The 60,948-nt window shown below is 37.5% G+C and overlaps 1 protein-coding gene and 1 long non-coding RNA gene across 2 annotated transcripts; both read right to left on the reverse strand.

Annotated features, from left to right (window-relative positions):
- Positions 1-2,991: 2,991 nt before the first annotated feature.
- Positions 2,992-6,281, reverse strand: LOC138404062 (uncharacterized). Its single transcript, XR_011238165.1, has 2 exons — positions 4,063-6,281; positions 2,992-3,584 (listed from the first exon to the last, which is right to left on the reverse strand). It is a non-coding gene; the product is annotated as an uncharacterized lncRNA (long non-coding RNA).
- A 5,328-nt stretch (positions 6,282-11,609) lies between these two features.
- LOC117993523 (homeotic protein empty spiracles-like) lies at positions 11,610-57,055 on the reverse strand. The gene is made up of 3 exons (XM_034981323.2): positions 56,526-57,055; positions 35,388-35,560; positions 11,610-14,302 (listed from the first exon to the last, which is right to left on the reverse strand). The coding sequence occupies exons 1-3, from the start codon at positions 56,974-56,976 to the stop codon at positions 14,105-14,107; spliced, it is 822 nt and encodes a 273-aa protein (XP_034837214.1). The 5' UTR covers positions 56,977-57,055; the 3' UTR covers positions 11,610-14,104.
- Positions 57,056-60,948: the final 3,893 nt, after the last annotated feature.

Raw genomic sequence — 60,948 nt, forward strand, 5'->3', positions numbered from 1 at the left:
AGGTATAATACGCGACAGATCGAGATGACAATCGGGGTAGGGACGCCCCGCACACCCGCACAGCCCCCCGCGTTAACCCGGTGCGGGATAACGCGGGTGACGTGTGGGACAAAGGCAAACGTCATCCAGTAGGTACAATACGCGGCCAAAAGTGATCAACATCGATGTTTAGAAGGAGACAGCAGATTTTTAGAACACTGTCACGACCGTTGTTGAGACCGACAAAGCGTCATATGGGCACACGAGTAGATATTATAGACCAGAGGGGAAGCTTCACACTAGCTCACGCACACCACGACGATTGCGCCCAGTTTGATGGCAAACGAAGCGTCCGTGACACGTCGTCGTGTACGTGAGCTGCGCTTGAGTGAGTGAACCTACAGCCAGCCGCTAGTATGTAGCTTCCCCTCTGGTCTATATATCTACTCGTGTGATATGGGTATGAGTGACAGAGACAACGCTCTACAAAGATGAAATGTCATTCTAAAGGCCGATGTTCATCACTTTCGGCTGCGTACTGTAGGTAGGTATCATAAAAGCCAAGACTTGCAAAATAAAACGTCCCCGAATTGGTCATTAAATTGAACAAATCCGCCAATAAACTTGCGCATTACCATTCGTGCTGCGTACCCATCTGTATGCAGGCCACTTGCAGTGTTGTCATCATCCCTGAAATGGACCTATACAAGCTCACTGGTAAAGGTGTGGCATACAAAATTACAGTTATTTTTGTGCCGAGTCAAAGTGCTCTGAGTATCTACAAGATTTGGAAATTTGAAAAATTGTCTCTATTTCAAATTAATCTTTTTAGACAAGCTTTACTTTATAATAAATGTTTTTACTTTTTGTTCATTGTGTATTTAATCTAAAGCGTCTTATTCACCATCCATATTGTTGTACGTCCCGCCAAGGCCATGCACGATGCATGATGCAAAAAGACCGTGAATAGACTTGCAGTACGTCGATAAAGACGCTTAAACCTTTTCGAATCTATTTAAAATTGTCAATAACAAGATGTCTTAAACATAAATGTTTTGCAATCGATTAGGTTGTTCAAGTGTTAGGTTTATAATAAACTGAATTGGATGATATTATACAACTTTGTTATACATTTCCTAATAAGAAACATAGGTATGTATGTATAATATGATGTGTGCAAACCTGGCTACTTGAGCGATGTCATATTGTTCGTGAGCTGCCGTCTTTAAGGTGACGCAGGACGCTCGACCAAACCTATTTGCTTTTCACTTGACATTGTATGAGAAAGGTGAGAGGCACGATGATTTTCACCGAAATCAAAGGTTTAGGAAAAGTATTTTTGAGAAAGAACTACTGAGTTTATGTTTGCAAAGTAAAGTTATTTCAACTAATGAATAAATAAACTATGTCTAATGTTAAATTTCTTTAGAATTTTCATACTCCTAATCTTACTTATTTACGCCCAAAGTTGTCATAAATTTAGTGTTAAAATATGAATCTCTTGAGACTCGTAACTTTAAAATCAATATTATTTTCGATGTTTCATATATCAATAAACCTAGATAATGACGAGATAAATCGATATAATACTTAGTTTTGAGCGTACAATATCAAATAATGTAGTAATTACCCTCCTACGTTTGTATGAAGAAAGCTCCGTCCTGAGCCCTCTTAAGCGGCCGAAAGTAATCGACCTTTAGAAGGAGATAGCAAATTTGTAGAGCACTGTCTCTGTCGTTGAGACCGACACAACATCATATAGGTATGAGTGACAGAGACAACGCTCTACAAAGCCGAAATGTCATTCTAAAGGTTGAAGTACATTACTTTCGGCCGCGTATCCTACGTCAATGAGTGGCCCACTGGCGTAACGCGAATGGTCTTCATGTCGAAACTATTTAAACAGATGTCTCTTCTCTAACATTAGTTCCGAGTACGCTCACGTGACGTTCACAGCTGCTATCAGGGTCAAAATAGCGCTTTCAAAACAGCTCGGCAATCGCAATTCCAGCGTGCGTGTGTTAGTAGAGTTCAGTGGTCGCCATCTATTGATGACGTCACCTACCGCGTTGTGTGGTCGATGGACTCGGCTATTAATACAAGTTGAAATAAACCGCGTATAAAATGACCTAACAGTTCTAACAGCTACTTTCTGAGTCAACGGAAACCAAAAAGCTTAGGGACAAATACCTAAGTATTTGAAATCTGAATATTCATAAAATTACCTATTCATCATCATCATGTTCAACCCATAGCCGGCTTACTACAGAGCACGGGTCTCCTCTCAGTATGAGAAGGGTTTTTTAATGTTTTTTTTTTTAATTTACAATGTTTTCTTTTTTACTTAATTTTAGGTTAGGATTCTATTTAGGCGGCTCCTACCCCTCACATAATGTCAGAGACTTTTTTTAGTATTTAGTTTTATTAAAATCGCTTTAATCAAGAGTAAAAAGATATACCTAATATCCAGTGGCGTGCACAAGTGGTTGAAGTCAGGGTAGGCATTAGTTAGATAATTACCTATTTACTGTCTGTTCATAATAAATTAGCATTGAGATATTTTAATTAGGGTAAGCAGCGCTTTTATGCTTCTATGAGCTGCACGCCACTGCCTATATCTATAACTAAGTTTCCCTGACAAAGTATCGGCCCACCAGGTCTATGGCCGCGGATACCCGTGTCAGTTTTACAAATCATCATCATCATCATGATCAACCCATCGCCGGCTCACTACAGAGCACGGGTCTCCTCTCAGTATGAGAACGGTTTAGACATAGTCTACCACGCTGGCCAATAGCGGATTGGCAGACTTCACACACCTTTGAGAAGGTTACATGGAGAACTCTCAGGCATGCAGATTTCCTCAAGATGTTTCCCTTCACTGTTAAAGCGTAGGTATTTAACTTCTTACTATATCGTGTAAGTACTATAGGTACCTATCTAATCGGTATTTTTTGAAACATTCATCTCAGCTGGTTCCCGTAGGTAGGAAAGTAATCAAACAAAAAGACATAAATGAGTAAAAACATATATTTATATATCACTCGTTGTATTTGCCACATCAGCACATACTTAGGTACAATCACGATAGTGTTAGGCGTCCATTAGACGATCAGTTTCACTGTGCCCCACCGAGCTTATCGGGAATTAAAATTGACACTTTGTGTCAAACGGTCTCCGTATTGGGTAGTTGACTACATCAAAAATAAATTATTTCTCAGTGATTATTAAATAGAGGGTCTTCAAAATACGACAAATCCACGTCCTTTGTTAATTTTAAGTGTAGTAACCATTTTAAATTATCGATTAAACTAAAAAAGTACGTCATTATGATGTGACGTCACATTCCATTATTTCATAGAATATCGACGTTGTCAAATACCGTATTGACACTATAATGACTAATTTCGTATCACTAACATTAATTAATTCCGAGTACGCTCACATAATGCAGCGCCAAAATGGCGAAAATCAAGTTGCAACAAAAACGGGCCGGCAATCGCAAGTCCAGCGTACTTGTATAGGTCCCGAAAATTGTTAATGCGCGTGGCCGCCATTTTAGTGACGTATTTAGACTGAAGTTTCGAGCTGATGGTATATTTTTACTTAAGGTGACGCAGGACGCTCGACCAAAATTGGCAGCGCACGTGGGTAACATGTTTGCTTTTCACTTGACATTGTATGAGAAAGTTGAGAGGCACGATGATTTTCACTGAAATCAAGCGCGCGAAAAGGGTTTAGGAAAAGTATTTTTGAGAACAAACTGCTGAATTTATGTTTGCAAAGTAAAGTTATTTCAACTAATGAATAAATAAACAACGTCTAATGATAAATTGTTTTAGAATTTTCATATCCCTAATCTTATTTATTTACGCCCAAAGTTGTCATTAATTTAGTGTTAAAATAGGAATCTTTTGAGCCTCGTAACTTTTAAATCAATATTTTTTTCAATATTTTATATATCAATAAACCTAGATAATGACGAGATAAATCGATATAATTCTTAGTTTTGTGCGTACAATATCGAATATTGTTGTATTTTCCCTCCTACGTTTGTATGGAGAAAGCACCGAACTGAGCTGCCTTAAATATACCTACGTCAAATGACGTTAAAATGACGTCATTTCTATGTAAATGAGACATGGTTCCAGCACAATAGCAATTTGCGGGACTTATATTAGTAGAGTGATTGACGGGATTGACTGATACAGTACAGAACTTGTCGTCTAATGGACGCCTAGACTGTACACACACACTTACGTCTTACATCTATATGTCGAAACTAACACACATATTTATATTTACACCTAGCTAGATAATTAAATAAGACGGTATAATTTACAATTTTACTAGGTAGTCTAGGTACATAATTTTATCTTTAATCAATTATTCAACCTATAGGAGACGACTTCAGATAAAATCAGGAAAAAATCTAAATATATAAAAGGAAAAGGTGACTGACTGACTGACTGACTGATCTATCAACGCACAGCTCAAACTACTAGACGGATCGGGCTGATATTTGGCATGCAGGTAGCTATTATGACGTAGGCATCCGCTAAAAAAGGATTTTTGAAAATTCAACCCCTAAGGAGGTGAAATAGGGGTTTGAAGTTTGTATAGTCCACGCGGACAAAGTCGCGAGCATAAGCTAGTAACTAACAAAACATTTTTTAAAATATAAAGAAAGAAGATACAGAAAAACCTTTTTAAGAAGTACACAAAACACAATTTTGAATGGGAAAAACGCAGGTTTCCCCACGAGGTTTTTCTTCATCGTTAATTTTTTAACCGACTTCAAAAAAGGAGGAGGTTCTCAATTCGTCGGAATCTTTTTTTTTGTTTACGGATATAGGCACATTTTTTTTTTTAAAGAATATTAGCCATGTTAAATGACTAATATTCCCCTTTCCTCTCCAACTAAGCGTCAAGCTTGTGCTAGGAGTAGACCCGACAATAGTGCAACGGGCGGGGTATGAACCGTCGACTTTGCCCGCCGTTTGGTTTTCAGTTCACTGCTTTACCCGTTAAGCTATTGAGGCTCTATGTACGGAACCCTAAAAAAGCTAGGCCCGACTTTCACTTGGCCACTTTTCAACCGACTTTCAAAAAGGAGGTGGTTCTCAATTCGGCCCGTTTCTTTTTTATTTATTTATTAGATAGCCGTTCACCTATTGAGGCTATTTTAATAGCTAGTAAAAATCTAAATTAACAAAAAATAATCGATACTAATTTTCATGAAAGGAGTCTCTCATAAGTTGAAGAATTTAATAGAATATTTTATAAATATTTACAACCATTTTTACTTTATAATAATATTATGGCTAGACACCTCAAAGTTTAAGGAACAATTTAATGCTGGATGGTTTTACCTAGTTGTTTCAAATATTACAAACAATAAATTAGTTTAGTTAACAAAAATTTAATTTAATGTTGTGTCGCTTGTTGTTCGTCGCTGCGACTGCGTTGAAATTTATAAGCAAGGCTGTGATCGTTAAGTTCCAAATATTTTCTAAAGCTTACAAAAACATACCGAATTTTTTTAATATTTAAATACTGTATAACTGTTCTGGAACTAATATTATAAATTCGAAAATATTTTAGTTTTTATGATTTGTTTCCTTTTCCTTCAAACACGTCACGGAGCAATACCTACATTGACGTGATTTTTGCTATTGTTGAAGACCTGAAGAGTTATAGGCTACTTTTAACCCGGAAAATCAAAGATTTTCCACGGGATTTTTAAAAATAACAAATAAATAAATATTTACGAATTTCAATATCGTTCTATTAATATGAATTATAAACCAACTATATTTATACTTATAACTTTTAAGACATCCAGCATAAAAATAAGTACTTATATTATAATTTAAACGTTTTCCATTTAAGTACGAGAAATAAAAATAAATAATGTATATTTACAATGTTTTTAACTTTTTTATAATAATTTAATATAATAGTTTTCTTAATAACATCATCAATCGTTACAGCATCAAGTAATTTTGGAAAAAAAACATAAAAAATCATCCAAAATGCTGTAACTTCGATGTGTACACAAACATATTACGTTAATTTTTTGAACGATCTGTACAGCACTGGATTTCATTTGAGCTGTAGGTACCTAAAGCTTCATTACACCAAAGCAACATAGTGCAACAATGCGGCATGCCAAATTTCAGCCCGATCCGTCCAGTAGTTTGTGCTGTACGTTGATAGATCAGTCAGTCAGCCAGTCAGTCAGTCAGCTTTTTCTTTTATATAATTTTTTGGATAATTTAAAATGTAGCAAAAATCGTCGTCAGACATGTTGATTGTCTCGGCACTACGACATGCTGCTTGGCTGCAAAATTAGTGTTTCCATTTCTTGCATGCCACATTGTCGCATGTTTTACTCTAGCGTACGACAGACTTAAGGTTTGATTTTTTAGAAATTACCAAATATTCGTCTGCACGCAATCTATTTACATATTTTTGGATAAAATAATATGCATTGTACAAAAAAAATCTTTTTAAGCTCCACCACAACATTAAAAAACAAGTGCAGAAAACGCAAAATTGGCAAAATCCATAAAATCATAGTTTGTCGCCAAAATTATTATAATTAGGTAAGTTGTTTGTTATCCAATACAATTTATTATTGGACATAATTAATTATTATCTCAATTTAATTCTAAAGGAACTGACTTAATACAACTACAATATTTTGAGCGAAAATCTATTATCTACTTTTACATTGTATTGTACATAATAGGAAGGTACATAAGCTATTTATATATTTTTTACTCTTTTAAATGCCGAATTCATTGCTGAAAACCCCAATTTCACAAATATTCAAAATGTGTGCTCTAAAATATCAGCCGTCGATTTAGAAAATATGATATCAACTCTATAATATGTATTATTTCAGCGTTGAAATTGTAGTTGTGCGTTTAGAGAATAGGTAACACTGTTAGGTAGGTACATATTAATAAATATTATTTTTTACTCTTTTAAATGCCGAAAATCATTGCTAAAAACCCCAATTTTACAGATATTCAAAATATGTGTTCTATAATATCAGCCATCAATTTAGAAAATATGATATCAGCCTTACAATATGTATTTCAGCGTTGCGTTTAGAGAATAACACTGTTGGGTACATATTTTAAGTTGAATGAAATAATTTGTATTTTTATTTAGATCTGTCTCTCTCGGCATCGTATTCCTCATAACTGTGGGTCGTGTTCGTGACCCCTTAATGAAAAAAAATATGAAAATTAATCGCACACTTAATGGTAAGTTTTCTTGGGATAGGTATAATTTTGATACTGTTGCAAATGTCTATTCGCTCAATATATATTTTATATCTTAATAAATATTTGTGCACTAAACATAACAAGTTAGTCTACATACTATATATACAAATTGGCATATAATATGAATATGACATAAAGGTTTTAGGCACAAAATTAGTAGGTTTTTACGTAATTTTATGATTCCAAAAGTTTGTAATATAGATAACTTTTTGAATTGTATCTTCTTCTTTTACATGTTTCTTTTTCTGTCTTTTCTTTTTGGTGAACAATAAAGAATATTAAACGAAACTAAACTTTTTTTAATGTTTTTAAGTCTTAAAAATATGTACTTAACTGATTTCAACGTAATTTGGCAGAAGAGAGATAATTTGCATCCTAAAGACGGACAGGATATGTTTTAATCCAGAAAAAATCTCACAGTATTCCCACAGGATTTTAAATACTTTTAAATGCATACACGAAGTCGCGGGGAAAAGCGGGAAAATACCATGAATTACTTATTAATCATTAATCATAGAACATAAATGGCTAAAGCTTCTCATAGGTATATTATTTTAAAATGTCATTTATGTCAGTTGTCATAAAGCTGTGTACACATCACTGTGTTGAGGTGTGTTGCGAGTTGCGACCGTAATCTGCCGCGACGATCAACAAATCTGAGCGAAGTGCGCAGAGTGCTACACCAGACATCTTTATAATTATTTTTATAGCTATCTAGCCGTGTCATCGATGGGATTTTCGTTCATCCCCTATTCAATCCCCTTAGAGTCAATGCATATTGGTATATTCGCGCGCGCGGGTGCCCTTTTTTCTCAGTAGAAAGTGCTTTACGTGGTGATGATAGAGGTCGATATGTTATGTAAAATTTTAGAACTGCGAGAAATTACCTGCGCTTTCTTATACTTCCTTATTAGCTCGTTTTCCTGACCAGGGTATAGAGCCATTACACACGCTCATAGGCATGAGTGACAGACAGTCTTCCCTGCCAGGTACTAAGTAGACGTGCGACTCTGTAAGGCGATTTCGTAAAACCTGCATCAATCATTATTACAATCTCAATTGTTGTGATTGGCTGAATTTGTGCTATTCTTGTTGCAACAATGCATTGTAGCTAATAGTGAGCGAGCGTCAACCAACTAGAGGTGATTGCGATCGTGACACTTTAGCTGTCATTCTACCGCAATCGCGCAGCTGATCGCATTCTATCACCTCACGACACACAACAATCCACTAATGTGTATGCACCTTTACACGGCGATTAAATAAAATTGTTCTTGTATGAGTGTTAAATAAGAATTATATCTCAGTATAAAAACCTAGGTTTATTACAAGATGTATCTATATGCCTAGGAATTAGCACACAATTGCCATTCATAGACTAATAAAGGTATAGACGAGAATAACTTGGCTATTACACTCCTTATGTGTCAAATCCTGTTCGTATGGTGTAATTAATTTATGTTTGTAGGGTACCGTACCCGAAGAGTGCCTACGAGACCCCATTACTGAGCCTCCTTGTAGAATGAGGAGGGGATTGTATTGACCATGCACCTACCTAGTCCACCACGCTGCGTGACTTCAGACGTGCGGCAGACTCCACACGTCTTTGAGAACATTCTGCTTTGCTCACGTATTTTTCCTTCACCATTAAAGCACACAATATATAATAAGAGTCAGTATGTGCTATTTAATTGCTTAAAAAGTACAGTTCAAAATTGTAGGTCCAATTAATCCAAAAAATTTGGTACCTAGTGTGATGATATAAATGCGTGAAATATTTTTCAAATGTCTTAATAAAAACCCAAGTAAGTACTTAAAAGGATAATTAAACAGCGCAATCAAAAACGATTATCGATTTTAATCGATTAAAACCCATATCCCACCAAACGGGCCAAATAAAACCAAAATTAAACAACCTAATCAGAAACCATTATCGATTTAGCTCCATGTCTCCAAATGAAGGAATAATTTCGAATAATTTCACCTAATCAGTAATACGAAGCAATGAAACATCAACTTTTCGAATAGATCGTTAAATTACAACATGGCCGCTAATCAGAAACAGTTAATGAATAAGGCGTAATGAAAATGGCGCTCAATTGACCGGAAAATAGGAATCGAGTTGTGGGATCACTGAGAAAATTCATTATAATCGATAATAAACTTGGAAAAAATTACTACTCTGGCCAATGCTTCTTTTTATTGGTAGGTACAAATAAAAAATCTGCCAAGTGCGAGTCAGACTCGCGCACCGAGGGTTCCGTACGTCGTATTTTTTTCGACATTTTACATGATAAATCAAAAACTATTATGCATAAAAATAAATAAAAATCTGAAGAATCTGATTACCGACAGATAGATTGATTATTTGTTAATTTCGGCCGTTAGCAGAATTGAACTTTTTTTTGATAATTTATTAAACTTTAAAAGTGTCTGGCAGGGGGTTGCCACCATACTGTCTGGCAATGCATGACATGATTTCTAATAGATAGTATTCTGAAGAAATTAGACTTTAGGTAGGTATACTTTGACGTAAGATTTTTACACCTTTATTACCTGTTGTCTCCCAAAGTCACCATGATTCAAACAAAAATCCGAACAAACGTTCCTCCCAGTGTTGGGGACACGCAGAGAAACTTTCAGCTTTTATAAAATAAGGAAGGTCTGGCACGCGCTGGCTCTTAGGCCATTAGTTAAAATCATATAAGTCCCGCGGCAACTAAAATGGCGACAATGCGCATTAGCAAATTGCTCGTGGCCGCCATTTTAGCGACTTCAGCACTAGACTGAAGTTTCGAGCTGATGGTATATTTTTATTTCGGCTGACGTCAAAATGACGTCATTTCGATGTTAATGAGACTTGGTTCCAGCGCAATAGCATTTTGCGGGACTCAGGTACCTATATCGAAAAATATGTCATCGACAATAAAAAAAAAACCGTGTAACTCAAAAAGTAATTGCAAAATATTACAATTGCGAGCAAGTTTTCAAAATAACAACGCATAATGGGAAGTAAAGAGCCCAGTAGGTACCTACAGCCGAGGCCCATAAATCATGGGAACAAAAGACGGAAAAGCCAACACAAATTAGGCTTATAATCGGACTTTAAGTGAACGGGGGTTCCGTGTTTCAATATTTTTTACCACCCAGAATTGGACGTATAAGTACTCTTATTATAAATGCGAAAGTGTGTTTGTTTGTTTGTTGGTTTGTTCTTCAATCACGTAGCAACGGTGCAACGGATTGACGTGATTTTTTGCATGGGGAATGGGTATAGATAAAGACCTATACAAGAGACATATAGGCTAACATTTTATCCCGGAAAATCAAAGAGTTCCCACGGGATTTTTAAAAAACCTAATCACCGTTAACACCAATATTACCTGCAATCGTGCAAATAAATGATTTGTATTTGTTAGCTGTGATAGCCTAGTGGTTAGGACGTCCGCCTTCTTATCGGAGGTCGGGGGTTGCACCTCTAACTTTTCGGAGTTATGTGCGTTTTAAGTACCTATAATTAAATATCACTTGCTTTGACGGTGAAGGAAAACCTCGTGAGGAAACCTGCATGCCTGAGAGTTCACCATAATGTTCTCAAAGGTGTGTGAAGTCTACCAATCCGCACATGGCCAGCCATGTGCGGATTGGTAGACTATGGCCAAATCCTTCTCACTCTGAGAGGAGACCCGTGCTCTGTAGTGAGCCGGCGATGGGTTGATCATGATGATGATGATGGTTTGTAAAACTGACACGGGTATCCGCGGCCATAGACCTGGTGGGCCGATACTTTGTCAGGAAAACTTAGTAGATATAGGTGTATCTTCTTACTCTTGATTAAAGCGACTCGCTCCTTGTTGTAAGACATTTATGAGCATATCAATTTGGCTACCTATCTTGTAATAACAAAGTTTATGAAGGAATAAACGTTTTATGTCCTCTAAAATACTGGACGAAACGTTTCACTCGTGTAACATAGTAGGCAATTATGTACCTATTTATGGAGACAGCAAGAATTTTGTTATTATGAAGCGGACATCATCATCATGATCAACCCATCGCCGGCTCACTACAGAGCACGGGTCTCCTCTCAGAGTGAGAAGGGTTTTGGCCAAAGTCTAACACGCTGGCCAAGTGCGGATTGGCAGACTTCACACACCTTTGAAAACATTATGGAGAACTCTCAGGCATGCAGGTCTCGTCACGATGTTTTCCTTCACCGTTAAAGCAAGTGATATTATTTTAATTACTTAAACACATAACTCCGAAAAGTTAGAGGTGCGTGCCCGGGATCGAACCCCCGACCTCCGATTAGAAGGCGGACGTCCTAACCACTAGGCTACCACAGCTTATGAAGCGGTAACCGCTACCATATACCAATCAATAGAGGACTAATGGTGAGATCTACTTATAGAGCGCACTCTGACTTAGCTTAGACCTAAGACAGAGTTAAATAGAGACAGCGCTATATCTCTCACAAAAATCTGTCTCGTTTTAACTCGATCTTAAGTCTGAGCAAAATCAAAGTGCGCTCAGATCTCAGCCTAGGGCTGAGATTTATAGAGCGCACTTTGACTTTACTCAGAGTTCAAACGAGATAGACTTATGAGTCTGACATAAATCCATCTCGTTTTTACTGTGTAAAAAACTTAACTTAAGCCTGACCAAAGTTAAAGTATACGCTCTATAGATCTCACTCTGAGAGCCCGTTAGGGCCAGACCGTCATTATTTTATAATGGCTGAAAGTGTCTATGTGCATTGCCCGCAAGGGAGGAACCATCAGCGACTATGAAGGTTAGATCATCGTAGCTTTGGCAGATAACAGGTAAAAAAGGTAAAAGTATAAAATTTTTCGTCAAAGTACCTATAATTTTTTTTAAATTTTCGTCGGAATAGTATCTACCTATTAGAAATAACGTCATGCATTGCCAGACACTTAGTATGGTGGCAACCCCTTGCCAGACACTCTTAAACTTTAATAAATTTTGGCTCAGTCATGTTTTTGAGAATTTAGATCTTGATCAAACCATGGAAAACAATGACGTTCTAGGCTTGATAAACATTGTTATTCAACAAACAGTTCCTGATTTAATAATTCATATTATTCGGAGACTCAATAGCTCAACGGTCGGCGGTTCAAATCCTATACCCGTTGCACTATTGTCGTACCTATACTCCTAGCACAAGCTTTACGCTTAGTTGGAGGGGAAGGGGAATATCAGTCATGATTATCATGGCTAATATTTATTCTTTTAAAAAACAAAATTTGAAAGTCAAGATCAATACACCAATAACAATAAAAGCGCTTACAACACTGAACACTCATACAATAACGTCGAATGCGTGAAACTGATCACCGACCCATCTTGAGAGATCTCAATCTCAAATACCGAATGCGCGTAGACAAATAGCCGTAGAGAACAATCGTCAACAGTTTAAAAACAATTTTGTTGCGTCCAAGCAATTATTGAACGTGATCCCAACCAAAGATACGACGTCCTATAACAGACTGTTCACTATAACTTGTTCCCTGAGGTCATGTTGGCACCATTGCAAATCACACAATAATAAACCCTAAGCTCCAAGGAATAAAGCAAACAAAGCAATGGTGCCAACATGACGGCTGGGGACAAGTTATAGTGAACAGTCCGTAACTCCTAAACCATCTCTTAATAATAGGCCCACAAGCGACGGTATTATAATCGCCTACCATCTCTATAAATATAACCTTTCTTTTTCTAACACATTCTAAAAGTATATCTCCCCTCTCGTTTTAATGTTGACAGCCGGCTCAGAAACCATAGCACCGCCTATCAGCGTTCAAAATCAAACTGTCTAATTATACCCACATCACTAACAACGCATCAAAGGAGGTATTTTTTAATTAATTTAATCCCAAAACTATTATAATGCGGCCAATTTCGGTTAACTAATAACTTATGATGCGCTAACAAGAATGTACCGACGCCATTTTGGAACGGGTCCCGTTAATTTAATGACGCTTGTTTAATTTAAGTTTAATTAACGACGATTTGTGAATTAAGATAAATTAGCCGAATAAAAGGTGGACTGTAAGATAATTAAGTTTTTTTACCTGCGTCTTGACGTGACAGTCTTGATTAATTAATTATGAAATTACTGTAAGGCTCTAGACACATTGGCATTTGGCTTACATTGAAGCGAAAGGACGCGTATTTGCCTCTCTGCACTAGCACCTAGTAAGATTTTAGTCTTACGCTGGAATTTACAGAACTTTGGGCTTTGCTCAGACTTTTTTAGATACATAAAGTTATAACGAGACAGATTCATGTCATTGGTATAAATTTGTCTTTAGTCTGAGCAAAGTTTTGCCAAGATCTATTTGATATAGATATGTCACAAAACGACGCCCGTAAAATACAAGCAAAATTTTTCTCAGCTCTTACTTTTACGTAAACATCTCAAGTAGGTACCTAGATATGATTAGATTTAATTTACAACTTAGAACCTTCATGTCATATTCAATTTTTCAATGTTGCCTAAAATTAAAATCGTTTCATACTCATATACAAATTCTTTTAAATTGAATCAGGAAATAAATAATAATCTACTATTTTTAACTAAATTACAAATTACAATACTATTTACACGTCATAGCGTCCTGAGCCTCGAATTCAAATAAAATAAACGTATCACTAAAGTTGACGTAAATCTGTCAAATCTCAGCGTTTAGTTGCACGAATTGACAGTTTTATATCAACTGCAGTGACGCGTTTCTTTACTTTAAATTCACACTCAAATCTTTATCACTATACAGTGTCCTGTCACTTACGTTCACTTTTCGTTTATTTTACGTTTCGTTTTCACTTTCACTTAACTCGTCCATGTCCATGTCTATTAGTTCTTCGTCTTCTTCTTCGTAGGAGTTGTTGAACTGGTTATCTTCTGGTTTTGAGCTCGAAGAACCGGATTTGGTACCAGTTTTAGCTTCTTCTTCTTGCTGCATTCTTTTATGTTTCGTTCTTCTGTTTTGGAACCAGACTTTTACCTGTGAAAGAAAGAGGCATTTGAAAATACATATTGATAACTTACTACCTTATGCCCGCGACTAATCAAATTTCAAAACCCTGATTTACCCCCTTTGGAGTCGAATTTTCAAATTCCTTTAGTTTCAGCTTTGCGTTGATAGAAATCAGTCAGTCAGTCAGTCAGTTAGTCAGTCACCTTTTCCTTTTTATACATACTAGCTTACGCCGGCGACTTCGTCCGCGTAGACTACACAAATTTCAAACCCATATTTACCCCTTAGGGGTAGCAAAAATCCTTTTTAGCGGACGTGTACGTCATATTAATAGCTATCTGCATGCCAAATTTCAGCCCGATCCGTTCCGTAGTTTGAGCTATGCGTTGATAGATCTGTCAGTCAGTCAGTCGCCTTATCCTTTTCACACGAGTAGATATCCCCTTTATTCAAAATTCATGTCAAAAGTCGGATTTTAGTCCTTATTTTAAAGGTGAATCGTACTTTTGACATGGCAGTTGGACACATAGAGTTAAAATGGCGATTAAATTCTCATTTTTTACGGACTATATAAATCTGTGGTCTGAGCCTCTGAGCAAAGTGCGCTCCTGGCTCTATATTTTTCAGTCTGAGTCTCAAATCAGTTCCGAATGAAACTAAATCGCATGGCAGATTAAGGCAATAACTAAAACCTTGCCTAAAGGTTCTTATTATCATAATATTACCTACTTCTATATTATATTTTATGTAAGAAATCAATAAAACTATAAAATAAACTTAATAGAGAAGTAAATATTTCAATTGATATAACAAGGGTAATAATGCAGTTCCACGCTCGATTAACCCTTACATAAAGGGTTAAAGATAATAAAACTATTCATACACCCCCGGCCATAATTCATCGCGTATTGAAAGAAAACTGTCGAAATTTTTCTACAGATCGTTTACTATAACTTGACCCCTGCCGTCATGTTGGCACCATTGCTTTGTATGCTTTATTCCTTAGAGCTTAGGGTTCATTATTGTGTGATTTGCAATGGTGCCAACATAACGGCAGGGAACAAGTTACAGTGAACGGTCTGTACAGCTAACAAAGAGATTTCCCGCGTACACTCCGCCGCCATTTTGCAAAGCAATCCGTCACGTGGTTAATGGCCGATGAAATCTATTCACTGAAGTTTTAGTTTAGTGTTGCTCTATGAAAATATGGTAGCACAAGAATATTTCAGTTTTGGATATACTCATAAATGTTGAGTTATGTCTTGTATTCGCCATGCATTTACCATTTTTATTGAAATTTGGAAATGTCAAAACGTTTACTGACTGCAGCGTAAAACAAACTAAGTAAGTAGGTAGAGAACAACGCGTGGTCTTTGCAATTGTGCATTGTAAGATCTAATTGCAATTGTGCATTGGTTTAATTTCAATTGCAAATCTTCGCAATTGTGCATTGTAAGGTCTAATTGCAAATCTTTGCAATCGTGCATTGTAAGGTGTAACTGCAAATCTTTCCAATGTGTATTTGTAAGGTCTATATTTTGCAATTGCAAATCTTTTTTGGTTGTGAATTCTTAGGTAGGTATACCTACTTAGTGCGTATTGCTTGCTTTTTCTGCATTTTAGCAGTGGGGGATCAGAAGGGGTTTTGGCCATAGTCTACCACGCTGGCCATGTGCGGATTGGTAGACGTCACACACCTTTGATAACATTATGGGAACTCTCAGGCATGCAGGTTTCCTCACGATGTTTTCCTTTACCGTTAAAGCAAGTGATATTTAATTATTACTAAAAACGCACATAGCTCCGAAAAGTTAGAGGTGCGTGCCCGGGATCGAACCCCCAACCTCCGATTAGAAGGCGGACGTCCTAACCACTAGGCTATCACAGCTTTTTAGCCGACTATCATAAAGGAGGGGGTTTTCAATTCGGCCCGATTTTTTTTTACAATTACAGTTGGTACAATTTAACATTTGTTTATTTTCAAGAATAGAATAGAATAGAAAAGAATAGAATAGAATGTTTTTTTTATTCATGTAAACTTTTTAAAAGTGCTTATGAATAGTCAGGTAGTTTTAATTTACCACTGGTTCGGAATGCCGTTCCTACCGAGAAGAACCAGCAAGAAACTCGGCGGTTGCTCTTTTTAATTTTTCAATTTACAATGTTATTATACCGTACTATACAAGCATTGCAGCCCCGCGCATTGCTGGAGCGAGTCAAATCCAAGCTTTTTTATCGTTTACATAGTCTGCGACTGTATAATATGCTTTTTTTAGGAGCATACTTTTAACACATTTTTTAAACTTGTGTAGGTAAAGGCAAGTCTAAAATTGCTTGTGGAATTTTATTATAAAATATGTCACAAGTAGTATGTGAACAAGTAGTTTGATATGTAGGTTCTTGGCTGGTACAAAGCAATCACATTCAATTTCTCGCTATCAAGAAAGTGTCGCGAAATAATTTATTGTTGTTTGAATTGTAAGTTACGCACTAACCGCCAAACAATCAACTCTGTAATGGCGTCAAATATTGGAATACTATTTAAATGTTAACTTTTAATAGTCAACTGAAATTGTTCGGAACGTGTACAATATTAATTTTCCGTTTTATGATTAGTTCTGCAAGATTTTAATTGTTTTTTCTTTCTTTTCAGGAGCTGTTACGACAAGCGTATCGAAAACTGCGTTAGATACCTTTCGATATTCTGGAACAAGTGTATTTAAAATTGGTCAAGTGTGAGCCGGACTCGTACACGAAGGGTTCCGTACCATCGCACAAGAAATGACACTCATTATTATTTTTAATTTAGCAATACACGTTATGCATGTTAGCTCAATGCTTATGAAAAACATATCAAATGAAACCTACCTATATAGTTTATTTTTCGGCATAGGGCCAAAGTGCAATGCCAAATCTAAATATATAAAAGGAAAAGGTGACTGACTGACTGACTGATCTAACAACGCACAGCTGAAACTACCTACTGGACGGATCGGACTGAAATTTGGCATGCAGATAGTTATTATGTAGGCATCCGTTAAGAAACGATTTATGAAAATTCAACCCCTAAAGGGGTGAAATAGGGGTTTGAAATTTATGTAGTCCACGCCGACAAAGTCGTGAGCATAAGCTAGTCTAAATATATAAAAGGAAAAGGTGACTGACTGACTGATCTAACAACGCACAACTCAAACTACTGGACGTATCGTAGGATCGGACTAAAGTTTGGCATGCAGATAGCTATATTATGACGTAGGCATCCGCTAAATTTTCTTTAAAATTCAACCCCTAAGGGGGTGAAATAGGAGTTTGAAATTTATGTAGTCCACGCGGACGAAGTCGCGAGCATAAGCTAGTCTATACTAATATTTAAAACTGCGAAAGTGTGTCTGTCTGTCTTAACTTTTCAAGGTCAATCTCCAATCTGTGCCTTTCAAATTCAACAGAATCTGATAAAATTTAGCAGGTACAGAAAAATAGCTAGCGGAAGACAGACATAGGCTATTTTTAATTCAAAAAATCAAAGGGTTCTTTAGGGATTTTTAAAAACCTTAATCCACCCGGAGTTTATCACTTGGTTTGCGTTCACTGTAACCTCTCTGATTTTTCTTTAAAAAATGCAACACCGGAAGCCTGTTTTTGGATGAAAAATGTAAAAGCCAAGCGATTGGATGATCCGGATAAAAGGATCATAAAAGATCATCAAATCCCCCCAAAATTAGATTACAATGGACATCGCCACGCTACATTAGCACTACATATCGACATCAAATATCAATCAAACACCCTTTGTATGAAGTTTAATGGCGCGTGACAGAGTGGGACGGCAAGCGTAAAAAGAGAGGGATGTATGGAAATTGGATTGTGAAGCTAAATAAAGGGTGTTTGTATTAGTTACATTTTTCTTATTGACACTTTTTTTTTTGTAACGGGGCATTATTCGTGTGGCTCTTGCCGAGGGCACTTCACAGTAGACACTGTGTGTGTCGTACTGTAGGTTTTATGTAGGTAGTAGGTTGTATGGTAGTGAGGTATTGGTTGGTCTGGAATCGGTATGGGAATAGAGGAGCTGATCTAGGTATGATCTTAGGTAGGGTTAGTTAGGATTGGCTATACTCATAGGAGACGTTGGTGTTATGACTCATAATAAGTGATACCAGTGATTGTTGAGGGTAGTTTGTGTTGTCTCTCGTAGTGGGAGAATATTGTCAGTGCGCCCACGAAGGCTCGGTTAATCTAATATGTTGTAATCCTGAATTAATCATCAATCATCATATTATGAAGGGCCGCAGCTCAGCCGACATCAGAAGTGGGATTAGGCTATCTTGAGCCGGCGATGATGATGACTTGTGAAACGGACCATCTCTTGTGAGATGTGCTAACTATTACCAATTTGGATACGAAATTAAACGAACATAAAAAGCTTAACACCCAAACCTTACAATCAGTTCTTACTAAAGATGCCCATAATTCGCAGTTAGGTGCCTGTGTTTAACAGCCATAAACCTCATATTTACAACACGTTTTAACATGTTAAAAATTATAACCTAAACAGTTCTTAACATATAGACAAAAAGCCAGCGCGTGCTAGACCTTCGTTATTTTATAAAAGCTGAAAGTTTCTCTGCGTACTGTCCCCAACAATGGGGGAGGAACGTTTATTTGGATGTTTGTTTGGATTATGGCTTTAGGAGATAACTGGTAATAAAGGTGTAAAAACTAAAAAATCTTACATACAATGAACCAAAAGCTTAATTTGCTGTAATCCGCTGAAATAGGTCGCATCTGTATGATACAACATGCAGCATGCGAAATGCACCGCCCGCCCTCCCACTGCTAACCATGCAGGAAAAGCATCCACTCGGCAAGCAATACGCACCACCACCACGCAGCACCACACAAATCCCAAAACACACTCCGACTTCTGCAAAGTAACGCCTGCTTCTATACAACATTCAAAAATTCTTACGTCAAAGGGGGGCGTCAGGCAGGGGGTTGCCATGACACTAAGGTTGAGATCTATTGAGCGCACTTTGCCTTAGCTCAGACTTAAAATTGAGTTAGAACGAGACAGATTTATGTGACAGATATACATCTATCTCGTTTTAACTCAGTTTTAAGTCTAAGCAAAGTCAGAGTGCAGTCTATAGGTACTTAAATCTCACCCTAAATGTCTGGCAATGCATGACGTGATTTCTAATACTATTCTGAAGAAAATATAAAAAAGATTAGGCTGACGTAAGATTTATTACACTTTTATTACCTGTTATCTCCCAAAGCCACCATGATACAAACAAACGTTCCTCCCAGTGTTGGGGACAATACGCAGAGAAACTTTCAGCTTTTATAAAATAACGAAGTTCTGGCACGAGCTGGCTCTTAGTACAATAGAGGTTAAATTACGTAAATATCTGAAGTTAACTTTAAGTAAACGTGTCATTGTATGCAGTAAAGTTAAAATGATCATTTTCTTTAAGTATTTTAGCACATTTCATGTAATTGTTGGGTAGCATTGTTCTATTAACTTTAGCGTGTATTAAAGACATGCACTAGGTACCCTATTTGATGACTTTACTTGTTAGTTGGGTTTAATATTTATTTAAATGGTTTCTTTAATACTTTTAATACATTCATCATCATCATCATAATCAACCCATCACCGGCTCACTACAGAGCACGGGTCTCCTCTCAGAGTGAGAAGGGTTTTGGCCATAGTCTACCACGCTGGCCATGTGCGGATTGGTAGACTTCACACACCTTCGATAACATTATGGAGATCTCTCAGGCATGCAGGTTTCCTCACGATATTTTCCTTCACCGTTTAAGCAAGTGATATTTAATTAATTAAAACGCACTTAACTCTGAGAAGTTAGAGGTGCGTGCTCAGGATCGAACCCCCGACCTCCGATTAGAAGGCGGACGTCCTAACCACTAGGCTATCACAGCTTTGTACATTACCCGGCAGGAAATACTGTACATCGACCTTTAGAAAGAGATAGTGGTTTCGTAGAGCGTTGTCCCTCTACTTTTTTTCAAAGTGTACATGCGGCCGAAAGTAGGTAGGTAGGTACCTAATGTAGGTACATCGGCCTTTAGATTTTAGAATGAGATATCGGTTTTGTAGAGCGTTGTCTCTGTCACTTATACCTATATGACGTAATACTTAATATTTAATCGCTTAAAACGCACGTAACTCCGACAAGTTAGAGGTGCGTACCCGGGATCGAACCCCCGACCACCGTATAAGTCTTCGACTATGTTATCACCGCTTTTTAATCTCTGACAGAAGCAAAAATCCCAATAAACCATAACATGGCCATATAATAAGAGAGCCATAAAAATTCCCATTACTCGTTAACCCCCGACGCGAGCGACGGGTCCCGTAGGCCGATTCATATGAACACCCCATTAATCACGAGGGCCCGTGGGACCGGTCCGTTTAACCCTTACTTCTGGGGTACAATCGCTATCCATCATTGTGGTGATTCGGTGATTAAGATGTGATTGTTGTATCTATGATTGTTGTATTTGTGATTGTGATTAATTTGTATTGTCCTGTTATTATTACTCTCTTTTTACTAATTTACTAATTTCAATCACTAGGTATAGTTCACGGCAGTTAAATAGTCGCGTCTGCGAGTGCGAGCTCGCGCAGGTATTGTTCCACGCATCGTGCAGTAGCTACTGTGTACGGATGTAGCACTCACACTAATGCAGATTCCGAAAGCGGGGTGCGGCGCGGCGCACGGAGCCATAAAATTTCCCATTATTTGTGATTAATTATAAAATCTATCTTAAATTATGAAGTATACTTACTTTGGACAGAACTCCGGCCTGTGTCTGTCCAATCTCCTTTCAAAATAGCTTTACAATTTACAAATCGTGAGTAGGGAATATACCTAAATAAGTATATTAACCATTTAAAGCAATTACTGGATAATAAATGTAGGTCATAAAATCTGCAAATAAATCTGCATTGTTGTACCCAATTACTGCGACAATCTATCATCTATAAGTAGCTTCAATAATGAGGAACCAATTATAGGATACCTAGAGCTTATTTACTGATCTATCGTAATTCATAAGCAGTAAATATCAAGGACATGGCACTACCTACATTGTCACAATATACAATGCTAAATTATTATTAGTCATTACATTACAGTATAATATAGTCCTTTTTAGGGTTCCAAGTTGGGTCGCCAAGTTCGTCCGTCAGTCTGTCCGTCCGTCCGTCCGTCCTTGCTTAATCTCAGAGACTTCTACAAGAATCAATTTATACAATTCATAGGTACCTATAATGTTTTAACTTTAATTAAGAAAGAAGAAAGAAAAGCCTTTATTCCCGGCAATAGTAGGTACCACGGAGGAGAAAACGTCTTTTATCTATGGTAGGTAGGTACCTACCATAGATAAAAGACTTCTCTAATCTGTGGTACCTACATAACCTACTAGAAGAATCAATTTAAATATAATACAATAAATCTACTATAAAAGGAAATAGTGACTGACTGACTGACTGACTTACTGATGTTGAAAAGCATGTAAGTAGCTACTGTTTCATCCTGTTAAAATAGAATTAATGTTGCAACAATAGAAAGCAATATTTTTGCCGCTATTTTCTTGATACTTACCTACTTACTTTTCTCAAATGACAAAAACCGGCAAAGTGCCAGTCAGGCTCGCGCAATGAGGGTTCCGTACTACAGTCGTATTTTTTCGACATTTTGCACGATAATTCAAAAACTATGATGCATAAAAATAAATAAAAATCTGTTTTAGTATGTACAGGTGAAGACCTTTCATATGATTCCCCACTTGATATAGTCACTCACTTCGAAAGTTGAAAATACTAATTATTAGTTCATGACCACAATTAAATTTTTTTTTGTGTGATCTAACCCTAAATTCACGGTTTTCAGATTTTTCCCCAAATGTCAGCTATAAGATCTACATACCTGCCAAATTTCATGATTCTAGGTCAACGGGAAGTACCCTGTAGGTTTCTTGACAGACAGACAGACAGACAACAAAGTGATCCTATAAGGGTTCCGTTTTTCCTTTAGAGGTACGGAACCCTAAAAATATCATGAAACTTTGATAATATGAAAAGCGTGTTAAACAGATATACGTGTTAAATAGATTCATTGTAGAAAGATAAATACATATCTAGGTTTGTAACTTTAATTTATCGTCATCATCAAAATCAACTACAACAAGTGAAAGCACTTTCCCCTAGTGCTAAGGCTATAAATTATAATATGTACTTATATTTCACGGGCCAAGTCGCGGGCAAAAGCTAGTAATAAATAATCTATCATAATAAATGTCTATCAAAAACATCACCCTGTATAAAACTCTCCTCTTTAACGACAGTAGCGAAACGCGAAACGGGCGTAAAAATTACAATTGCCTAACAACCCCAATTTGTCGCATAATCGCCTCTCCTTCCCACCCCATACATCTGTCCCTTTCGCACTAATGGGTCGACAATAAAGTAATACACAGATAAATAGCTTTCCGCTTAAATTCTGGCCCAATTCGTAACTTCATGCTACCCCTTAATTGCGCATCTCCCCATTGTATACGCATCTCTTTTGCTCTTATAGGATTTCGTATGCCGCTGTCTCGTTCCCGTAATTCGTTGGGGGAGTATAATCGGGTACATAAGCACTTAATAGTATTTGGGGGCATTGGATGACACCCTTTATTTATACAGTGTGGGTTCTATTTCGAAGGATTTGGCTCCCCCTTTCCATCAAAATTGTTTGCGGATTCTTATACCGTTATAGGACCAGTTGGTTGAGAGCTTTACTTGAAAGCGAGTAGTCTAGGAGCTACTGAATAAATAGAGCGATGTATTTTTACCAGTTCATTGTTTTCTTAAAGTTCCGTACCTCGAAAGGAAAAATGGATCCTTTATAGGATCACTTTGTTATACGCCTGTCTCTCTGTCCGTCTGTTAGTATGTCTGTCTGTCTGTCGTGTCTGCCAAGAAAACCTATAGGGTACATCCCGCTGACCTAGAAACCATAACCATAAATTGGGTATAGGGAAAAAAGGATCCTTTATAGGATCACTTTGTTATACGTCTGTCTCTCTGTCCGTCTGTCAGTCTGTTAGTATGTCTGTCTGTCTGTCGTGTCTGTCAAGAAAACCTATAGGGTACATCCCGTTGACCTAGAATCATGAAATTTGGTAGGTAGATCTTATAGCACAAGTAAAGGAATAATTCCGAAAACCGTGAATTTAATATGGTAACATCACACAAAAAAAATTAAAATGTATTAATGAACAAATAATTAGTATTTTCAATTTTCGAAGTAAAGTCAAAGTCAAATGATTTATTCAAAATAGGTAATAAATTACTCTTATTGATTGTCTGGTATAGTGTTAGATTTGTAAGATAATATAGTGGTGATAATTATAACGCAAACTTAAAACTAAAGCTACGAGGGTTCCAAACGCGCCCAGGTCTGAGAAGAGCCCACAACAAACTCAGCCGGGTATTCTTTTTATTATCACCACTTTACAAATTTATTGAAACTTATTAGAACTATCACAAAGTCGTTAAGCAACTCATTCCCAAGCTTGCTTATCATTTAAATAATCCTTTACATTGTAATAGGATTTTTCAATTAGTTTACGTTTTATGAAAACTTTGAACTTGTTGAGAGACATCTCCAATATGTCTTCTGGAAGCTTATTATAGAAACGTATGGAATTACGAGCAAATGAATTGCTAACTTTACTGAGCCTAGAGGCGGGAATTACAAGTTTATTTTTATTTCTAGTATTTATATTATGACAGTCACTTTTTTTTTTAAATTTATTTATGTTTTTATGTACGTACAGTAAATTTTCAAAAATATATTGATTATGCACTGTCATAATTTTAACTTCCCTAAATTTAGTTCTCAGCGACTCTCGTGGCCCCATACTGTATATGGCTCGAACAGCCCTTTTCTGCAGCACAAAAATAGAATTAATATCAGCAGCATTACCCCATAATAATATACCATATGACATAATGCTGTGAAAGTAACTAAAATATACTAGTCTCGCAGTTTCTATGTCTGTCAACTGGCGAATCGTTTTTACCGCATATGCGGCAGAACTAAGTCTGTTCGATAAGTTATTTATATGAGAGCCCCATTGAAGTTTTGCATCTAACGTTATTCCAAGAAAAATAGCGGTATCCACTAAATCTAATTCCTCATTATTAAGTTGCACAGTGGTTTTCACCTGCTTAACATTTGGTAAAGTGAATTTAATACACTTTGTCTTTTTCCCGTTGAGAAGCAGGTTATTAGCTTCGAACCACTGTACTAACTTGGTGAGAGAATTGTTTACTTCATCAAAAGTTGTTAAGTATCGATTGATTTTAAATAAAAGTGATGTATCATCAGCAAACAAGACTATCCCGTAATTGTCCTTAGCGAGGTAAGGAAGGTCATTGATGTAAATAAGGAACAGAAAAGGTCCTAAGATGGAACCTTGTGGTACCCCCATTTTTACAACGGATCCGGGAGATCGCTTTCCATTCACGTCTACCCTTTGTATTCTATCATTTAGGTAAGAACTCATCAATTCCAATGCTGCACCCCTAATTCCATAATGGTGCAATTTCGCGACCAATGTTTCATGATCAACGCAGTCGAAAGCCTTGGATAAATCACATAAAACGCCAAGCGCATCACGTGATTCCTCCCAGGCTTCAAATATATTTAGTATTAACTCAACACCAGCATCGGTTGTTGAGCGACCCCGTGTAAAACCAAACTGTTTGGTGTGAAATAAATCATTAATGTTGAAAAAATTAAGCAGTTGAGTTAAAATTATTTTTTCAAAGATTTTACTAAAAGTGGGTAGTACAGATATCGGTCTGAAGTTAGTGGGGTCACTAGTACTACCTGATTTAAATAATGGAATTATTTTACTATGTTTCATTAAGTCTGGAAACTCACCACAGTCAACACAATTATTGAATATTAATGCTAACTCGGGTGCAACAATATCAATTAATGATTTCACAACGTTAACGGAAATGCCCCACAGATCATTTGTTTTCTTATTATTAATTAATTTAAAAGCTTTGATAACGTCAGAGCAACTAACGTGACTGAATTCAAACATTTTATTACATTCAGGCACGTTATCCTCCAATAGTGAGAGAGCGGCGGCTGCTGAAGAGTTCAATGATTTTGTAGTAGAAACAGGAATATCTGTAAAGAAGGTCTCGAAAACGGTTGCAACCTCGGGGTCTGACGTAATCAACTTGTCATGATATTTTAGTTCAAAATTACAAGTTTTATGTGTCACTCTTCCTGTTTCTTCGTTAACTATTTTCCAGGTAGTTTTTACTACATTGGAGCTGTTTTTAATTTTTGCCTGGATATATTTTGACTTGGCTAAGATAACTTTACCAAGTGGGGCATCATACGATGCATCATACATACCCCACTAGGTGGACGGACGACATCAGACGAGTCGCAGGGAGCCGCTGGATCCAGGCGGCGCACGACCGTGGCGTGTGGAAGTCCCTACAAGTGACCTTTGTCCAGCAGTGGACGTCTATTGGTTGATGATGATGATGAGCAGGCGGATCACCTGATGTTAAGTGATCACCGCCGCCCATAAAGATTTCCAGCACCAGAGGAACCGTCATATGACAATGCGTTGCCGGCCGTTTTTTTTTTTTTTTTTTAAAGAATATTAGTCATTTAATAATAATATATTATTATTAAATGACTAAGAATATTAGTCATTTAATAATAATATATTATTATTAAATGACTAATATTCCCCTTTCCTCTCCAATTAAGCGTCAAGCTTGTGCTAGGAGTAGGTACGACAATAGTGCAACGGGAGGAGTTTGAACCGTCGACCTTTCGGTTTTCAGTCCACTCCTTTACCGGTTGAGCTATTGAGGTTTTGTTGTTGTGGTTGTTGACTTAGGAAAAATATCTACTAGCTCCTAAACTAGAAATTTTGTATAAAAGCGGATCTTTTATACTGGTTCTTCTAACACCCGGCAGATGTGATCGAATTAAATTTTATTGTCATGGTATACAAAATGCGATACATTACGAATTTGCATGAAAATGTTATAATTATTATGTTATAACAGCCTTTCATATTTTGTTAGTTAATTGGCAATTTGAGAAGTTTGAAGAGTTTTACGGGTCGTTATGTCGATATACAACTTTGGTATTTTAATTGTTCTTTTATACTCGTATCTAAGTTATAAATTATTGTCATTTTATTTTGTATTCAAATATATAGAATGAAAAGGTCTGACTGGCTGACTGATTGACTGATCTATCAACGCACAGCTCAAACTACTGCAGGGCGATTGTCTAAAACCTGCATCAATCATTATCACAATCTCAATTGTTCTGATTGGCTGAATTTGTGCGATTCTTGTTGCAACAATGCATTGTGGCCAATAGTGAGCGAGCATTAACCAATCAGAGATGATTGCGATCGTGACATTGTAGCTGTCAAACAACCGCGGTAGGGCCACAGGACCGATGGGGCTGACATTTGGCATGCAGTTAGCTATTATGCTGTAGACATTCATTAAGAAAGGATTTTTGAAAATTCAACCCCTAAGGGGGTCAAATAGGGGTTAAAATTTGTGTAGTCCACGCAGACGAAGTCGCGAGCATAAGCTAGTATGTATATTTAGATTTGACTATGATGCACAGACAGACGGACTGGACGAAACTATAAGGGTTTCTTGCTATACGGAACACTAAAAAGATACGGAAAGGCTCTACGACTTTAATAGAGCCTCAAAAATAATAAAGCTGTTACTGGTATATACATACCGGATATACATACAATAAACAATAATGAATAGTAAAAACCGGCCAAGTGTGAGTTAGGCTCGCGCAATGAGGGTTCCGTACTACAGTCGTATTTTTTCGACATTTTGCAGGATAATTCAAAAACTATGGATACATAAAAATAAATAAAAATCTGTTTTAGAATGCACAGGTGAAGACCTTTCATATGATACCCCACTTGATATAGTCACTCACTTCGAAAGTGGAAAATACTAATTATTAGTTCATGACCACAATTTAATTATTTTTTTGTGAGATCTAACCCTAAATTCACGGTTTTCAGATTTTTCCCCAAATATCTGCTATAAGACCTACCTACCTGCCAAATAATCATGATTTTAGGTCAACGGGAAGTACCCTGTAGGTTTCTTGACAGACAGACAGACAACAAAGTGATCCTATAAAGGTTCCGTTTTTCCTTTTGAGGTACGGAACCCTAAAAATTTAATGCAATAAAGTTACCAAAAATGTCCGCTTAATAACTACATCCGGGAAATTACCGGATATCAAGTTATTTCTATACCACGTGACTGAATTATGTAATACCCTGTTCTCCCACTGGTGAGCAAAGGCCTTTATTTTTAGGGTACCGTATCTCCAGAGAAAAAAAACTGGTCAAGTCACGCCCGCGCAACGAGGATTCCGTACTACAGTTCTATTTTTTAGACATTTTGCCCGATAAATCAAAAACTATGATGCATAAAAATAAATAAAATCTGTTTTAGAATGCACAGGTGAAGACCTTTCATATGATACCCCACTTGATAGGTATAGTTCTCTTACCTTGAAAATTGAAAACACTAATTATTAGTTCATGACCACAATTTAATTTTTATTGTGTGTTGTAACCCTAAATTCACGGTTTTCAGATTTTTCCCCTAATGTCTGCTATTTAAGTCCTACCTACCTGCCAAATTTCATGATTCTAGGTCAACGGGAAGTACCCTGTAAGTTTTTTGATAGACAGACAACAAAGTGATCCTATAAGGGTTCCGTTTTTCCTTTTGAGGTACGGAACCCTAAAAAGAAACCCTCAAGGGAAGGGTGAATGGGGTATTCACCCTTCCCTTGAGGGTTTCTTTTCTTTTCAAGGGAATCAATACCTATAGGGTACCTACCTACTTCCCGTTGACCTAACATCATGAAGGCAGGTAGCAATGTCTTATAGGCTATAAGATTTTCCCTTTACCTATTTTGTGCTATAAGTTATAGCAAAAAATAGGTAAAGGGAAAATCTGAAAACTGTGAATTGATGGTTACATCATTTAAGAGAAAGCCGGGAAAGTGCGAGCCGAGGGTTAGATACTTCCATTCTTCTCGGTAGAAAAGGCATTCCGAACCAGTGGTAGATGCATCCGACTATTCGAAAGTACTTGTAAAAGTTTATTTGAATAAAATTAAAAAAAAAAAATATTTTTATTTATTTATTTACTACAAAAAGTATCACTTTAATAACGAACCGCAAAACTATAACAGGTGCGTCTTACTGGCAAGTCATGAAGGATCGTTGCAACAGCGTTGAACTATTTCTTGGGTATGCAGTGCTTTAATGCCTCTATGATTTTCACGCCACTGTCCTGAGGGTCTGCGCCCGTCACCCCATATCTCATAAGATGATCCGTGGGGCGGATCCGCGGGGCGCCGCTTGTTAGCACCCCGCAGCCCTAACACGGGAGGTTGTCTTGTATTGGCTTTGGGAGTCTTGTTAACTATATTTATAGGTACGTAATCTAAATAAAAGGAAAAACCGGCCAAGTGCGAGTCAGGCTCGCGCAATGAGTGTTCCGTACTACAGTCGTATTTTTTCGACATTTTGCATGATAATTCAAAAACTATGATGCATAAAAATAAATAAAAATCTGTTTTAGAATGTACGGGTGATATGATAGGTACCCCACTTGATATAGTCACTCACTTCGAAAGTTGAAAATACTAATTATTAGTTCATGACCACAATTTTTTTTTTTGTGTGATCTAACCCTAAATTCGCGGTTTTCAGATTTTTCCCCAAATGTCAGCTATAAGATCTACCTACCTGCTAAATTTCATGATTCTAGGTCAACGGGAAGTACCCTGTAGGTTTCTTGACAGACAGACAGACAGACAGACAACAAAGTGATCCTATAAGGGTTCCGTTTTTCCTTTTGAGGTACGGAACCCTAAAAAGTGACTGACTGACTGACTGACTGATCTATCAACGCACAGCTCAAACCACTGGACGGATCGGGCTGAAATTTGGCATGCAGATAGCTATAATGGTGAAGCCGTAGCTTAGGCATCCGCTAAAAAAGGATGTTTGAAAATTCAACGCCTAAAGGGGTGAAATAGGAGTTTCAGTCAGTCAGTCACCTTTTCCTTCTATATATTTAGATATTATTATTATCAACACAGGACAAAACTACCTGCATCATTATTTGTCCACATGTTTTCGCCTTTCCCTGAACAAACTAATAACAATTAAGTGCTTTTTGTCTGTGTTCTTATTCACAATGTTGTCTGACGTTAAAAAACCTAATTTTTTTCCATCAAAACAGTTTAAAAGTCTGTAATTTTATATTATTAAGTAAATTGCATACAGCTGCCCTCTTCATACAGAAAACACAGAGTAAAGAAATATATAGACAGATAACAGGCCACAAAAATGAAGCATAAATCCGGAGAAGAGAAGCTGTTTGCTCTGCAACCAATGCCCTGACATCATTGAGTTCACAAACCTACCATATTATTATTTGTACGGAGAGGTAAAATAACGATGTTTGCCCATCCATACCTAAACGAAAAATTCTGTTTTTTACCATTGAATTAAATGTATATAGAACCCCTGTTCCGAATAAATATAAATACTTACCTAGACTTCTGTTCCGAATAAAATTGGGTATTTGACTACAATTTTTTTTATTTATTTATTATAAACTAGGATAAAATAATGACGTAAACTGAAAAAACTAATTAAATCGATCAAATAACAAAAAGTTATAAGCATTTAAATATTTCTGATTAGACTGAGATAGTGATATAGCATTTTGACGTCACACCTTACTAATAGTAATGCCATAGTAGCTTCGTGCGGTTTCACACAAATTTTCGTTTTGCGAGAAAGAGACAGAAGACCCTCCCACTCCAAAATTAAAATGGCTGTAAATTTGTAAATCTTTGTTGGATTTTTATATTTTTTTCAGCGTACGTCATTATTTTTATCCTAGTTTATAATAAAGTAATAATTTATCAAATTCAAAAGTAGGAAAATACCCAATTGTATCTCACAAAGCTGCCAAAACAAACACGAGCGAGTATGATACTTGGCTATGAAATTAGAAGCCCAGCGAACCCAAGGCTACAACTTGCATCAAAATATATTTGATGCATTGGTTTTTACGGTAGTGCCCTAATGCTTGATCAGTCAATACACACGCGGCGACCAACTCATGCTCCTTAACACTTTCTATTCTGCTTTCTTTAAGCTCTTTAGCTCTTTCTATGTTTTTCTTTAGTCTTTCTGGGAATCATTATGATAAAATGTTTACGTACGTAATTCGATTATTGGTGCCTGCGAAGACGTTTTTAAGGAAGTATTTTCGGCGGCCATGTTGTTTTTGGCGTGTATGTATGTATTTTGCACGTTGACAGACTAAATTGGCTTTAAACAAGCTTTTAATTTACAGTTTGACAAAATTTATTATAGGGCGGGATTTTCTTTCTCTTACCAACAGAGTTTTACAAACGTTTTTACAAAAAAACGTCTGTCCGTCCGTCCTCGGTTAATCTCAGAGACTATTAGTGCTAGAAATCTGTAATTTGGCATGGGTATAAATATTAACCACGCCGACAAAGTGGTGAAATAACATTTTGATAAATATCTCATTTTTTTAGGATAGCTCCCCTACATGGGGATGAATTATTTTTTCTCGTCTACCCCATAGTGTGTAATTTTTATTAGAGTCAAGTGAGCCCCCCTCCCCACCCCTCTATCACTATATCTATATGAAAAAATTCACAGCTGTAGTATATATAATCAATTTTAAAGGAAAACTATCATGGCTAAGTAGGGTTCACAGGTTAAGGAGTTATATCTGTTTTTCGAGGATTGTGACTACGGAACCCTACACTGCGCGTGGCCTGCCACGCACTTGGCCGGGTTTTTTTAATAATATGAGAGATTGTAGAGATAGCAATTCTCGCCCCATTACATACATATTAGAACATAGCGTAATTAGTACCTTAAGGCATTTTAATTCAGATCTTTACGACTTCACGGTCGGGAAAGTACTAATTGTGCAAAAAACGCGAGAAACCTCATCAAAACGTAATAAATATAACAGCCTAACAGCCGCTCATGGCTCATTACCTCGCAATTTTCCATGTTAATTATACTTCTACACAAGAACATCGCGACTTTAGACTGATTGGCGAAAAAATTAAATAGAAAGAAGAAAAATGCACTCAGTCTATCGTTAAACTTATACTATAAACTAGCATTGTTATGAATTGGGTTGAATTTTCAAAAATTCTTTCTTAGCGGATGCCTATGTCATAATAGCTATCTGCATGCCTTTCAGCCCGATCCGTCCAATAGTTTGAGCTGTACGTTGATAGATCAGTCAGTCAGTCAGTCACCTTTTCGTTTTATATATTTTGATACCTAGTGTTTTGTGGGCGCTTATAACAATTTGAGGAGCTGGTGAACATAATGGTATTTTTAAAAATCAATAAGTAGGTACACTTATTATAAATGCGAAATTGTGTTTGTTTGTTGGTCTATTGGTTTGTTGGTTTGTCCTTCAATCACGTCGCAACGGTGCAACGGGTGCAACGAATTAACGTGATTTTTTGCATAGGTATATATAAAGACCTGAAGAGTGACATAGGCTATTTTTTATCTCGGAAAATCAAGAGTTTCCACGGGATTTTCAAAAATCTAATTCCACGCGGACGAAGTCGCGGGCATCATCTAGTTAAATTTAAAACTGTCAAACTGCATGTATGTCCTTTTCATATTACATTAGTAAGAAGAGGATGCAAATACACTTAGTTGTGCTCAGAATCAGTACCTACCAACATCTAATTAGAGTAACTTTTTAGTAGTAAAATTACCTGACACTTTATTCGCATGCGTTGATTACCTTTAATTAGCTCGTCATTTTATTTTATTTTATTTTTATTTTATTTGTTTTTTGCAATCAACAGCGATATATACAATATAATTTTACATAATAACAGACTGAAAATAAGGCCAAATAGGATTACAATTTTTTACAGATTACTTAAATAGATATTAAATATAAATTTATAACAGTACGTTTGATAATTTAAACAAGCTTTACAATAATATAATAATATGAAAATATAAAAGTCAATTAACTAGTAAAAATACCTAGTAGGTGATTCACAACATATGTTTGTGTGTGTGTATGTGTGTCTGTGTGTGTGTGGGTGTGTGTTTGTGTGTGGGAGAGAGAGTATGCGTGAGTGCGTGCTTGTGGGTTATGAACTATCTAAGAACTTTTGTATTGGTTAAATTTGTATTTGATGTAGATGATTAGCTGTTGATCCTAAAAAATGAAAAAAAAAAAAAAAATCTAATAAATTATAAATTCAATAGTTAATAACTAAGGATGCATAGGTATAGCATATCCACATTATCATACTTAAATATTTGCATTAAAAATACTGATTAGGATAACCTACATAATTATTAATTGAAAGAAACCATCTACTTTCGAAATCGTTATAAACGATAATTATTAATTACTTAATCGTACCTACATATAGTGTTAGAAGTAAAGTATCTAATATTTCGCAATGTGGATGTAGCACACCCAAATAATTTACATATAAATCAAGAAATATAGATTTTATTAAAATTTAGAATTAATTGGAAGTGACGCTGTAATGTAAAGAAATCGCTAAATGTGTTATGTAGTATCAGCATTGCGTTTAATTGTTGAAAATGATATAAAAAACGTTTTAATTGGTAGCTCATTAGCAAATTGCATGCGCCCTGTACGGTTAGCAGAACAAGAGAGATGTTCATCGATATAAATGATAAGATATTATGGTCAAGTGAACAAGATTTTTCACGGTTTTGGAACCAAATAAATCAGCGCCACCTCTTAGATACTAATGAACGACCCGTTTGAAATCCAAACGTCACTGAGGGTGCATTGATGTTAAAGCACCACTGAGTCGGTGCCATTTTGTTTGTTCAATAGCCCTGTCCATACGAAGTAATATATAAGTCCATGGAGATAGTAGGTATATGATTTTCTGATAAGAAACGTTAGGTTTTTAAAAAATCTATCGTACAAAAAATAACACTCTTTTCATGGCGGTAATTTTGAAATGTTTATTATTTTTTGTTGGAGCCGCATTATAATATACACATTCTGTGAAAATTTTAGGTTTCTACTTATTATGGTTTACGAGATACAGCCCGCCGACAGATTGCTATCTAAATATATAAAAGGAAAAGGTGATTGACTGACTAACTGATCTATCAACGCACAGCTCAAACTACTGGACGGATCGGCCTGAAATTTGGCATGCAGATAGCTATTATGACGTAGGCATCCGCTAAAAAGGATTTCAGAAAAACTCAATCCAATCAATTGGATTTTCAATATTGAATTTTCAATAAAATAAAATAAAATTAAGTTCTAAAATTAATTCTCAGGCCTTAAAAGACAGGCATCCAAGGCCGTAAATAAATCTTTAAAAAAACACTCAATTGCGAGTCGGACTCGCGCACGAAGGATTCCGTACCATTTACCTATAAAAATCACGTTTGTTGTATGGGAGCCCCCTTAAATATTTAGTTGTTATAGCGGCAACAGAAATACATCATCTGTGAAAATTTCAACTGTCTAACTATCACGGTTCGTGAGATACAGCCTGGTGACAGACGTACATACAGACGGACGGACAGCGGAGTTTTAGTAATAGGGTCCCGTTTTACCCTTTGGGTACCTACGGAACCCTAAAAAAAAGATAATTCTAGTCAGTTTTGTGCTGGCAGTGCAGCGCCGGGCGGGCGCGGCGGGCGCCGATTAGCCCAGTTTCTACAGCATTGATAGTTTTTATACACCTCACTGCGGGCGATAATTGCACGCGTTTCACATTATAGGCCTATTTAATGCATATTTAATGCACCGAGCGCGTTCAGATAACACTAATTACCTAATTACTGAAATAGAGGCCAATTTTATTTGAAGAATCTTTGCTAAATAGCTAAGTATTTTTGGCTGAATAGGCAAATTGGATTCAGCTTCTTTCAGAGTCACATAGATCTTTGAATCAAAAACCACTAAGTACCCCATTATATTTTAGCGTTTAAACTACCGTGAGTGATTTCCATTATAACTACTATCTGTCCCGGCTTTACCCGGTGTGACTCCCTCCCTCACGTGGGACTCCCTTGAAAAAGGACCCCGTATGGGTTCGAAACTAGTCGGGCTAACGTCGACTACACACGTGAGTAAAGCCGGGACAGATAGTAGTTACCCCATTATAAATGCGAAAGTGTGTTTGTTTGTTGGTTTGTCCTTCAATCACGTCGCAACAGAGCAACGGGTTGACGTGATTTTCTTCCATGGGTAAGTATAGTCAACCTAGAGAGTGACATAGGCTACTTTTTATCCCGGAAAATCAAACAATTCCCACGGGATTTTAGAAACCTAAATTCGCGCGAACGCAGCCGCGGGCATCAGCTAGTTTATATATAACTAGCTGATGCCCGCGACTTCGTCCGCGTGGATTTACATTTTTCAAAATCCCGCGGGAACTTTTTGATTTTTCCGGGATAAAAGTAGCCTATGTGTTAATCCAAGGTATAATCTATCTCCATTCCAAATTTCATCCAAATCTGTTCAGCCGTTTTTGCGTGATTGAGTAACAAACATCCAAACATCCACACTTTCACATTTATAATATTACAAGCTGATGCCCGCGACTTCGTCCGCCTGGAATTAGGTTTTTAAAAATCTCGTGGGAACTCTTTGATTTTCCGGGATAAAAAGTAGCCTATAACTACTACTACTACTACTATATATACTCTCCAGGTATATCTATACCTACCCATGCAAAAAATGACGTCAATCCATTGCACCGTTGCGACGTGATTGAAGGACAAACCAACAACCCAACAGACAAACACACTTTCGCGTTTATAATAAGGTTAGGGTACTGATTAGGATTAGGATAATATTTTCATTTACATCAATTTTATTTCAAAGAATAAATACAAAACAGTAGGTACACAATCTCACCTGTGTTTCAGTCAAGCTCAACGCCTGCGCTAGTTGCTTCCTCTCAGCGCCTACCACATAGTGGTTCTTCTCGAAGGCGTGCTCCAGCTTGAGGAGCTGTGATGGGGAGAAGGCGGTTCGGATCCGCTTCGGCTTCCTGAAGGGTTGGAGGAGGAAGCCGGGGATGTCGGGACCTGGGGGAGAAATTAAAGTTACACTAAAAACTATAGTGGGAATCACCAGTGGTAGATGCATCCGACTATTCGTAAGCACTTGTAAAAGTTTATACGAATAAAAAAGATTTTCATTTCATTTCATTTTCATTTCATTTCATTTCATAGGCGACTTCTAGGTTAATTAGGTAAACTGTAGTACGCGACAGGTCGAGATGGCAATCGGGGTATGAGGCGGGGGGCAGTGGCGTGCATTGGGTTTGAAGCCAGGGTGCATTAGTTAGGTAGGAACCTGTTTACTGGCAGGTCATATTGAAAAATATGCATTGAGCTATTACAACTGGGGTAAGCAGTGCATGTGTGCCTCTATGACCTGCACGCCACTGGCGCGGGGACGCCCCGCACGTCACCCGCATCGGGTTTAGCGCGGGGGGCTGTGCGGGTGTCATCTCGACCTGTCACGTACTATACTGCCCTCGTAATCGAAAACTCAGTAACTTCAGTTACTGTGTTTTGTTTTGCCATGTCGACCTATCGCGAGCTATACAGGGTGTAACCAGAACGCTGACAAAAACAAAGACACGTGATAGTATCTACCTACGGTGATTAAAGATATTATGATACCACAAAAAACACGTAAATAAAATTTAAAAATCCTATTATTTTGTAAAAGTTTACGATATATTGTAAATCATCCGACTGTTCGTAAAGGTCAACGAACGTTGCATAAGTAGGCCACTCGGAGTCAATGCCGCGTCGTAGGCAGGCATTGACCCGAGTTTTGCACGCTATACATTGCGGGTTTGAAAAATACTAAATCACTAAAACTACAAAATGAGGCAAATGGGTATTGGTATTGGATTGTATTTAGGTAGTATAACAATATCGCTAAGTTTTTGCTAGCGTTCTGGTTACACCCTGTATAAGGATCTCCTGTGCAGGATTTCAGAGTTCTAAAACCGACGGTTGAAGCTATGAGTTGTCAATTAGTATTTTATTAAGTAGACTCGTAATTACAGCACTTGAAACATTAGGTATAATAGGTAATTACTACCAATATTAATTTATTCTAATCAAAATATTATATACCATGGAATAAATAAATTAGCTTAATTATACTCCATATCCATAATATTGTAGACTAAGAGCCTGTGAAGGCCAGACCTTCGCTATTTTATAAAAGCTAAAACTTTATCCGCGCATTGTCCCCAACACGGGGAAGAACGATCAGCGACTGAAGTTGAAGCATATGAAGTTTGGATCATGGTGGCTTTCAGCTTTTATAAAATAACTAGCTTATGATCGCGACTTCGTCCGCGTGGACTACACAAATTTCAAACCCCTAGGTACTTACTTCACCCCCTTAGGGGTTGAATTTTCAAAAATCTTTTCTTAGCGTATGCCTACGTCATAATTACTATCTGCATGCCAAATTCCAGCCCGATCCGTCCAGTAGTTTGAGCTGTGCGTTGGTAGATCAGTCAGTCAGTCACCTTTTCCTTTTTTATATTTAGACTAGCTTATACTCGCGACTTCGTCCGCGTGGACTTCACAAATTTCAAACCCCTATTTCACTACCTTAGGGGTTGAATTTTTGTAAATCTTTTCGTAGTGGATGCATACGACATAATAGCTTAGTTTGAGCTGTGCGTTGATAGATCAATCAGTCAGTCACACCTTTTATATATTTAGATGAAGGTCTGGCCCTCACAGGCTCTTAGTCCATTACGCATAACATCAAAATGTTTCAAATATCAAGCTTGCAAATAAGTAATAACAGGTTACAGTCGTACGGCGTATCTTTGTAATGGCGGGCGGCTATTAAAATTAAATTAACCAAAGATTACCGCTAAACGACCACGAGTCAGTTAATCTATCAACCATTTAGGTACATAGAGTTAACAGACGACCTGATTTGGTTGGTCCCGACCAGCGATCGGACTTTGTTGGGTAGTTATGAGTCCGACCATCTAACCACCTTTTTTCCACCCTCATAATAGAGTTAGTAATATCAAACATATCACAAATAATGCAATGTATGAATAGAATAGATTTTTTTATTCAATCAAACTTTTACAAGTACTTTTGAATCGCCAAATACATTTACCACTGGTTCGGAATGCCATTCCTACCGAGAAGAAACAGCAAGAAACTCGACGGATGCTCTTTTCAAAGATTTGATTTACATTATTCTGCCATAGGTATATAAATCGTTAATCGATTATATAAAAAGTATTTGCAGTCCCGCGCGTTGCTGGAACGAGCTGCAGGTCAAATCCATGCTCTCTTATCATTTAGATAATCTTTAATTGTGTATGTATTATGTTTTCAGGAGCATACTTTTAATATATTTTTAAAACTTGTGTAAAGGCAAGTCCAAAATAGATTGCGGAATTTTGTAATAAAAGGTTATATCTATATACCCATGCCCACAAAATAATGACTATTGGACTATCCTGAGGCGGAAGGTATTAGTCGCAAGCTTATTACAGTTTCTAGTTAGCCTATTGTGTAAGAACACTAATTTTCTCGTAACTAAGAAGCTTAGATTTAGTTCCACCAGATGTAGCATATCTAGACTTTTTAGCTAGCTATGTTAAACAGCGGCTTGCTTTAAAAGCAAAAGATTTTCTATACATAGGTACCTATTTGGTGACGCGTCACAATAATTTATTATGGCCACACATTGTTGGGTGACCAAAACGACCGCATGATTGATGGATGAACCCAATCAAGTTGGATCGTCTGTTAGCACTAAAACATATTACTCCCGAAGAATTATGAAGTAAGGAAAGAAATAATACACGCATTTTACAAATTGCACGCTCCGACGTTAGCGCTGATGAGTCGAGAGTGTACGCATGCTCGTATTTTAATGTTACTTAATAAACGTGGGTGGAAATTGTTGCTGGGATAGCCTAGTGGTTACGATCATCATCATCATGATCAACCCATCACCGGCTCACTACAAAGCAAGGGTCTCCTCCCAGACTAACAAGGGTTTTGGCCATAGTTTACCACGCTGGCCATGTGCGGATTGGTAGACTTCACACACCTTTGAGAACATTATGGAAAACTCTCAGGCATGCAGGTTTCCTCGCGACGTTTTCCTTTACCGAGCATTTAACCTATTAATTCAGGCCCAAGCTATTTTCACATTCTCAAATTTAATAGCTTTGATATTTTTTAAATTATATCGATTAACGATATCAACTTTATTTACTACTGAAAAAGTAGTGAGCCCTTTTGAAAGCGTCTAAGGCTGAGATCTATAGAGCGCACTTTGACATTGCTCAGACAAGATTGAGTTAAAACGAGACAGATTTATGTGATAAATATAGCTCTGTCTCGTTTTAACGCTGTCTTAAGTCTGAGCAAACTCAGAGTGCGCTCTACAGGTAGATTTCACCCTAAGTAATGGCGTTACGTAACTCGTGAAGTTACGGTGCGAGCCATAAGTTAGGGCGATCTCTGCAATTATAACGACATTAGCAAATGTCAGACGTCGTTACAAGGCCACCCCGTTCGCCACCCACGGCTCGTATTGCTGATAGGGCTGCCACTATATGCATACATTTTGAGCAAGGAATTTAGTGTTTCCGCTAAGACAAGGGCATAAGTCGTGGGACAGGACACTATTAGCTCCGCTTGCCTGGATTACGGTAACAGTTCCAACGATGAAGATCAGCAAGAACTGTCGGGAGACGATCTGCAGCTGTCTCCTGTCAGCTGTCTGTGGATTTACGTTTTTCAAAATCCCGCGGAAACGGTTTGATTTTCTGGGATAAAAAGTAGCCTATGTCTTAATTCGGGGTATAATCTATCTCCATTCCAAATTTCAGCCAGATCCGTCCAGTAGTTTTTGCGTGATTGCGTAACAAACATCCAAACATCCACACTTTCACATTTATAATATTAGTAGGATTACTCCCTTCTTATTCTGAGTGGAGACCCATATTTAGAAGTAGGCCGGTGCAAATTGCAACAGAATAAAATTATGAAATACTTATATTATGTATGCAACAAAATATCTAAATATATAAAAGGAAAAGGTGACTGACTCACTGACTGACTGACTGACTGATCTATCAACGCACAGCTCAAACTACTGGACGGATCGGGCTGAAATTTGGAATGCAGATAGCTACTATAACGTAGATATCCGCTAAGAAAGGATTTTTGAAAATTCAACCCCTAAGGGGGTGAAATAGAGGTTTAAAATTTATGTAGTCCACGCGGACGAAGTCGCGAGCATAAGCTAGTTATAAATATAAAATTATAACAATATTCCTAGAAAAAATATCATATTTCCATTCGTAAGTATTTAGTCAATTTATCAAAGAAGGTGACAACCCTAATTACAAATTAAAAAAACTAATTACTCATACGCCGAACCTTCTTTGTATGGTGTAGATAATGTTGACTACATACCATTGAAAAGTTACCTGCAACCAATTTAAGTACTTAAAGTTACCTTACTTTAGTTGTAACCTGGTTAACCTTGTTACTTAAGTTGGTAACCTGGTTAACTGTGGGTACTGGTAAATATACTGGAACTAGGTTTATACATATAAGAGGGTTGTAAAACTTTAACCATCCGGTTTTGTGAAGACAGATCCGGGACCCAGTCGGTCGATTTTTTTCCAAGGCCCAAATTCACGGTTTTCGGATGTATTCATTTACTTGTGCTATATAAGACACTCACTATTCTAGGTCAATGGGAAGAACCTACCCTATAGGTTTTTTTTATATAGGTATATACGTGTTCCTCCCTATTTTCCTCCGACATTGCGGTCGGAGACTGTTCTAGATAGTCTATTAGGTTGATTCCCCTTGTCTTGACAGACGGACAGACAACGAATTGATCCTATAAGGGTGGTTCCTTTTTAACCGACTTTCAAAAAGAAAGTAATTCTCAATTCGGCCGGGTTTTTTTAATGTACCTAGGTAAGTATGTACCTACATTGTACACCTATTATTTTTTTCATTTTGAGGTACGGAACCAAGGAACCTTAAAAAACAGAACTAAATATTTATCCATTCAGGTTTTGTTGCCAAGTTGCCAACCCTAAAGTATGTAGCTAATATTAATTATAGTTTTCATAATATATGTTGTTGCTCGATGCAATTGCCTTTCACAATAAAGAAATACGGTAATCAATATATTGTTTTAGCATAGTAATGTTGACATGTTACTAGGAAATATGTCAATTAGGTACCATAATATACATTATACATTATTTATTTACACACATAATTATATAGCTATATGTACCTATACTATAGGAATTTCATATAATAAAGGCTTGTAGGCCTTTTGCCTGCGGCTTTGCATGCACATATTTTATTTTTATTTTATTTTTTTACAGATCCGTGCTATGCTTACAGCTTATAATGTCATTAAGTCTAACTTGCAATGCGCTTTGCATTGCAAGTTAGACTTATGACTTACACTATTTATATTTATACAGATTCTTATAAGTATTAGTACAGGTATTAGTCAGTACCCATATTATAAATAGAAAGTGTGTTTGTGTGTTGGTTTGTAGCGGACAACAACAACACAACACACAACACAACAGTATAACAATCAGCGGATTGTTCTTCCCTGTGTTAGGGACAATGCGCAGAGAAAACTTCAGCTTTTATAAAATAACGAAGTCCTGGCCCTGGCTGGCTCTCTCTCTCTTAAAACTAACATTGTAGTATTGTAATTGTGCGTAGCTATACAGGTTGTGTATAATTGTGGCAGGTTTAACGACAGGATCGCGTGTTCTTATCCCGGTTAGGTCAGTTTTAGAAATTATAGTCATTCTTGTCATCCCTTCTCAGTAAAATAATCCTAGGTATTAGAACATCATTATCATCATCATCATCAACATCAACCGATAGAAGCCTTGTAGGGACTTCCACACGCCACGGTCTTGCGCCACCTAAATCCAGCGGCTCCCTGCGACTTGTCTGATGTCGTCCGGCCACCTAGTGGGGGGTCTTCCAACGCTGCGCCTTCCGGTGCTAAGTCGCCATTCCAGCACCTTGGGACCCCAACGTCTATCGGTTTTCCAAACTATGTGCCCTGCCCCTTCGCAACCCGTTGAGCTACGTCGGTTACTCTAGTTCTTCTACGGATCTCCTCATGTCTGATTTGATCACGTAGAGAAACTCCGCACATAGCTCTCTCCATCGCCCGCTGAGTGACTCTGAGCTTTCTTATGAGGCCCATAGTTAGCGACCATGTCTCGGATCCATATGCCATCACTGGCAACACGCACTGTTCGAATACTTTCGTCTTGGACAAGAACACATCTCGCCAACCTAACCTAACCTACAGTCGTACCTAGATTATTTTATACTAGCTGACGGAATTGTTCTTCATGATTGAGGGCACTTAAGTATTAGTATACCTACCTACATTTAAATACCATAAACCCTCCAGGTAATCCAAAGTGGGCCACTTTTCAATCACTACCCATATTTCTATGGACCAAGGTGTGTACGAGGCCTAATGTTCCAAGATTTATGAAGTACAACACTACAACACTTATCGATAACCCGCCGGGAAGTGTCAAAAACATAAATTGGTAGCTTTACGACGCAGATAAGCCGCCGCAGTGACGCTCTTCTTATCGATAGAATTAATTATCTAACGTTCGTAGCACAGTATCTGTATCTGTGTAATGTGTCTACATTGTCTATTAATTAAGTCATTATGATTGTACAGGTTAAGCAACGTTGACTCAAGTCGGTAACTGGATGGGTGACCGCAAATTTTAGTCATTGTGCCATTTATAAAACGTTCATTCACTTAGTTACAATCTTAACATGATTGCGCAGTGTAGGTTAAGCAACTTTGATTTAGTTCAGTTACTGGATAGGTTACCGGCTACCGCAGAAAGTCTATACTTAATGTTCATCGACATTTAAAAGAAGATAGCAGATTTGTAGAGCATTGTCTCTGTCGTTGAGACTGACAAAACGTCATATAGGTATGAGTGACAGAGACAAAGCTCTACAAAGCCGAAATGTAATTTTAATGGCCGATGTACATTACTTTCTGCTGCGTAGGTACTGTACCTATCTGTTTATGATTCTACCACTCTATAGTTGCAAAGTTGTTGGTAGTTACTAGAAATTGATTTAACATTAAAAAAAATTAAAAAAAAAATCTTCATTTATATTCTATTCTATTCAATTTTAATATTAATTTAATCCGCTTCACACTGTGTATATTGTTATGGGTTGTATTTTCATTGTCTGAAATAAAAATTATTTATTTATTTATTATTTATTATATCACGACAATATGGTATATAACGTATACGGGTAGGTACCTACTTACCATAACAACCATAATGATATTAGGTATTAAGTATTATGAAAGATTTTTTTTTAATATAGATAGCGAGCAAACGAGCAGGCGGGTCACCTGATGTTAAGTGATTACCGCCGCCCATGAACATTTGCAGCACCAGAGGAACCACCGATGCGTTGCCGGCCTTTTAGAAATTTGTTGGTCCCCGTCTTGAATAACCCCATGTTGTAATCTAGTAAATATAGTAAAAAAAAAAAACTTTTCGTGGTCCCACATCATCGCACTGTTGCTAGATCTATGTCACCTATACCCCGTTCATTAGCATCGTTCAACGCGCTTTTGGACAATAATGCTCAATGGGACCCATTTAATGATGGGTCTATAATACTGGTTCGGGAGTTAAGTACTGAAGTACGCTGAGAGCATTACATGAATATGTCATTCAATGTTCTCAGCGTACATATTCAAAATCCTTTGATCTTTTATCGTTTTGTATTTTATGTCTTTTTTCTTGTACCTTAATTTGTATTTAAATTTATTATTAATCATCTAGTTAGTGTAAGTGGCACTGCCGTTCTAATAAGATATAAAATAAATAAATAAAAGAAATAGTAAATATGACTTAGGAGTATGAATTTAAAAGTGATGTGATAACTTGCAAGCAAAAATCTAGTGCCATATACATAATATAACAGTAAAAAATCATAATACTTATCGTTTAAGCTATATCTTTTTATAGGCTATTCAAAAAAGTACCTACATAATAGCCAAGACGATTTCGTTTTAAACTATGGCCCGGTACGCCTACCTGAACCATTTCGCTAAGTAAACCAATTACTTTGGACAAATAACTTCACAATTTATCAAACAAACCAGCTTACTATAACATTTCCGAACGTATATTTAAATACGGGGCCCGATAATTAATCATAAATTTCCTCCCGACTCCTAAACGTAAATCAAATCTAACTACCGATCTCGTTGCAAGATGGCCGCCCGCTGCCAACATAACGAACATAAATAGTTTAATTTAAGACGCCTGTTAATCTCGTTCACTCAACAACAATGTCTCAAATTACATCCAATTATATCCCATTCAAGCCTTTTAACTGAAATATTGTAAAAAAACATCCGGTAACAATCGCTGGTCATTAAGAAAAAAAGCGCGTAAAAGATTTGACGTTCGGAGCTACCAACATGTTCCTTTAACGATTAGTGATTCGTGCGTATCGATAAATGGTATGTCGATAGACGAGATAATTTCGCATTGTGCCATTCAAAGTGCGCTATTACTATGTCGCTTAAACCGTAAATGTTGATGATTACTACCATTTATACGCCTAATGTGCATAATAATTATGCTATAAATACAAAAAGCTAAGTAACAGTAGATAATTCTGTGTCTTATATTGTATCTCAAGGATGCCAAATGGCACACCTTGACATTAATTAGGTGTTGAGGTATATTTGTTATTTAAATCTTGGTGGTGATTGTAATTTATATCTTACCTACTCATATTATAAATTTAAAGTGTGTCTGTCTGTCTGTTATCTTTTAACAGCCAATTTCAAACCTATTTTGACAAAATTTTGTACAGAGATAGCTTGCAACCCAAAGAAGTACCTACATAGGCAATACAATAAATTTTGTATTTACAAATAGCGGACCCACATTGCCTTCACTGAGAAAAGTCAATTTTTAGTGGGAGTCTTTAGGACTCTGCATGAAAGCCAATTCTCAATTTTATAGACTCAGCGATTTTAGGAGTAGGTATATTATTATTATGACATTTGGTGAGTACCTATCTCTTTTTATATGGTTAAATATCTACTAGCGTACCTGCGTAGCTCCGGAATTTGAAAATCATTTCTTCGTTAGTAATAAAGAAAATCTACATGCGAACTTACCGTCACACCATTAGGTCTCTAATTAAATATAACTCAGTTAGCCTTAAAGTTTTAAGTGATAGTTATTAACAGAAAGCGAATCACTAAATTCCTGCCAGACATGTATTTAAAAATAATAATAATACTCTTTATAATTTTTATTATGATTGTCTAAGCATACTATTTAGTTATAATAAAATATCTCAGCCTGTCAGAGTTATTTATAGCCATTAATTAAAATTAATAAGTAAAGTGTTAAGATTATTTATTAAGTTTGAATGTCAACTACAATCTACACTTCTCATTAACTGTAACAGATGCAATAAAATATAACTCTTGAAAAATATAATAGTTAATCATATCAATAGACGTCAGAAAATTAAACATTGATACAGTCGATATTATTTTAGCTGAACCACCGCGACTTCATTCAAGTGGATTTTTTAAAAATGTGAGGGCGTGGATTGTCGAAAAATCCTGAAGCAAGTACTTCTTTATTATTTCCTAAAAGGAACTAATACGTAAATACCAATTTTCATAAATATAACTTGAATAATGACGGACTTTCATACAAACTGTTATCTCTTCTTTACCCTTTATGGGTAGAATTTCCAAATTCTGAATGAGTACCTACCTTCGTTATAAAAGGAACCTATTGTCTAAAATTTCAAATTTCTAAATTCAGTGATTTAAGCTGTGCGTTGATAGATCAGTCAGTCAGAACAAATGCGTAAGTAAGTATAGATTAGTTGTTAGGATAAATATCTTATATATGATAAGATTTTTTCAACGTCAACTCAAAAACAGAACCTACAAAAGGTTCAATACGTGCCCCAGTCTGATAAAAAAACCATAACTATCGATAGATATAACGCCTTCGTTACAACACTATGAAATAATCAAATTTGGAACAACAATGGTTGGTTGATAATCGCGGGCGTTCATTCCCGCCTCGTCACAAAAGTCCTTTGTCAAACCCTCAACCGCTTCCATATTACTTCTGTAATTTTTTTTTAAATCTTTTTAAAGCAACGACTAACGCGTTCAGCCGGTCTCGATTAAATTGATTTCATTTAAGCAGGGTTCAGGCTTCATAAAAATAATATTGTTATTGTAACACTGAGTTAGGGTCTTTACGCACTGCATCCGATCTGAATCCGAGAACTCTCGATCCGTAGTAAAGCCGAAATATTATTTTATACGCTGTTAATTATTTGTTGCGCACTGGACCTGAATTTTGTTTTCAGCAGCTTTGACAAGTCAATTTTCGATAATCTGATTGGTGGAGTCCACACTAAGTATGCGTTCGAGCGCCCTGTGACCTCATAACTATTAGATACATTTTATGATTGTGGATTCGGATCGGATGCAGTGCGTAAAGAGTCTCACGCTCAGGGTTATTCGGTTCGGTTATTTGTCGAGCGATATTATATATTTTTCTTTAGCCGTTTTTATTTATTAGCTATAGGTAGGTATTTTTTGTTGGCACAGATAATGGCATATTGCATTGCGAGGGGATTATGAAATGAACTGTAGCAAATAATTATATAGGGGCGTGATGATAGTGTTCTGTAATTTTTACAATAGTTGCCTTTGTTACATCAATAAAAAATAATTCACAATACTTACCTAAAGTAGGTACCTTCGGCGGCCGAAAGTGATGAACATCGGCCTTTAGAGTGACATTGGCACCGATTCCGTTGTCTTTCTCTAAACTGAATTTAGAGTATCAGCATCCTTTTCTTTTTAGCAATGCTAAAAAGGGACAGAACATGAACTTTACTTAATTTAAAGACTCTAAATTTTAGTGCACGCTACAAAAAACAGTAGGCTCGCGACTGTGCGCTAAAATCACGGGTTTTACTTTTATCAAACTGCGTCTCGTCGTCAAACATTAGTAAGAAAAGTATGCCAATACTCTAAAATTAGGTTGTGCTCAGAATCAGTACCATTGTATCTTTGTAGAGCGTTGTCTCTGTCACTCATACCCATATGACGCTTTGTCGGGCTCAGTGACTGAGACAGTGCTTTACAGATCTGCTGTTTCCTTCTAAAGATCGATGTTCATCACTTTTGGCCGCGTAGTAAGTCATTGCAATCGCAAGAGCATGCTATAGTTAAAAAAGTAAGAACCGATTGTAGGGTTAGTATTATTATCTAAGTAATCTAAATATATATAAAAAGAAAAAGGTGACAGACTGACTGATCTATCAACGCTCGCGACTTCGTCCGCGTGGACTACACAAATTTCAAACCCCTATTTCACCCCTTTAGGGGTTGAATTTTCAAAAATCCTTTTTTAGTTGATGCCTACGTCATAATAGCCATCTGCATGCCAAATTTCAGCCCGATTCGTCCTGAAGTTTGAGCTATGCGTTGATAGATCTGTCAGTCAGTCAGATCTATATCTATTTTTGGTTCTTTTATCCACGAGGATGAATTATTGAACAACTACAATCAAAGATGGTGCAACAAAAATGTCCCATTCTTATATTTTAATTGAGAAATATGTTTACCAATTAAATGTCCCTACCCAGATTGAAGGCAATAAAACAGTTTATTGAATAGTCCGTTATCTTTATAATTAAGATATCTCCTATATATAATTACGACTAATGATGCGATTGCTACAATGTATAGAGGTTAGGTTATCTTTGCGACGGAGTAATTACCATAGATATTGAAATGGTTTGCGTAATTTATCTACTTAATACATACTCGTATCATGACATATGGATCCGAGACATGTTCGCTAACTAGGCCTCATAAGAAAAGAGACACTCAGCGGGCGATGGAGGGAGCTACGCTTGGAGTTTTTCTACGAGATCAAATCAGAAATGAGGAGATCCGTAAGAGAACCACAGGCCTTATTTAAGAAAGCTCAGAGTCACTCAGCGCGATGGAGAGAGCTATGCTTGTAATTTATCTACAAGATCAAAATATCAGAAATGAGGAGATCCGTAGAACAACCAGAGGTCTCATAAGAAAGTTCAGAGTCACTCAGCGGGCGATGCATTGGAGAGAGCTATATGCTTGGAGTTTCTCTACAAGATCAAAACAGAAATGAGGAGATCCGTAGGAGAACCATCAGAGTTCTCATAAGAAAGCTCAGAGTCACTCAGCGGGCGATGGAGATGTACTGATGATTACTGGTATGATACCACAAAAAAAATGCGAAAGAAATATAAAAAAAATATTTTGTAAAAGTTCACGATATTATATTCTAAATAAAACATCTGACTGATGCTAGAGATCAACGAACGTTGCGTAAGTAGGCCACTCGGAGTCAATGCTACATCGTAGGCGGGCCATTAACCCGAGTTTTGCACGCTATACATTGCGGGTTTGAAAGATACTGAATCACTAAAACTACAAAACGAGGCAAATGGTTATTGGTATTGGATTGTGTTTAGGTAGTAGGTAGATATAACAATAACGCTAAGTTTTTGCTACTGTTCTGGTTACATCCTGTAATATTCATATCATAGACAACCCAGAGTTATTACGAAATGGGTCTCTAGGGTCACGATGCTACCGATAGTGTATCAAATCAACTTTTTAATTAGGCAACATTGTATATAAAATACGTGTTGATATTAACTTATTGTAGGTACAATGTACATTCATGAAGTAAGTGTATTTAATGCACTTAAATTAGTACAACTGCACTTGTTTAATCACTAGGTATACCTACTTACTACATATTACAATTGCGAAAGTGTGTTTATTGGTTTGTCCTTCAATCACGTCGCAACGAAGCAACGGATCGACACGATTTTTGCATGTTTATAGGTACCTAATTAAAGGTCTGGAGAATACTTAGGCTATAATTTTTATACGGGAAAATCAAAGAGTTCCCTGGGATTTGTGGTAAACCAAATCTACGCGATGGAAGTCGCGGGCATCAGCTAGTCTGTTAGAACTACATGAGTCAGTCAGTCATAATATTATTATTGTCCCACTTCGTCGCATTTTACCATCGACCTCTCTATGTACCTATATAGTAGGTACGCGACAAGTCGAGATGACAATCGGGGTATGAGGTGGAGGGGAAGCCCCGCACACCCGCACATAACCAGCGCTATCCCGCAATGGATTAGCGCGGGGGCTGTACGGGTGTGCGGGGCGTCCCCACCCCGATTGCCATCTCGACCTGTCGAGTACTAAGTACATACATTTATACTTATTTAATTAGTTTTCAGATGTTTATTGAACATCGACCTTTAGAACGAGATTTCGGCTTTGTAGAGCGTTGTCTCTGTCACCTATGTGACGTTTTGTCGGTCTCAAACGACAGAGACAACGCTCTACAAAGCCGTATCTCTTTCTACTACTGGGGCCCACTATGTTTCAATAATGTTTTAACATTTTCATACAAGTTTCGTATGAAAATGTCAAAACAATAGGTAAGTCCCGCAAATTGCTATTGCGCTTGAACCATCTTAATGAACCGTCTTATTAACATCGAAATGGCGTAATTTTGACGTCAAAATGAAGTCATTTCATTGTTAATGAGACATGGTTCCAGCGCAATAGCAATTTGCGGGACTTATAGGTAGCATTAACATTTCAAGAAACAAAATAAACACTGCCCCAAACAATATAATCATAGATATAGATATTCATAGATTCAGATCTTAAACCAGTTTTTGTTGGCACCGCTCGCTGTAGCTGTAATATCTACTAGAACACAATAATTAATCATTGTTTTTATTTCTAGTTCCGCCGCCCGACGCGCGGGCGACAGCAAAAAGTATGGCCTCTCGTTTAGGCTGCCTGTCCACTGGTGCGGAGAAGAGAAGAGCGGAGTGAAGCTGTGCAAATATTAACCAACTAGCTTATTGGCCTTGCAGCTCTTTACTCAAATGGGACTGGACAGTCATGTGAGCCGTATGCCAGATGAGTTATGGGCAAAATCTGCTTCTTTTTGGACGCCCCAGAATCATCAACGCCAGCGTGGTCGGCTGAGGCGACGTTGGCGTGATGAATTAGATAACTTTACAGTTACGTCGACTGAAGAGGCACGAAATAGGAAATGGTGGAAGGATCGGAGAGAGGCCTTTGCTCAGCCGTGGGACAGCACATACTGATTTAGATTAGATTATTCCCGCAACTACACAAATTTCAAACCCCTATAAATTTTACCTTAAGGGGTTGAATTTTCAAAAATCTTTTCTTAGCTGATTACCTACTACGTCATAATAGCTATCTGCATGCCAAGTTTCAGCCCAATCCGTCCAGTAGTTTGAGCTGTGCGTTGATAGATCAGTCAGTCAATCAGCTTTTCCTTTTATATGCATGCATGCATAAAACTTTCGCTCCGCTTCAGGGGACAAGGATTTGCGGATTAGTTTAAAAAAGTCATACATTTTAACGCGGAGCGGGCCGCGGAGATGAAAAACATATTATCAGTGATGCGGAGCGGGGAAGCGACGCTCCGGTTCCCCGCGAAGCGTAGGGAAGAATCGACGCGCGTGAGGGTTGCGTTGTGTTAAACCAATTGCCTGCCGCTATAGTAGTTCAACTCGTCGCGTGCTCGCAACCTAGCTCCGCGTATGGGAAATTACAGTCCGCAGCTCCACTCCGCATTAGGCTACCTGTCCACTGGTGCGGAGCGGAGCGGAGATGTGTATTGTTGACCAATCACAGTTTTGTCAGATGACGGAATAAAATTATCACGTTGTTTACCGACAACCTGATTGGTTTGCTCTACACATCTCCGCTCCACTCCGCACCAGTGGACAGGCAGTCTTATTTTCTCACGTCTAATGGACAGATATTACACTCCACTCCGCTACCTAGCTTCGCACCAGCAGTGGACAGGCAGCCTTTTAATATTGTATCAACTATAGAGATCCACACCGGCTTTGCACGGGTAGCTTATTAAGTACAATTTTCGTAGGGATCTCTAACATTTTTGAAAATAAAATATAGCTTATGTCACTCAGGAATAATGTAGCTTTCTACTGGTGAAAGAATTTTCAAAATCAGTTCACACTAAGTACTACTACTTCTTACAAACAAACTTATTGTCTCTTTATATTAGTATCGAATATACTTCTATATACCTACTTAGTATAGAGGTAATAATATTCTGTTGATATTTTGATAGTAATTTGAATAATTAGTCGTCTAATTATAATTTTATAATGCGCACTGACAAACGTCTATATTGTAGGTATATATCTAACGGTAACGTATATATCTACCTCCTATAATTAGATATCTACGGAGAAAAAATCTGCTGAAACTCAATCTAATAGGTAGGTATACTTACCTACCCACTACAATGAGTGTTCTGGGAGTCTATTATGTTTTATTTTGTAGTTTCTAGGGTTCCGTACCCGAACGGTGCCCTACAGAGAAACACACTTTCGCATTTATGATATTAGTATGGAAGTATGGATTATAATTTATAGTAGGTCTAGGTAGGTAGATATAGGTAGGTATGCGTGCAGGTCATAGAGGCATAAATGCACTGCTTTTTTTTTTTTTTTTACAGATACAAGTTAGCCCTTGACTGCAATCTCACCTGGTGGTAAGTGATGATGCAGTCTAAGATGATAGCGGGCTAACCTGGAAGGGGTATGGCAGTTTTTATTAAACCCATACCCCTTTGGTTTCTACACGGCATCGTACCGGAACGCTAAATCGCATGGCGGCACGGCTTTGCCGGTAGGGTGGTAACTAGCCACAGGCGAAGCCTCCCACCAGACCAGACCAGAAATTTAGAAATTATAAAATTCCAAACCCCTGCCAGGAATCGAACCCGGGACCTCCCACTCTTAAGACCACAGCGCTCACCACTGCGCCAGGGAGGTCGTGCTTACCCCAGTTGTTTAGCTCAATGCATATTTTTCATTATGACCTGCCAGTAAACAGGTTCCCCTAACTAATGCCTACCCTGGCTTCAAACCCTGTGCACGCCACTGGGTATATGGATTAGTTTAGAGTTAGTGCCACTGATACCTAGATCAGATACCTATAGTTAGGAAGGTAGGTATTATTGAGGTACTTATTGATAAAACATTAATAAAACATCAATGCAACAGCAAAGTTGTCGCAAAAATGTCGCCTGTATACATTTTACTATGGCCAATTAAAACTGCGTTTAAGCTAAAAAAAATTGCATTGAAATATATGATATTATACCGACCTACAAACAAGTAGAGCCTATCCATACTTCCATACTATCTAAATATATAAAATTCAAAGTCCTGGACTGACTGACTGACATAGATATCAACGCACAGCCTAAACTGCTGGTCCTAAAGACATGAAATTTGGAGGGTCTATTCTTTGTGAAGAGTAGGTATCCACTAAGAAAGGATTTTTCGAAATTCCACCCCTAAGTGGGTTAAATGGGGGATGGAAGTTTGTATGAAAGTCGGTCATTTTTCAAGTTATTTGCATGAAAATTGGTATTTGGGGTTTCGATTACAAATGAAGAAATACGAGTTTCAGGACTTTTCGAAAATTCGCCCATAAGGGTGGTATAATAGGGGATGTAAGTTTTTATGGGAAAGTTTTAATTATTGATATTATAATTGTGTCAGCTAAGAAACGACTATGAGAAAATCCCCCCCCCCCCCCCCCCCCCAAGGAGTGAAATGGGGGTTGGAAGGTTATATGTGTTATTCGGTGCTGTTCAGAGTGCGTGTCCTGATGTTATAATGTTTGTTTCTGAAAAAAAAATGCCATTTGTTTCCTGTAGGCCACGCGGGCGAAGCCGTGGGCAGCAGCTAGTAATATTATAAATGCGAAAGTGTGTCTGTCTGTCTGCTAGCTTTTCACGGCTCAACCGTTCAACCGATTTTGACGAAATTTGTTAGAACAAGTGATATTTAATAGGGTCTTGGACAGTACTAATAAAATGACCTGATTTTTATATAGCGGTAGTTTATATGGGGCTAGAATTCATTATTAAAGAGAATATACGCACATAGCAGTTTACAATTATTAATAACTCCGAATAGTTACGGGTGCGTGCCCGGGATCGAACCCCTGACCCCCGAATAGGAGGTGAACTTAACCACTACGCTATCACGGCTAAAGTCCTATGCGTCCCAAGAAATTCAAATTCTCAAGCTTTTATAAATAAATCAATCATTGTTAATAGGTACCTAAGTATCTAAAAAATCTTGTTTATTTATACTTTATCCCATGTCCGTCCCATAATAAAGTTCCCAAACCATGTTCGTTGATAACTCTTATCTTAATAGGCGTCTGTTACCAGATAAGCTACCATACTCTATCATACTTCATACCTATAGCTAATATAGTAAGCTGTGATAGCCTAGTGGTTAGGACGTCCGCCTTCTAATCGGAGGTCGGGGGTTCGATCCCGGGCACGTACCTCTAACTTTTCGGAGTTGTGTGCGTTTTAAGTAATAATTAGGTAGGTAGGTAAATAGGTATCACTTGCTTTATCGGTAAAGGAAAACATCGTGAGGAAACCTGCACGTCTGAGAGTTCTTGATATGTTCTCAAAGCGGCAATTTTGAAATTTTATTCTGTGAAAATTTCAACTCCTCTATACGGTTGACGAGATACAGCCCGCTGACAGACAGACGGACGGACAGCGGAGTCTTAATAATAGGGTCCTGTTTGTTGACAGCCTTCGGGTACGGAACCCTAAAAAGGTAGACTGGTGCTAAGTTTAGGTACCTATATTACGGCCTCCTATTCAGGAGGTCCAGGGTTCAATACCCGGGCACGCACCTCTAACTTTTCAGTGTTATGTGGTTAAGTAGGTATAAGTAGGTAATACCTACCTACCTATCCCCTGCTTTAACGGTGAAGAAAAACTTCGCTAGGAAACCTACATGCCTGAGAATTCTACATAGGTAGGTAGGTACTGTTAAGATGAAAAAAACCGGCCAAGTGCGAGTCAGGCTCGCGCAATGAGGGTTCCGTACTACAGTCGTATTTTTTCGACAATTTGCACGATAATTCAAAAACTATGATGCATAAAAATAAATAAAAATCTGTTTTAGAATGTACAGGTGAAGACCTTTCATATGATACCCCACTTGATATAGTCACTCACTTCGAAAGTTGAAAATACTAATTATTAGTTCATGACCACAATTTAATTTTTTTGTGTGATCTAACCCTAAATTCACGGTTTTCTGATTTTTCCCCAAATGTCAGCTATAAGATCTACCTACCTGCCTTCATGATTCTAGGTCAACGGGAAGTACCCTGTAGGTTTCTTGACAGATAGACAGACAGACAGACAGATAGACAGACCCTAAAAACCACTTTGATATACTGTTAACATACTTTTAATCACGGTTTGCTTATTAAAATTGTTTTACAAGTAAGTACAATGCACTGCCGCCGTTCTGCGCGTCACCAGCGAGTCTAGAGTCTATGCCAAACCATAGACTCTCGGAGAAATGTCAGAGCGTGTTAGGCCGTGTCCAGACTTTCCACAATACATCTAACACACTATCACCAAATAGACCTAACAGTACTCAAGAAGTCTGCTAATCCATGTTTGGCCAGCTGTGGACTATGGCCTTGACCCTTGGCCCTTGTCATTCTGAAAGGAGACCCGTGCTCAATAGCATACCAGCGATATTAGAATCGATAGTATGAATGAAACTTAATGCTGTACGCACATCATACAACAGACTCAAAGAGACGCAAAAAGCACGGATTTAATTCGAAATTCAAATTCGCCATGCATGAAATTAGCTATAAGTAGACGCGTTTCTTGCTGATTTCTCGATTATTACAATCCATACTAATATTATCCGTACTATTAATAATATAAATGCGAAAGTGTGTCTGTCTGTCTATCTGCTAGCTTTTCATGGCCGAACAGTTTAACCGATTTCGATGAAATTTGGTACATAGTTAGCTTACATCCCAGGGAAGGACATAGGCTATTAGGCATTTAGTAAATAAATAATTTCTTAATAGTAGATATAGCGTTACGTTTCAAAACAAGGCACACTTTGTGCTTACTTTGTTTTAATAAGGCCTAAAGCTCTAGTAAAATTCATTAAGCTTAGACGACGCGACGGCAAGTTAACCCTACCTCTCTCCACCATTCAAATAGATGCTTTAGAATTTTTAAATTTGCCTGATTTTGATTTTGAATTTTCTATTAAAGTATTTCAAAAAACCCATAGTGCTACAAGAAATAAATTAATTTTGATTTTGAGAAAAGCTCTTACCTAATTGGATTCTTACAAGATCTATTTTTCCTACCTTCTTACAATATAGGTAGGTACTTACTTACGGTATAATCAAATAATCAATATTCATATAATATTTACTAATTAGAGCCTCAATAGCTCAACCGGTAAAGGAGTGGACTGAAGACCGAAAGGTCGACGGTTCAAACCCCGCCTGTTGCACTATTGTCGTACCTACTCCTAGCATAAGCCTGACGCTTAGTTGGAGACGAAAGGGGAATATTAGTCATTTAACATGGCTAATATTCTTTTTTTTTTATCTGTTTAGGCAGAGATATTAATTAATATTTTAAAAACGATCCGTAAAGTTATTTCGTTCACTTAATTTAGTTTTTAATTGAGCCTTTTTGAAGCGGGTTACAGACCATTTTTCTATTCAGTAAGTAAGTAGATAATTGTGGCTCTAATAGGTACCTACATCACAATCTAAGTTACATTAGATATCTGTCAGGTACCTATATTCCGTGGCGTGCACAGGGTTTGAACCTAGGGTAAGCGTTAGGTAGCTAACTACCTATTTAATGATAGGTTATCATGAGAAATGAGCACTAAGCCATTTCAACTAGGGTAAGCAGTGCTTTTATGCCTCTATGATCTGCACGCCACTGCGGCTATATTCTATTGCTAATTATGTTATTGCTAAGCATTTACATATTTTTCCACTCAAATATACCTAAATCATCTAACGCGTTTAACTCTATTAAGTATACCTATTCACACCTCTACCAAAATTTACTGATGCATGTTTTTTATGAAAATCATCTCTACTTGACAAGCTATTTAGGATATTCTATGTCTCTTTTCCAAACATTCAATTTTAACACAATGTGTTTTTTTTTAAATAGAATAATTACCTACCTACTTATTTATTTCAGAAAAATATTTACACAGCTAGCAGACAGACAGACAGACAGACATACTTTCGCATTTATAATATTAGTATGAATTAAAATTATAGGTATTGACGATGATTAAGTAGGTATTAAGTATGCGAAGTTTCAGGTTTTAATAATGGGTAGTTAATGGTTATGGTTATACCTACTTAAAACTCAATTTTTTGAAAATTTCAAGGTTATGCTGGTTATCGATTAATATTAGCTCACTGTCTCCAGCACGCTCTATCTGCTATGGCACAGGCTATGGCGTCCATGGTAGAGTAGACAAAGACAATGATAATGGACACATCTTTTACCTACACCTTTTTCTGAACCAACCATAAACCTCTACCTTCCTTCTCTATAGTTTCGCTGTACAGTTTTAAAATAATTACCTTCCTTCTCTATAGTTTCTCTATAGACACAGTCTTAAAATAATTACCTACCTTCCTTCTCTACCTATAGTTTCTCTGTACAGTCTTAGAATAATATCATAAGTGGCACAAGTTGTTCTATATGAAATAAATAAATTCATTTCATTTCTATGAAACTTAGGTATAGTATACCCTGCCTAAACTCTGCCTATACCTACCTAATTAAAGCTTCCAATTATAGCACAGATTTTCTTATCCTATTTCTGACATAATATGTTCATGATTCCAAAACAATTCTTACAACAAAAATATTAAGAAAAAACTACTTACCCCCAGGAAACCTATGAGGGAAAATCCTTCCATGCCTGTTTATCAGCCACGGGTACAACTGATATGACTCCCTCGGCACCGGAGCTGCAGGATGAGGCGGCGGATGGGGCGGTAACGGAGCCCCAAAGCCTTGCTGTTGGTGAGCTAGGGCTGCTGCCAATGCAGCCCCTTGGAAATGCGCTAAGAACTGGTGATGGTGACTCTGAGCGTCCAAGTAAGGTAGTCTCTTAAGTTCAGGGCTTGGGAACACTGCCGGTAAAGCGCTAGGACGCAGCAAAGGTCGAGGCGAAGGACTTCGAGGCGACGCGACGGGAGAAGGCGATCCCGGACTCGCCAAAGGAGGAGACGTGTGCTTGTGCCTCTCCGAGCCACCCACGATACTGTCTATACTGAATCCGATCTTCGGCTTTGACGGCACCGCCACGACAGGAGTCGGTGCGAGAGGCATCATGCTTCCTTCCAACGTCACAATAAAACACACCAAATCAATACCACATGTCACAATCACAATCCATCGTGCGAGCGATACGTACGCCTCGACGGCGCGCGGCCGAATGAACCCGCTGCTAAAACCGGCCGCCCGTTGCGCGGGAAAAAAAACGATTAACGGAAATCTATTCGCCGATTGGTCGCTCACCACCAATGGGTGGCTTCGGATTACTTAAGCGCTTTCGTTACACAATTCAGTTTGTTACTATTGGTGGGAGGGTTTCCGAAGGCGGAATTTGAATTTGGAACCTTCCTGCATGGGCGGATTCCACTTCAGCCTCAATAATTTCAAACGGCCAAATAAAACACACGTAAAGCTCGCTGGAAACGAGTACTTTTCAGAGGCTTTTGAATTCGGTAGGTTGTGAATCAATTAAGCCGCCGATTGGGTAGGTTAGCAAGCTCGTCTTTGCTCTTTTTTGGCCCGTTCGCGCCGGTCGCATCGTCGAAGATCCTTAATTAACTCCGATGCTTTATTAGCTTAATGTCTCGATAAAGTTTTTCAGCGGTTCCGAGTGATGTGTAAATCGATTATTATTATCGATTCCGAGCGTATCTAGGTACCAATTCAAGGTTCTTTTAGGTATGTTTGTGCAATTATGTTTATCGAATCTTACCTAAATAATAAAATGCCTACCGTTCGATTGTTGAATTAAGTTTTAATTAAAAATCGATAAACTTCGAACTTCATGCTAATTTTCACCCATTAGGTACAGATCAGCTATGAAAATAATAAGTTTTTATTTAATTGCACATTAGGTAGGTACATTAAGTTATGTCCTACTAGGTCCTACCTACCTAGCCTAGTACCTACCTAATACTTACAAATACAAAGTAGGAAAGAAAAAATCAAAATGTTCCCCGCAATGGACTCGAAAATCATAAATAGATACTTATTAGGTCACTAGGTAGGTAGGTAGATAGGATAAATACCTATACCTACGAAAGTGTATTTTATTTCTTGATTTGTTTTTCAATCGCGCCACATGCACACCGCACATTTTTCATGGATCATACTATAGAAAGATCTGAAGAGTGACGTACCTATAGGATAGGATTTTTTTCTCGGAAAATCAATGTCAAATCAAAAAGTTTCCATGGAATTTAAAAACCTAAATCCACACGGACGAATTTTTATACCTCAGCTTACCTACTTTAGTGAGAAATAAAAATTGAAACGCAAAAATAGTTGGACTGCGTTCAGCACGTGCGGTACCTACCTAAGGAAAGATGTGCGATCATGTTTAATAGGTATGCTTTTATAGGTAAGTAGGTAAGTATACCTAGTTTTAAAAAGGTAAACTATTTAGATTGTATTTTTAATTAAATTTTATGTTATGGCCACTATAAGTTGCAATCAAGTTGCAATCAAGTTGGTGATTGATTTTTGTTTTACAATTATGTTATTGATTGTAAAATTAAACAAAAGTGGCGTAAAATTATACAATTTTGATTGTTGCTTTGTAAGATTGTTCGATTAAGTCGCGGAATAAGTAATTGAAATAACGCGTACAAAATGAGTTCTCACGCGCCATTTAAACTTTGTGTGTCAACTGTCATGTCATACTACCTAAGTAGGTAGGTAGGTACAGTACCTAGGTAACCTACACGGCCGAAAGTACCTACCTACCTAATGTAGGTACCTACCTACATCGACATTTAGAAGGAGATAGCAGATTTATAGAGCGTTGTCCCTAGCTGTCATTGATGAGACCGACAAAACGTCATACTTACCTATCTACCCATAGGTAGGTAGGTAAGTATGACGTACGTAAGTGGTATAAGTACCTAAGTAGGTAGAAGTGACAGAGACAACGCTCTACATTCTACAAAGCCGAAATGTCATTCTAATAAGGCCGATGAACATTACTTTCTGCCGCGTATACCTACCTAAGTGACGACCTCCCTGGCGCAATGGTGAGCGCTGTGGTCTTAATAGTGGGAGGTCCCGGGTTCGATTCCTGGCAGGGGTTTGGAATTTTATCATTTCTAAATTTCTGGTCTGGTCTGGTGGGAGGCTTCGCCCGTGGCTAGTTACCACCCTACCGGCAAAGCCGTGCCGCCAAGCGATTTAGCGTTCCGGTACGATGCCGTGTAGAAACCAAAAAGGTATGGGTTTAATAAAAACTGCCATACCCCTTCCAGGTTAGCCCGCTATCATCTTAGACTGCATCATCACTTACCACCAGGTGAGATTGCAGTCAAGGGCTAACTTGTATCTGAATTAAAAAAAAAAAGTAGGTAGGTAAGTAGGTACTGTAGGTAGGTAGGGGTAAGTACTTAGGTACCTATATATCCTGTAGTGCCTAGGTATTCAGTGGCGTGTACAGGGTTTGAAGCCAGGGTAGGCATTAGTTAGGTAGGAACCTGTTTACTGGCAGGTCACAATGTAAAATTTGCAATGAGCTATTACAACTGGGGTAAGCAGTGCATTTATGACTCTATGACCTGCACGCCACTGGGTATTAGGTACGTATAATATCAGAATATTATTTTACTGTATAGGTACCTACCAACCTAATTAATTTCAATCATAGTAGTTTAGTCTTTACCTTGTCGCTATAAATTATCAATGTGCCTAGGTAAATAATAAAGCCTAGACCATTAATCTAGAGCTAGGGGTATGCATACCAATGAGCTAAATGTTAGTGCCCGTGTATAATTCCTCCATTTAGCTAATCACGTTACAGTTTAGTACTTATATCTACTTACCTGTACCTACGTAGGTACCTACCTAGTTCTTTCAACCAGTGTTTTAAACCTTCTGACGCAAAATAGAGAAATATACATTAAAAAGATCTAAGAACTTAATCTAGACTAATGATTAAAAATCTTCTTAAAAGAGTTCAATAAGAATTTAGAGCCTCAATAGCTCAACCGGTAAAGGAGTGGACTGAAAACCGAAAGGTCGACGGTTCAAACCCCGCCCGTTGCACTATTGTCGTACCTACTCCTAGCACAAGCCTGACACTTAATTGGAGAGGAAAGGGGAATATTAGTCATTTAATATGGCTAATATTCTTTAAAAAAAAAAAAAAAGATTTCAATTTTAAAAAAACCGGCCAGGTGGTTCTGTAGATACTTACCAACTACAGTCGTATTTTTTTCGACATTTTGCATGATAAATCAAAAACTACTTAAGTACCTACTCACTAAGTAGGTATTCCTACCTACCCCTTACATAAAAATAAATAAAAATCTGTTTTAGAATGTACCTACCTACTTACAAGTTACAGGTAGGTAAAGCCCTCTCATATGATAGGTAACCCTGCTTGATTTAGGTAGTAAGAATCTTAATTTAAGGGTTGAAAATACTAGAATTTTGTTCAAGAATACATTTTTTTTTGTTTTGTTTTGTGATCACAAATTCAAGGTATTCGGATTTTTCCCCTTACGCCTGCTATAAGACCTAAGTAAGTATAACTAACTGCCAAATTTCATGATTCTAGGTCAACGGGAAGTAGGTACCTACCCTGTAGGTTTCTTAGCAGACACGACAGACAGACAGACAACGAAGTGATCCTATAATAGGGTTCTTTTTTCCTTTTGAGGTACGAAACCCTAAAAATCTCTGTCGTCTCTCACATACAAACTTAAAAAGGTTTGAATAAACAATAGAAAAACAGTTTTAAAAGATTACCATTTGTAATCCGTTAAAAATAATCTGTTAAAAATAAATAAAACCGTCCAAGTGCGAATCGGACTTGCGCACCGAGGGGTCCGTACATTGGAAAGATAGATGTGATGTACCTAATTATCCTGGGGAAAGGGGTCTTGACAGTGAGTCAGACAGATGAACGGACAACTACTTAAGTGCTCCTAAGTATAAGGGTTTCTTTTGAAGTCTGGTAGCGCAGTGGTGAGCGCTGTGGTCTTAATACTGGAGGTCCCGGGTTCGATTCCTGGCAGGGGTTTGGAATTATATAAATTCTAA

Source organism: Maniola hyperantus, chromosome 24 (genome assembly GCF_902806685.2).
Source record: "Maniola hyperantus chromosome 24, iAphHyp1.2, whole genome shotgun sequence".
Classification (NCBI taxonomy): Eukaryota; Metazoa; Arthropoda; class Insecta; order Lepidoptera; family Nymphalidae; genus Maniola; species Maniola hyperantus.

Excerpts from the sequence above, each read along its gene's own strand:
- LOC117993523 (XM_034981323.2), bottom strand. The coding sequence starts at position 56,976 with ATGATGCCTCTCGCACCGACTCCTGTCGTGGCGGTGCCGTCAAAGCCG. Across the intron at positions 35,561-56,525 it reads CCCTCATAGGTTTCCTGGGG|GTCCCGACATCCCCGGCTTC; the intron begins GTAAGTAGTTTT and ends TTTCTCCCCCAG. Across the intron at positions 14,303-35,387 it reads TGAGCTTGACTGAAACACAG|GTAAAAGTCTGGTTCCAAAA; the intron begins GTGAGATTGTGT and ends TTTCTTTCACAG.